We start from the raw sequence: 71,301 nt of genomic DNA on the forward strand, positions 1-71,301 counted from the left end.
CTTTTTTATTTAGCACTGGGTGCGTCCGCTGCTGGAATCCTGTGTCCATTTCTGGTGTTGATAATTCAAGAAGGATATTGATAAACTGGAGCGGGTTCGGGGAAGAGCCATGAGAAAGATTAAAGGATTAGAAAACATGATTTATAGTGAGAGACTCAAGTAATTAACTCTATTGAAAAAAGAAAAGGAGTACTAGTGGCACCTTAGAGACTAACCAATTTATCTGAGCATAAGCTTTCGTGAGCTACAGCTAACTTCATCGGATGCATTCTGAATCCATCTGATGAAGTGAGCTGTAGCTCACGAAAGCTTATGCTCACATAAATTGGTTAGTCTCTAAGGTGCCACATGTCCTCCTTTTCTTTTTGCGAATACAGACTAACACGGCTGCTAATCTGAAACCTAACTCTATTGAGCTTTACAACGAGAACGTTAAGGGGTGGCTGGATTACAGTCTAGAAGTACCTGAATGGAGAATAAATATTTGCTCATGGGCTCTTCAGTCTAGCAGGGAAAGATATAACATGATTCAGTCGCTGAAAGTTAAAACTAGACAAATTCAGACTAGAAAGTAGGAGTACATTTTAAACAGCGTGAGTAATGAACCATTGGAACATTTTACCCAGGGTCGTGGTGGATTCTCCACAACTTTGAAATCAAGATTAGATGTTCTTCTAAGAGACCTGCTCTAGGAATTCTGGGGGGAAGTTCTATGGCCTATGTTATATAGGAGGTCAGACTAGATTAGAACAAAGATCCTTTCTGGCCTTGGAATCTATGAATGCATGACCATGAATTTTTCCTCTCATGGGACAATAACTCTGGAGGTTTATTAAAACAAGGCATTGTTATATGTATTGCTACCTACACGCTGAATGGCATGATTGGGGGGCTATCTGGAACTCTCTCGAGGATGCCTATTAATTTCGTTATTGTACCTGTAATGGCATTTTTTTCAAACTAGCTGTCTGACCGGGAGACCAGACTGTAGCTCTAGACTATTAACTAAGCTCTGATAAAAACTAACCTCTGATGAGCTAGTCAGGAAGCAGGGATTTGATTATAGTAGCTGAGTAGATTCATCAGAAGCAAATATGAGTTTTCGCAAAGAGAAACACCAATGGGGTGGATTCTTCTGTATGTGGGAACTAATTGGGTAACATTATTCCAGACCTCAGTAAAATTGAGTTCTCAAAAGACAGAAATAGATGCCTGCTGATTGGTCACATGACTGTTTTTAGCCAATCATGAACCAGTACTTTTCTCATCTATGGAACATTTGGCACTTATCTATTTGACCATGGTTTTCTGAGGCTTAATTAAAATTTGTAGAGTGCTTTGGATCCTGGCACTTATCTAGAAATGGACAAATTATTTATTGTTATTCTTGCAGTGCAATTATCTCTAATCACCAGTTGAGGAAATGGCTTCATGTTATTATTTGCAAAGTTAGGGCCTGATCTAAGTCCACTGAAGTCAGTGTGGATGTTCTTCATTGACTTTACCAGGCTTTGGATCAGACCCTACGTGTATGGACCACCATCACAATCACCAGCTTCTCAACTCAGCAATGAGAGACTTCTATGCAGGCCAAGTTTTGAAATCCCCCTAGGACTGGAGGTTAAGAGGGTGGTGATGGGCTTCAGTAGGTTTGGATAGTGAATATTATTAACTTTGGTATCTTACAACGGAGTAATAAATAGAAACTGGTCAATTGGCTGGAAAATCTGTTCAAAATAGATGAGAGATATGAAAATAAGGTTTGCTATAGTCATAATGCTTTAAATTAGGCCTTGTTTACAGCATAAAATGGTGCCTGGTGAATTGTAATGTTGAGAATTAAGTGAAACAAGAATGATGCAAACAGACCCTTGCACTGCACGGAGCTCCACGGAAGTCTACCTGGGCATAGGGCTCTGTCCATTCCGTGCTCTTTGTAGGGTTCGGGGAAAGAGGGCAACTACGGCTGCTTTTGTAGGGCATTCTTTAGAGATGGTTTAAGTGCCAAATTGTACTCTCGGATGTGGGCTGCTCCCACTGCAGTCAATGGCTGTTCTAGCTGTGCGTGTGAGGGCCGAGTTTAGCCCTTACTGCCACGATGTGAAGCTTCATGAACTACTCCAAATAGGGAATAAGGCAACTTAAAGGTCAGTCAGGACTTCCCAGCAAGGATGCCCACAGGACTTTTCCCATGGACCTTTTTTCCACTTATGGGGATTTCATGGGGGCAAAGAGTCAATTGCATCTGACATCTTTGGGAGGCTTCACTAAGGGCTTGACAGCCTGGGACCTCTAGTCCAGAGTGAGGCATGGCACACAGCTGGGTTGCCCCAGGACTTGCCTAAGAAAAGAATTACACCTCTGAGAGGCAAAGATCCTTTTCTGTCCCCTTCTTGCTTCTGGTGCGGGATGAGGGGAGCACTAATGTACTAAGGCCCTACCTACCTACTGCAGATTACTACCCCCTAACCTTCTCTGGCTCAGCTGTGATGGTTGGTGCAGTGTGGAGGCGGAGCCAAGCCTGGTCTCCACCCCTCCTCACCAACCTACACTGTAGGAAGTATGGAGTGTACAGCCCTGACCTTACCCCTATCACCTCCCTTGGAGATTCAGCAAGGCAGTGCATATGGGATGTACTTTATTCCCTACTTGTGCCCCTGCTTGGCCATCAAAACCAAGGCACAATCGGAGTTGAAAATGTGTGTTGAAGTTAAGATGGGGATGACTGGAGTTATTTTTTGACCTTCCCAGAAAATATGTGAATATTCCCATTACAATTACTGGTGAATTCTTGGTATATGTTAGATTCACATTAAACTAGAAATGAAAAAGACATTGGAGTCAAAAAGAAAAGGAGGACTTGTGGCACCTTAGAGACTAACCAATTTGTTTGAGCATGAGCTTTCCTGAGCTACAGCTCACTTCATCGGATGCATTCAGAAGTGAAGCTGTAGCTCACGAAAGCTCATGCTCAAACAAATTGGTTAGTCTCTAAGGTGCCACAAGTCCTCCTTTTCTTTTTGCGAATACAGACTAACACGGCTGCCACTCTGAAACCTGTGTCAAAGTGTCCTTTGAATTGCCTACATCACTGATTTCCTCCTTATTCCACATTCTTTATATGGCCACATTGATTTATTTGGCATGTTCATGATGTATGAATTCTTTGTTGTTGGGTTTTTGTTTTGGTTTTTTGGCTGAAAGTTACAGATGAATCGTTACTCGTTCGTGTGTTTGTATTGTATTCCACGTAGCTAAAAGAATAAAGTATTGGGTAAAAAGGCAGAGAATACAGATTGGTCTTTCTTTCAATTATTATCAGCCTCAAAACCGTATTGATTAGAACACCCTGAGCTACTGTGTTTGAAGTTTAATTTTACACCGTTTATTTTGGCTAGTTTACTTGCAATTTTTATTTTAAAGATATCTGTCTCTCTGCTTCCGCTCAAACCCCCATGAACTACGGCAGGTGTCTAGGCAGTGTCAGGCCATTTTCTAATGAACACCGATTTGAGCTTTTCAAATTTAATTTTGAGTTCGTCACATGTACTTCAATGGGATGATTCCTATAAATAAAGGTACACATGTGCATAATTGTTTGCAGGATCAGGGCATCTTAACTCAACCCAACCTAGTGCAAAGCTGCTTGATGTTTTAGCCTCATTTATATTTAAAACTGGGACTAGTGGAGAATTGTCCATTAATATTATTTTTGACAGAAAAGTGTGGTTTTGGTTAAATTTTCTTTCCACTGAAATGTTTGATTTTTCATCCAAAAAATCGAACACCTGAAAATGGAAATATTTCAGTTAGAATGTGCTGCCACAGCGCCTCATCCGAATTGTAGTTCACTGGCTCATGCTTCCATTCTCCACTATGGGCCAGGCGCCTCACCTGGACTTCATGTCCCATCATGCATCATGGCTAGGGACTCCCATAATGCATTGCCTGCTCTCTTCAAGAGGGAAGACCAGGGTGCATCATGGGACATGTAGTCTGAACAGGAAGCCTGACTGATGGAAAAAAATTAGAGCAGGATGCACACAAACTACAACTCCCATGAGGCACTGAGGTGGAATTAAGGTGACCATATTTCCCTATGCTGAATATGGGATACCTTGTAAAATTGCTCATATTCAACAGCAATCAATCAGAACTATACAGCAGCCCCCACCCCCACATGCTATAAAAGCTCCAGAGCCCAGCAGGGAAAGGGGGGGGCCTCACGGGTCTTCAGGGGAGGCAACCTGGGGCAGAGGCCTAGTATGACTTCTATTTTGGGGGGCAGGAGCCAGCAGGGCTCAAGTCAGCTCCACATGGTGGGTCCAGGGAAGGAGTGCCTCCTTCACCCCCCGACTCACCTCAGGAGGCCACCCAGCCTATCTTGGTTGTGACAGGAGGGAGGCACAACCAAAAACAATAACTCAACGGTGTGGGGGAGGGTTCAGCTCAAAAAATTTGAAAACAGCTCAGGGTGCAGGGAAGGGGGTAGCTGGGAGCCGAGTGGTGGCGGAGGGTAGGTCAGGGTGCAGGAAGGAGGTTGCTGGGGGCCGAGTGGTGGCGGGGGGTAGGTCAGGGTGCAGGGACGGGTAGCTGGGGGCCAAGTGGGGGCGGGGGGTAGCTCAGGGTGCAGGGAGGGGGTAGCTGGGGCCGAGTGCGGGCAGGGGGGTAGCTCAGGGTGCAGGGAGGGGGTAGCTGGGGGCTGACTGCGGGCGGGGGGTAGCTCAGGGTGCAGGGAGGGGCTTGCTGGGGGCCGAGTGGGGGTGGGGGGGGTAGCTCAGGGTGCAGGGAGGAGGTAGCTGGGGGCCGAGTGGGGGCGGGGGGTAGCTCAGGGTGCAGGGAGGGGTAGCTGGGGGCCAAGTGGGTCAGGGGTGTAGCTCAGGGTGCAGGGAGGGGTAGCTGGGGGCTGAGTGGGGGCGGGGGGTAGCTCAGGGTGCAGGGATGGGGGTGGCTGGGGGCCGAGTGGGGGCGGGGGGTAGCTCAGGGTGCAGGGAGGGGGTAGCTGGGGGCCAAGTGCGGGCAGGGGGGTAGCTCAGGGTGCAGGGAGGGGGTAGCTGGGGGCCGAGTGGGGGCAGAGGGGTAGCTCAGGGTGCAGGGACGGGTAGCTGGGGGCCTCGTGCGGGCGGGGGGGTAGCTCATGGTGCAGGGAGGGGGTAGCTGGGGCCGCGTGCAGGCGGGGGGTAGCTCAGGGTGCAGGGAGGGGGTAGCTGGGGCCGAGTGCGGGCAGGGGGGTAGCTCAGGGTGCAGGGAGGGGGTAGCTGGGGGCCGACTGCGGGCGGGGGGTAGCTCAGGGTGCAGGGAGGGGCTTGCTGGGGGCCGAGTGGGGGTGGGGGGGTAGATCAGGGTGCAGGGAGGAGGTAGCTGGGGGCCGAGTGGGGGCGGGGGGTAGCTCAGGGTGCAGGGAGGGGTAACTGGGGGCCAAGTGGGTCAGGGGTGTAGCTCAGGGTGCAGGGAGGGGTAGCTGGGGGCCGAGTGGGGGCGGGGGGGTAGCTCAGGGTGCAGGGATGGGGGTGGCTGGGGGCCGAGTGGGGGCGGGGGGTAGCTCAGGGTGCAGGGAGGGGGTAGCTGGGGGCCGAGTGCGGGCAGGGGGGTAGCTCAGGGTGCAGGGAGGAGGTAGCTGGGGGCCGAGTGGGGGCAGGGGGGTAGCTCAGGGTGCAGGGACGGGTAGCTGGGGGCCTCGTGCGGGCGGGGGAGGGTAGCTCAGGATGCAGGGAGGGGGTAGCTGGGGCCGCGTGCAGGCGGGGGTAGCTCAGGGTGCAGGGAGGGGGTAGCTGGGGCCGCGTGCGGGCGGGGGGGGTAGCTCAGGGTGCAGGGAGGGGGTAGCTGGGGGCCGAGTGCGGGCGGGAGGGTAGCTCAGGGTGCAGGGAGGGGGTAGCTGGGGCTGCGTGCGGGCAGGGGGGTAGCTCAGGGTGCAGGGATGGGGGTGGCTGGGGGCCGAGTGCGGGCGGGGGGTAGCTCAGGGTGCAGGGAGGGGGTAGCTGGGGCCGAGTGGGGGCAGGGGGGTAGCTCAGGGTGCAGGGACGGGTAGCTGGGGGCCTCGTGCGGGCGGGGGGGTAGCTCAGGGTGCAGGGAGGGGGTAGCTGGGGGCCGAGTGGGGGCAGGGGTGTAGCTCAGGGTGCAGGGAGGGGGTAGCTGGGGGCCGAGTGGGGGCGGGGCGTAGCTCAGGGTGCAGGGACGGGTAGCTGGGGGCCTTGTGCGGGCGTGGGGGGGTAGCTCAGGGTGCAGGGAGGGGGTAGCTGGGGCCGCGTGCAGGCGGGGGGTAGCTCAGGGTGCAGGGAGGGGGTAGCTGGGGCCGCGTGCGGGCGGGGGGGGTAGCTCAGGGTGCAGGGAGGGGGTAGCTGGGGCCGAGTGGGTGCGGGGGGTAGCTCAGGGTGCAGGGAGAGGTAGCTGGGGCCGAGTGGGGGCGGGGGGTAGCTCAGGGTGCAGGGAGGGGGTAGCTGCGGCCGAGTGGGGGTAGGGGGGTAGCTCAGGGTGCAGGGAGGGGGTAGCTGGGGCCGCATGCGGGCAGGGGGGTAGCTCAGGGTGCAGGGATGGGGGTGGCTGGGGCCGAGTGGGGGCAGGGGGGTAGCTCAGGGTGCAGGGACGGGTAGCTGGGGGCCTCGTGCGGGCGGGGGGGTAGCTCAGGGTGCAGGGAGGGGGTAGCTGGGGCCGCGTGCAGGCGGGGGGTAGCTCAGGGTGCAGGGAGGGGGTAGCTGGGGCCGCGTGCGGGTGGTGGGGGGTAGCTCAGGGTGCAGGGAGGGGGTAGCTGGGGCCGAGTGGGGGCGGGGGGTAGCTCAGGGTGCAGGGAGAGGTAGCTGGGGCCGAGTGGGGGCGGGGGGTAGCTCAGGGTGCAGGGACGGGGGTAGCTGGGGGCCGCGTTTGGGGGGGGTAGCTCAGGGTGCAGGGAGAGGGTAGCTGGGGGGCCGAGAGCAGGCGGGGGGTAGCTCAGGGTGCAGGGACGGGGGTAGCTGGGGTCCGCGTTTGGGGGGGGTAGCTCAGGGTGCAGGGAGGGGGTAGCTGGGGGGCCGAGAGCAGGCGGGGGGTAGCTCAGGGTGCAGGGACGGGGGTAGCTGGGGGCCGCGTTTGGGGGGGGTAGCTCAGGGTGCAGGGAGGGGGGTAGCTGGGGGCCGCGTTTGGGGGGGGTAGCTCAGGGTGCAGGGAGGGGATAGCTGGGGGGCCAAGTGGGGGCGGGGCGTAGCTCAGGGTAGCTGGGGGCCGAGTGGGGGCACGGGGGTAGCTCAGGGTGGAGGGAGGGGGTTGCTGGGGGCCGAGTGGGGGCAGGGGGGTAGCTCAGGGTGCAGGGAGGGGGTTGCTGGGGCCGAGTGCGGGCGGCGGGGGTAGCTCAGGGTGCAGGGATGGGGGTGGCTGGGGGCCGAGTGGGGGCGGGGCGTAGCTCAGGGTGCAAGGAGGGTGTTGCTGGGGGCCGAGTGGGGGCGGGGGGTAGCTCAGGGTGCAGGGAGGGGGTTGCTGGGGGCCGCGTTGTGGGGGGTAGCTCAGGGTGGAGGGAGGGGGTTGCTGGCTGCCGAGTGGGGGCGGGGGGGTAGCTCAGGGTGCAGGGAGGGGGTTGCTGGGGCCGCGTGCGGGCAGGGGGGTAGTTCAGGATGCAGGGAGGGGGTAGCTGGGGCCGAGTGGGGGCGGGGGGTAGCTCAGGGTGCAGGGATGGGGGTAGCTGGGGCCGAGTGGGGGCGGGGGGTAGCTCAGGGTGCAGGGAGGGGGTAGCTGGGGCCGAGTGGGGGCGGGGGGTAGCTCAGGGTGCAGGGAGGGGGGTAGGTGGGGCCGCGTGCGGGCAGGGGGGTAGCTCAGGGTGCAGGGATGGGGGTGGCTGGGGGCCGAGTGCGGGCGGGGGGTAGCTCAGGGTGCAGGGAGGGGGTAGCTGGGGGGCCGAGTGGGGGCGGGGCGTAGCTCAGGGTGCAGGGAGGGGGGGTAGCTGGGGGCCGAGTGGGGGCAGGGGGGTAGCTCAGGGTGCAGGGAGGGGGCGTAGCTGGGGGCCGAGTGGGGGCAGGGGGGTAGCTCAGGGTGCAGGGAGGGGGTTGCTGGGGCCGAGTGCGGGCGGGGGGGGTAGCTCAGGGTGCAGGGATGGGGGTGGCTGGGGGCCGAGTGGGGGCGGGGGGTAGCTCAGGGTGCAGGGAGGGGGTTGCTGGGGGCTGCGTTGCGGGGGGTAGCTCAGGGTGCAGGGAGGAGGTAGCTGGGGGGCCGAGTGGGGGCGGGGGGTAGCTCAGGGTGCAGGGAGGGGGGGTAGCTGGGGGCCGAGTGGGGGCGGGGGGGTAGCTCAGGGTGCAGGGAGGGGTAGCTGGGGCCGAGTGGGGGCGGGGGGTAGCTCAGGGTGCAGGGAGGGTTAGCTGGGTCCGACTGCGGGCGGGGGGTAGCTCAGGGTGCAGGGAGGGGGTAGCTGGGGCCGAGTGGGGGTGGGGGGTAGCTCAGGGTGCAGGGAGGGGGTAGGTGGGGGCCGAGTGCGGGCAGGGGGGTAGCTCAGGGTGCAGGGAGGGGGTTGCTGGGGGCCGAGTGGGGGCGGGGGGTGTAGCTCAGGGTGGAGGGAGGGGGTTGCTGGGGGCCGAGTGGGGGCAGGGGGGTAGCTCAGGGTGCAGGGAGGGGGTTGCTGGGGCCGAGTGGGGGCGGGGGGTAGCTCAGGGTGCAGGGAGGGGTAGCTGGGGCCGCGTGCGGGCAGGGGGGTAGTTCAGGATGCAGGGAGGGGGTAGCTGGGGCCGAGTGGGGGCGGGGGGTAGCTCAGGGTGCAGGGAGGGGGTAGCTGGGGGCCGCGTGCGGGCAGGGGGGTAGCTCAGGGTGCAGGGATGGGGGTAGCTGGGGCCGAGTGGGGGCGGGGGGTAGCTCAGGGTGCAGGGAGGGGGTAGCTGGGGCCGAGTGGGGGCGGGGGGTAGCTCAGGGTGCAGGGAGGGGGGTAGGTGCATGTTTATGACATGTTTATCAGACGTTCACCCCAGGGGATGGGGAACTGAGGTTAAGAACTAAGGCCAAGGGTAATATGGGGGTGGGTGTTTTATGTATTTTTCCTATCCATATGGTGTTACTTTACCGTTGCTGTGCTTTCCCAAGTCACTGCTGTGTCCCCTTGTTGCCTGATAAAGTTTTTCCTTGCATTATACACAGCTTTGGTGCTTGTGAGCAGGCAGTATTGTCAGTTAAAGGTGTCCAGGGAAGGTTGTCAATTTTGCCCGGGGTTCTTGGGGTTGGAGCCATTGTGTGTGTTAATTTGAAGAGGCTCCTCTAGATATTTGAACACAGCCCTTGAAGCAACCTTGCCATCTCAGGGATGTAGTGAAATGGAATAAGAATTCACAATGGTGAAAGATTCACAGTTCTCCTGCCAGTGGCTTAAAGGCCTCACAGAAAGAAGCTAGGTGCCTCATGGACTCTACAGTTCTTGCTGCCTTATTGACCCTTAACTGTGCTTCCTTGGGAGGCTTCCAGGCCAAGAGTGGACTTGTCCCATTCCCCCGCCTGCCCACCCCAGGGATTATACAGCAGCAAAGTCCCATGTTACCATATGCCAACTGGTAGTTAACACCATGACCGTCAAGGCCAACTGTAGACACCACCAGCCTGGAAAGCTCTGCAGGCTGTTTGCATGGATTCATACAAACCTCCTCCTTGGGTACCACTCACAAGGGCTCCACACCCCAAGTTTCAAAGGCAGACTCCCCCTTGGGTAGGGGAATCTCTGCCTGCTGAAGATCCAGTTTACCCAGAACATTGTCGCCCTCTCCTGGTCTGGAGTAGGAGGTGCAGTGGGAGTGAGGGTCCTACACAGGGTACAGTCAGGAGGGGAGGGACGCCCAGGGGTTGTCTGTAGGTGAGGAGAAGCTAACACAGGAAGCACCATCCTGGAGCAGACCACCTATGGTCCATCCCATTCTGAGCCCTGTCTACCACAATGGTCCGCCACAGAGTCTTCAGAGCACGGTGCATGAAACCCTGTAGTCAGCAATTCTGAAATAACCTGCTACCAGGGGAATCTCCACTGAGCGTGGCGTGTGAAAGAGTGTGAGTGTGAAAGCGTGAGATGTGAACTCCTGGTTGCTGCTTTGTCAGCTCAAGGAACTTTCGCCTAAGCTACAGTGACATTTGTGATGGAAGAGGAAAACAGGTGAGGATCACTCCAGATGGGTGACACTTGACAGGCCTGACTTTCTGGGAAGCCAGAGTATGGTCTTAAATAGTGACTGCCATTTATAAGCACAGAACAAAGCCATAGCTTGAGTCATTCAAGTGAATTAAGTCACCTAAAGAGTTGGGCAGAAAAAACTCTATCTTTGCACAACAGCTTGAAATTTCAAAATAGCTTTTGCTTCAAAGTGGCACCTCCCTCCCCCCACTTTTAGGGGATTTTTTATATTAGAAATATTATTGACGACCTCATCAACATACTGACTGACTTTTAGTGTTTCCTGGAAACCAATCTATCAAAAAAAAAAAATTTTAAAGCCACAAAAGTTTTCATCAGCAACAAAAAAAAGTTGACAAGTTTTTGTGAAAAAAAAAAATGTTTTCAAATAAGGGCCATTTTTTAATGAAATAAACTTCATTTGAAACTGGTTTGCCAGCTCTAGGGCGTGATCTTGTCCTGGAAGCTTTGCCGTTGATTTAATAAAGCCAGGGCCTGGCAGCTGATCACCAGGATGGGCTACGTTCATCTCATTATTCAGAAGGAAAGAAGAATGTGACATGGCGTATGTATTTTTAGGGCAAACTGCTCTTTCTGAAGTTTAGAGAGATACTAGTACGGTGCCTCGCTTCCAGAGGAGAAAGGGAAACCCTTGGACTGAAGACTTATGAACCTCATGCAAGTCCAGAGAGAACTGCTGGTTGAAATCCTGGTCCCAGTGAGGTTAATGGGAGTTTTGCCATTGACTGCGATAGGGTCCAGATTTCACCTTGAGCGTCTAATCAAGACTAGACTAATATGTCTGACAAGTGTAATCAGGTAGGGTCAGTCCAACAAGGCTATTTTGAGGAAGAAACAATGAACATCTATATCCTCTTACATAACGAGCCAACTGGAGAGACAAGGTGAGTGAGGAAATATCTTTTATTGGACCAACTTCTACTGGGGAAAGAGCCATGCTTTCAGGCACCACAGAGCTCTTCTTCAGGGTCTTCTTCGTGAAACAGAGCTCTGTGTAGCTGGAAAGCTTGTCTCTTTCCCCAGCGCAGTAACAGATATTATCTTAGCCCCGTTATCTCTGTAGTACCCATAGACCAACATGGTTGCAACACAAATGAAGACAGAGAACTGAGCTGACATTTCCCCAGAATTTAATTTTTCATCAAAATCGCAAATTTCCACCTGAAAAAAAAATTAACTACCTGTTCACAAATTATATTTCTGGGTGTTTGATCAGCTGTTTGCTTGTTGTTGTTTTTTTGAATGTCACAAAGGTTGATGAAAATTTGTAGCAGCTGGTTTAATTTTGACAAAATAAAATACATAAATATGGGGTTGTGAAATGTTTTCCATAGTTTTGATCCACTCTCCATACAAACTAAGGCCCAAGATAAAATAATAGTTAATAAAATAGGGCCAAATATAATTAAAAGTGTTTGTAGACCTGGCCCAAATCCTGCTGACTGAAATCAGTAGGGCAACTCACTTGAGTAAGGCAAGGAAGATTTGGTGCACAACATGTAAAGGTGAGCCAATTGGTAAGATAAGCTTGGCTTTGCAAAAATAATCTTTGGATTGGACTCCTCATAAAAGGCTATTAAGAAGACCAAATAATCAGCAGCCAAGGAAAAAACTTGTGTCATGATTTCCCAACTGGTAAAAGAGAGCAGACAGAGAGTCATGCAGCCTGGTTCTTCCTGAGGGTGCAAAGAAATGTATCATCATTATTTGCATTACAGTAGCATGCAGAAGCCCCAGCTGAGATCAGGGCCCCATTCTGCCAGTTGCTGTATATATATACACACACACAGTGAGCAACTGTCCCTGCTCTGAGGGGCGTAGGCCAGATTTTCAAAGGCATTCAGGTACCTAAAGATGCAGATAGGCACTCTGAGGTATTTTTAAAAGCGCCAAAGCAGGTTAGGTGCCTAACTCCCCTTGATCCCATTTTTTAGGCAAAAGTCCACTAGGTAAGATAGATAATGGGCAGGAGGAAGAAGGGCTGGATTATTATCCCCAAGTTACAGAAGGGATACTGAGGCACAGAGCGATAAAGGCCCAGATCCTAAGAGTGAAGCAGCTAAATACCTTTGAGGATCTGAGGGTCCTACTTGTCCAAAGTCACACAGGGAATCTGTGGCAGAACCAGGACTTGAACCAGGATCTCCTGAGTCCTCATAGTCTACATCAGAAACAGGCACAAGGCAGGAACAGTTGAGAGGTGGCATCCTGGACTGAGGAGGGTCTTCATTCTTCCTGAATCCTGTTCCGGACGTAAGTGGCGAGCTGGCCGCCATTGGCTGTGAGCCACTCCCGCTGCTACTGTGATGGGGCCCAGATCTTACAGCCCCCCATGACACTGCCCAAGCATTGAATTAAAATGGGAACCTGGGTGATTAAATGTTACAACGATTCATAACCTTTGCAGTTGAGCTCTATTAGCCTGGCAAGCTAAGAAGTTCTCTGCGATTAAAGTCTGGGCCAGTGCACACTGAAATCAATGACAGTGACTCTGATGGCCTTCAGGGTGTGAGATGATCACCTGTGCTCATTAGGAAGCGAGTGCAGGGATGTTGGCCAGTTGCTATGTGGCCCCATTGTGCTAAGTGCTTTTGAAACACCTAGTGAGTGACAGTTCCTGCCCTGAAGAGCTGCCAAGCTAAAAAGAGGAGAGCGGAAGGGTGGGGGGAAGCAAGTGCTTTTATCCTCATTTTACAGAAGGGAAACTGAGGCAGGGAGCAATTATGTGATGACCCACGATCACCCAGGAAGTCTGTAGCAGAGCCAAAAGGCAGCCCAAGCCAAAGGCTTGACCATCCTTCCTCACTTTTGCAGCAGCCATACTGGAGTAGCTGGTCCCCGAAGAGATGCCCAATGTAGCTATATGCGAGTAGGCACAAAAAGATTTGGCAATGGACCACTTGGTTCTCAGTCCAGCCGCATCCTGGTTGCCCTGTAAAGCTAGGGCTTAATTCCCTGCTGTGCTGCGCCCTGTGTGATCAATTTCACCAGTGCACAAGGGGTGGTGAAAGCTTGAGGCGGTAACTTCTTGCACTCGCTTTGCACTGGTGTGTACGGCTGCACAAAGTGTAGGGCAGCAGAGACGCGGGCCTATATTGAGGACAGTGGGTGCAGGCCTGGGCCCTGTATAATGCCAGCTCTCATAGATTTACTCATTGGTGGGGCTTGGTAGTTTGGCTAGTGTGTAGGACTGTATTCCCACTGAGGTTTATGGGCATGGCTCTCTCCATTAAAGGCTATGGTAGCTGGGGACCCTAGGTTGCTTTCCAGCTCTGACACTGCCAGCCTGGGCACCTTGGCCAAGGCCTTTCACCTCTCTTTGTCGCCACATGAAACGCGGCTCATGACACTCGCAAAAGCCCCGCATGAGGCAAAACACTGCACAAGAGCAAAGCACTTAAAGAGCTCATTCATCCTGCTCGATTTGGCAGCAGAGCAGGAGGAAGGGGACGCTGCATGAGCCCAGCTTTAAGCCCCTCTGCTTCACCACCTACTTGCAAAGGGCCTGCGTTTCCTCCCTGCTCCGGCTGCCCTGCCCCCTAGATTAACTGGGGACAGGAGCAGCTCCCATGGCCAGGCCAGCAGCTGCGAAGGCTCTTTGCTGCTGTGGTTCTCCGCTGAGACTGGAGAGCCTATGCAGACCAGAGTCATGCTAGACCAGTGGGGGAGGCATTTGCGAAGCGGGGGGAGAGAAAATACCAGACTCAGGGGCAGTTTTGCTAGGGCCCGGAGTTAGAGGACAGGAGGGAACAGCCATGTGCTGAGCCCCCGCAAGGGGGGCTCTGCACCCTCCCTGGGGAAAGCCACACGAGCGGCTGAGGCTGGCGGCTCATTCCTTATCCAATTGCGCCACCCCGCGGACGGTCGCGGCATCGCCGCCCCACCCGCCGATTGTTGACGTTCACACTCAGCGCTAATCGGGTCGGCGTCAGAGTTCGGAGTCAAACTCGCCGTTCTCCATACCCAGGGGTGGGGGAAAGCGACAACCAGCGACCCGCGCCCCCCGGCTCAGAGCTCGTGGCAGTGACCAGGCTGTGTCGGTCGGACAGGCTCTGGGAGAGAGCATTTCATCTATGAGCAAAATCATCAGGCCACCCAGCGTGGTGTGTGTGTTTTAATCGATGTTTAATAAAATGGCCTCACAGTTTGCTTTGTGCTAGAAGCTGACATCCAGGTGATGCGTCACATAATTAATGGGAACTTGAACTTTTTTTCAAACACAAAAATGAGTTGTCCTAGCCCTCGTTTCCCTAGCAGGAAGAATTCGCCTCTTGCTTTCCAGGTGCAATATTACCAGTCGTTTACCTTCCCTTTTGTAGGCTGCTGGCTAAAGATGACTTCATAATAGTAGATCACGGAACCGGTTGTCTTCCACGCATTTTGTGTTGTGTTTTGAGTTGGGCACAAGGGGCAATCTGCAAGTAAAAAAGAGTCTGGCCATTTTCGAGAGGCGGCATGAGCTCTGGGCTCAAAGCGAGAGGGGTTTATGGTGTCAACCCAAAACCAAGCCGGTGGGATCACCGACCAGCTTTCATTCTTGTACCTCTTGGCTTTCCGGGCCCAGAATGTGATTTCAAGTTAAAAAGTCTTCTCCTGGACCTCCACTCTGTTCTTTGCTGACCCCAGCAATCTTTGCTTGCCTCAGTTTTGCCCTGTGTCTTCTTTCCCTACACCACACCCCTACCTGTTTGTGGGCTGGAGCTCCTCCTCGCCCGTCTGCCCACCCCCCTCCCCCCGCCCCCATCAGGCCAGGTGCAATTTTAAAGCGATAGTGTTTACATTCCCAGAGGTCCATAAGTCTATTGCATGATGCACTTTTCCACCAGTCACTTCCTTCTGGTGGCATTTAGTATTGATCAGAAACAAGCATATGGTTATAGGCCTCTGATGTTCTTCTGTGCTATGTGTGTGTGGGAGCCAGCCAGCCATCTATGCATACTAGAGGTATGTATACACACAACCACAAATATGTGTGTTTGTGTGTGTGTGTGTATATATATACAGAGAGAGAGAGAGAGAATGAGAATGAAAAAAATACAAGATAAAGAAATCTATCGAGGATTGTGTGTTTTTTATTTACACCTCTAATATTTTTATGTAAAATAAACAGACCGTTGGCACACACACCTTGCACATGGAGGAATACAGTCAAATCTCCCATATACACAGTGGCTGTGTGTCTGTCTGGTTTTATTCAGCCAACAGAATCTGAAACTAGAGTCACACTTTAAAACCAGGAAGAGATCAGATTTTGTTTACAAACTCACACAGTTGGTCAGATTCTTCCATTAACAATCTGAGGGTTTTTTTTAAAAATCGGGGGAAGGGGGGATACAGCAAATGGAATAAAACTGAAGTCTTCATTTGCTGTGTGTGTGTGTGTGTGTGTGTGTGTGTGTGTGTGTGCTGATTTATGCTTGACCATTCCTTTTTGAACACAATTGAGAGAGGAAGTGGCTTCAGACGATCAGGCTGCTGCCTTTTTAACCTCTCTCTCTCTCTCTCTCTTTCTTTCTTTTCTTTTCTTTTTTTTCTTTTTTGGCTGTGAGATTTTTTTAAAGGTTGTTAAAAAAAACAACCCAGAACCACCTCTCGGAACTGGCGATGATGTTCAATGGGAAATAAAACCATTTATCATAAGGACAGTTCAGAGCAGGAGGAGGGAAAAAACCCCAGGGACAGCAAGGAAGAACTTTGGTGACCCCTTGTGGTTAAAAAGTGCCATTACAACGATATTCCGGCCTGGGTTGTTGGTTCCCCTCCTTCCTTGGGGGACCCCCGGCTCCCGATCGTTTGCGACGATGCTTTAGTAATGACAGCGCCTAAAAATCGAAGTCTTCAAGGGGCAGGCGGGGGCGGGGGAAGCAATACAAACTAGATGGTTTCCTCCCCCAGATAGCACCGGGTAGCCTGCGCGGTGGGGAGATCGCGGGGTTTAGTGGCAGATGCCGGGATAAAAGGAGATGATCCGTGGACACGGGGAGAGAGAGTGTCACTCTTATGAAGCCACAAGGGCATATTTCCGGAAATCATGCACACTACACTATCTCATACACACCGCCACTTCAGGCGTATCCGCCGCCTGGCGAGCTGGTGTAAAACGGGGGCCGTGTACTCTGGGCTGCACCCCCCCCCCACACACACAAACACACAAACACAAACACACACAGCGTTTGCTTTCGTACTCCCCGCCCAAGCCATCCCTGGCTGATTCGGCCCCTTAATAACGACAGCTGAGAATTGTTCTTAGACTCGGTAAACATTGGATTAGCTTTTCATTGCCCAGCCCTCTTGAAAAGGCCCGAACGACCCACGCCAGGTCTCAGCTAAGCCCAACAGTCAATAGGTAATGAAAGTAAGTTCTTTCCCTGGCTTAGAGGGGTTTCCACCTCATTACCAGGTTATCTGATTCTCCTCAATAGTGGCTCTGTAGACGCGAAGGGGGGTGACTCAGAGTCGAGCGAAAGGAGGGAAATTAACCCTAAAGCGCAAGTTTAACTATAATGTCCCTTGATTGGGTTGGAGTTGGGGGATTCATCCCGCATTCATTCATCGCCTTTTCTTTCCTGTCAGACGTGACTCTGGTTTTCCAGATCACCCACTGGAGGTGTAATGTGTTCCCCGTGTCTCCTACCAGTGGAAGGGTGACATATCTGTCTGGCCCGCCACAGGCGACTCTGAAGGAGGCCAATTAACATTTCTTCCTGTTGATCTATTTCCAGACCGCTGTAGTTTATGCCTTCCTCAACACAAAGCCAAAAAAAACCCCTTCCCAACACATCTGACACCGCGTAGGAAATCCGTCCGTTTCCCCGTCACAATATCACCCAAACCACACTAGGGATTGCAGAGTTTGTGTAGGCGTGTTACCACTCAAATAAAGAGAAATTGTCTGGTCGGTGTAGGAACCGAGTTAGCATTTTAGCCGAAAATCCTTTATTTGATTTGATTTTTTTGTTGTGTTCTTTATAAAAAAAAATAATCAAAGTTAGCCCCTTCAGTTGTTCGCGCCCACCCTGTTTGCATTTAGCTCCTTGGCTGCTTCATTCATTTTCTACTCGCCCAAGCTACTCTCCGGAGCGCGGGGGGCATAGCGCGTCGCTTGTGCGCGGTCAGCCGCCAAGAACTCCAGGTAAAGGCAGGAGGCCAGGTCTGGTGGCCCCGGTGGAGATGGTTACCCGCCAGCACCCCTCGCCCCAACCAGAGAAAGCCTTCCAGAGAAAGGAGCGGGATGGCGACTTCTCAAACTCGCCGGCCTGGAACAAGGAAACACTATCACAAGAAAGGGACAGTTCTCTGGAAGAGAACAAAAAGTGGTCAGTCCGCAGCGCTCTCCAGTTGCGCACGGAGGGAGAAGCCTGCATAACATTACACCCCCCTGTGAATGAAACCTTGTTCTCCCGGCAGAGGGGAAAAAACCAGCTCAGCGACCCGAAGTCAGCGGAACTACAATGCTGATCGGGGTGCATCGACTGCCATTTGCTTTCATTTTTATGGGCGAGATTTGTTTAGGCCCCGTGCAGATGCAGGAATTTAATTTCCTGTGAAATGAGAGACAAACTTGTCAGTAGGGCTGGAGAAAAGGAGGCCCTGTTATCCTTCCAAGAAGAGAGAGGGGTTTTCCCCCCCTCCCCCAGAATAGATATAGCACGAATTTTTAATTCGTCTTCCTTTCACAGACAACAATACAGGGTTTGAAAGCAGGACACAATTTGGGTTTTGTGAGGGTCAGCCCAGCTGGCCATATGGAATCAGCCTGTACAGCATGGGGGACAATGGCTCCAAGTGACAGCCAGAACAAAACCCAAGGATACTTCTCCCTGACTCGGGGATGCACCGCTCCTGATAAACGAACTGAATGGCACTAGAAAGAACAGGGGGAGGATGGGGGAGGCCAGCACCGTCTCTCTCTCTCTCTTTCCCCCTACCCCTGTCCCCTCTGGGTTCTCTCTTTCTCTCTGCCCTCCTTAATATGTACGCCTCTAACATCCTTAACGACCAGCCTCCCGCATTGTGCTGTTTTGTGGTGGCTACTGTATATTGTGCAAAGATAGACTGCGCCAAACTGCCCCAGCGGCGTGTGAAATATAAGGCCACGGGGGAGGGCCACACAACTGGCCTGATAGACTTAATAGGGGCCAAGCAGAAAGTGACTGTTTCCCTCCCACTCGCTCTGCGCGGCCGGCGGAATTAGAAGAGGGGAAAGCGTCCTTCCCTGTAAAGTGGGCTCCTTTCTTCAGGCGCCGCCGAAACCTGTTTTCACTTCACGGGGAGCTCGGCCCCGCCTGGCTACCGAGATGGCAAAAAAAATAAATAAATCCTCAGACCCCCTGTTTGCAACGAAACGCTGCCATCCTTATGTATTTAGATCTCTGTCGCTTTGCTAATAATTATCAGCTTCCAGGATAGATCCTGCCACTGCAGAGCCGCGACTTGCCGTTTGCCAGCCAAGCTGTTGATGAGTGCCCTCGGCTTTGGGGAAACCCGGACTCATTTCTTGGGTTTTGTGTGTGTGTGTGTGTGGGGGGGGGGGGGGTCGTGTAGAATAAGGTTTCATCTGAAGCAAAACCAAAAACAACCCCCCCCCCTGGCCCCCGCTCTGTGACTGCCTCCCGCTTGTCGTGACAATTCAACATTCAGTGGGGAGCGACTAAACCAGGGGAAGAATTTAAACTGGTGTCAACTTTGCGCCTGAGTTTGGTAAGACACCATTGCAAGAAATGGCCATCACAGCTGGGACTCCAGTCCTGAAGCAGATCCGCGCATGGCTAGAAGACCCCCCCTCGCCAGCACTGTCCACGCAAAGCTGTGGGTCCCGCCGATTTTGTTACAGATAATCATGTTTGCGCGAGATATTGAATTAAATCTGATCATCAACAAGAGCGCGGCTGGTAATTCAGTGGGGACGGTTCAGTTTGCTTTTCCTGTTCCGAGCCCCCCCCCCCCCCCAGCCCTGCCCCTGCAGTCCCTGCTGTTTGTCTAGCCTACAGCAAGGGAGACAGTTTCAGAAACGGAGAAGAATTTAAACAGCATGGTTGGAAAGAAGCCTCTCTACCCCAGACAGAGGGGCCAATTCATTTCGGGTCAACCCCAAGCATTTTGGAGTATGTGTAAGCCTAAAAATCGTGTGTGCGTGTAGATATTATATACAAGGGAGAGAGAGAGAGAACAGAGAGGCACAGAGTGTGTACCTATGATCCTAGATGTACACACACACGCATAACACACAACTTTCCAGCTGGATCTGTGTGTCCTTTAAACGCATATTCTAAAATGATCATGTAAATAGCCAGAAGAAGTTTTGCTTTAAAACACGCCTTAGACAAACTTTCCTACACAAGCCCACCGCATTTGGAGAACTCCCCCTATGTCGCGGCACCCCACAAATTCCCAATACGTGTTATCACAGGCAGAAGGGGATCTCCAGAGAGCCAGTCGCTCGGACGGAGATAACGAAATTCCGTTTGGTTAAAACAGGTTTTAGGGCAAACTTTACATTGCAAATCCGACCGCTTTTAGGGAGAGCCCCGTGTGCCCCACGACTTGCCCCAAAGCGTTATCTGCCCGCAGGAGCAGAAAGGGGGTATAAACTCATCCGCCAGCCGATACCCCCCTCCCGCTCCCATTCAGCCGCCTATCTACCACTGCCGGCTAAAGGAGGACTTACAACTCTTCGGACTCACCCCGCTTAGATCAACCCCCGAGCAAAGGCAGGCCATTGAGACTAGACTGGAATCAAAAGCCCCTCCGCTGAAGGGTCACTCTTACATTTAAGTGAGTGGTGGGGCTTATTTTTTCATTTCCACAAAGTCACTACTCCAGCCCCTTTTGTCTCTCCAGTAGACACAACGAGGCAGGACGCAGAAGAAGAAGAGGAAGAGGAAGACAGGTATTTGATCGTTTGCAGAAAGTTTGGGGAGAGTGATTAAAGTTTCCCTAAAAGTTCTAAGAGGGGACGAAAGTCCGCCGAGCTGTTGCCTGGGAATCTGCCGCAGGCCAAGCACGGATTTCCGACGGAAGGGTTCATCATTCCCCATAAAACAACTAGCACCAGGAGAAGATCTCATTGATCGGACAATCAGGCGAGGCAGGCTCCCCCCTCCCCCCACAGGATCTCTCCAGTCCGTGTCGCTTCAAAGTGAGGGTTTTGCAGGTATCCCGTGGTAGCCACAAAGTCAAACAAAAACATTCTTTTGTTGTTGGGTTGGTTTTTTTTAAACAGCATTTTTATTAAAATTCCTATAAAAATGGAAACCCTCCCCGTAGCGCCCCCCCCCCCGGGTTTATACACAACGAGGAGCTGGAGATTTCTATGGAGCTGATCCAAACATTTCTTCTCCGTCTCCAGTTTCTTTGCTTGCTTAATATTTGGGAAATCTTTGCACCCAACCAAAAGAATAAAATAAAATAAACCGCCCTGACTGTCACTTATGGCAACAATAACCACACATAGTTACAAAAAAAATTATTTTTTTTGCTCATAGTTGTCAGAATTTATACACGGCCATAAATAGGTAAAGGTTCATATAAAAAGGGAGATCAAATTCTCTAGTTTTAAAGTGTCCTCCACTTGTTTTATATACGACTGACAACAGCTGTACAGCACACAAAACGTACTTTACGAAATCACAAGCGCATACGGATTCATTCTTATTACTAGTAAGATTTTTATTTTTAGTTGTAGGTAGACAGGACCACTTTGCATGGCGCAAAAATCTCTGTAAACATGGCGCACAAAAACCACCCCCCAAAAGAAACAAATCGAACCCCCCCCAAGGAGGAAAAATAGGAGAGGGGGAAAAATGCACCATCATTAATAATAATAATTAATATTCATATTGTCTCCCCCCCCGAGGTTTGATTTTGGAGCCTCAGTTTCTTGTCTCGGCAATGTTCACCAAGTCCATTGTTGGGCTTGCACCAAATGATGCGCTGTCGGGTACTGGGGGTTGCTGGCGGAGCTGTACTGGGCGTTATATGGCATATGCTGGAGCGATTGGGCGCTATAGGCGGAGAAGGGGATCCCAGCCTGGAAAGTGGCCGCGGCTAAGTCCTGAGCTTTGAGCGTGTGGCAGGGTTTGCCGTCCCTGACTAAGACGGGCACTGCTACCCGGCGTGGGGAGGGGAGAGGAGTCACTTCCATACCTTTCTCAGCCCGGGCCCTCTTCATCTTGTACCGGTGGTTCTGAAACCAGATCTTCACCTGGGTGGGCGTGAGGCGGATGAGGCTGGCCAGGTGCTCCCGCTCGGGGGCGGACAGGTACCGCTGCTGTCGGAACCGTCTCTCCAGCTCGTAGGTCTGTGCCTTGGAGAAGAGCACCCGCCTCTTCCTCTTCTTGCCGGAGTCGCCGGCGCTGGCCGTGTCCTTGTCGTTGTCCGGGGATTCGTCGGCCGAGGGGTCGGGGGATTTGGTGGAGGAGTCGTGCTGGGAGTTGCTGGAGGCCAGCCCGTGCACTGCAGAAAGGCCACCGAGAGCATAAGTCAGAGGGGTGCTGCCGGGGGGCGGGGGGTCCCCGCCCGGGGGCACCTGCGGCTCTGCTCTCTACCCTCCCCTGCTCCAGCCGGGAAATGCAGCGAAATCGCCCTCGCTTTCTCTACCGTGGGGAGGCAATCTCTCCAGGGGGGCACCAGCTACCCCCCAAATCCCGCTTGGGCTGAAGGAGCGCGGCTTTCCCCGAAAACAAATGAACCCCGCGAGGAATAGGCAGTTGCCTCCTACACTCCCCCAGAGCAGCAAACACCGGAGGAAAAGTAAACGACGACACACAACACACTGTGCCCATGTATGTTCCCAATGATATGGCCATCTGCGACACACGTGTGTATCTGTACAGCTATCAACATATATAAATACCTGGAGATGGGAGTTTTATATTAGATAGCTTGTGAATATGAATATATTTATATATACACTCACGTTCATAATTACACACACTTTTAGATGCATGTAGACATTCATGTGCATGTCTACAGATCTATTCACCCGTCGGTCTGTATGCACATTACAAGACAGCCACATCGATCCGCATCACAAATTCCTCTATTCCTCACCTAATGTTGCATCTTTTTTACATCTATTGGACTTTGGACCTCAAGCGATTTGCTGGGGGAGGGGGAGGGGTACGTGGATTGATTTTTAAAGGATAATTTAACAGTCCCTTCATTGATCCCCACAGCCGCCCGGCCATTGAGACATTTCTGAACTGTCTACACCGAAGCGATCCAAAACGGCCACACAAGGCTCGCTCTGTTTGATTTAGCAAACTCTGTTCGTGCTATTTTTAGATCGCTGGAGGTGACTTTTGCTTTTCTTTCCCTAGGCTGGGTTGATTTCTTTCTCTCTCGTTCTAAAAAATAAATACATAAAAATAAACCCCCCCTTGGGGAAAGATGAGGCTTCCAAAACCTTGTTTTTTATACCAATCGAATCAAACCCAAAGAAATCCCTGCGGTTAGTTTGACTCCGGAGAGCCTGGTGAAACAGCAACCACACACAGGGTAAATCGGAGCGCTAATGCTTCCCCTAATAGCTATTAGGAAGAGTTAACAGATAGGTTTATTATTAATTATTCTTATTATTGAAGAATACACGTTAGAGGCTGCGGCGCTGAACGGATCAATCACAAGACAATGCAGACGGTACATGGAATCAATGTAAGTTTCACTACTCACAGGAATACTGGATGCTTTCCGTGCTGGCCAGCCAACGCGTATAGGGATTATCACTGGTATCATAGAAAGGGTTTTTCAAAGGCAGAGTCTGAACCCCCTCCAGTGGGTTTTGCCCCAGAACTCCGGATTTCTTGGGTGGCTCCGACCCCTCGTTCTCTTCATCCGCTCCTTCCACGAGGGATCCCTCTTCATCGTTGGTGTCAGGGAGATCTAGGATGTCCTTTACAGAAAACCCCGTCTTTGTGTTGGTCAGAGACATATTCTGGCCAAATTTATGCAGGAAAGTTGGAGCACCAGTTTGTCAATTCGCTGTTGCACAAACCACACACACCCCACAAACACCCCAGGAAGAGGGGAGGGTGTGTGTGTGTGTACGTTGCTGGGGGGGGACACGTTAAGAATAAAAAATAACGAAGGCTGGTGTGGGGGGAGACGCGGGGGGGGGGCGAGGAAAAAGCGGCTGCGATATAGATAGATATTTTACAGCCTTGCTCTGCTGCAGAGGGGGGGAAAAATCACGGAGCACAAGTGGCAACCGGCTTCTGAAATAGTTTGTAACTCCAGGAAAAATGCCAAAGTGCGTTTACTTCAGGGTCTCGTTTAAACACACGGATCTGGCGCCTGCTGCTTGAAAAAAACCAGCCATTGCTGGAGAGAGCAGTCCATATAAGGTTGGTCTCCACATATGAACCTGCAGAGAGGAGGGGGAAAAAAAATACATTAAAAACGCCAAAGGTTGGCCACGTGTGGGCGGGTGCTAGGAGTCAAGTGGATGAAGACAGTGTTTGCAGATGTGAAATTGCGGGGTTTGGGGGAGATTGGAGGCTCCACCATTGGTTCTGTAGCACATGATGAGTGGTATAACGTGTCAATTAATTACAAAGATAGGGAGGGCCTTTCTGCACGGTATTTACATACAAAGGAGCTCCGAGGAGCCCGATATTCCACACACTTGAAAGTACGTTTTAAACAAATTGCTTCGGGAAAAAACCAACATCTTTGCATTCATTGTCACCCTGCACTGATGTAAACTGCTTTGTAGCAGGCTGGAAAATTGACTATTTACAGCGAGCGACTTGAAAAGGAAATCTATTCCAATTATTGGTGGTCCCCTAAACAAGATGGCAAGAGACCAACTTGAGCAAACCTCCTAGGTCAATATTTTGGTTGAGGCTTAAGGCTGAGTATTATAAATTAAACAGCAAGTAATTGATTCTAGTGTGCTCCGAAATCAACCAAACTGGAAATACATGTAATCAATCGGTACCCAGGCAGGCTCTGACGATTTCGGTGTGTTGTTTGCAGAGAACTAATTTGTTTCTCTCGCTCTTCTCCCCAGCAAGATCGCTTGCTAATTTGGATGGATGTGCAGCGTTTAGAGGTAGGACTTAGAAAGGGAATGCAGCCAGATGTTTAATTTAGGCGTTGAATTTGGAGGGTTGTTTTTAATAAGACATTTAATAAGTGGGTCTCTCTCACAGCCATTTGCAGACACATATATTATAGAGGCGTATGAATAGCAGCGTCCGCGTTTTTGAAAATCCTCCTTTCAAAATAGCAACGCTAAATAACACCCAGCTATCCGTGCGTCCATAACACTTTCTCATTGCGGCTTTATTTCACATTTCACCCCCAACCCCTTCCTCCCCCCTGCCTTAAAAGCTCGTGCGCGCCCCGATTCCACTGGGGACATAGGAAACGGAGCTAATCGAAGCCTTTTTAGCAAATTCTCCATGGGCTCATTCCCCACGTCTCCAGTCCACACGGCTGTGCTCCGCTTCTTCCCTCGCTTCGCTTCGCCCTAGCGCAGGACTTTGTTCAGCTGGGAGGGGTTCATGGTCCGGAGCCCTGCCTTGGGTCTGTGCGGAGGGTCCTATTCTCTTTTTGACCTACTAAATGAACCATCCCAGTGCGCCTCCCCCTCCCTGCAGCTCCCTGGGACAGACACCGCTCTCTATTGTTTCTCTCTTGTGATATTGGGGTGGGGTTTTCGCGTGTGCTACATTTTGGACAAGCCAACTTGATGCCACGATCCTCGAGGAGTTCTGCCCTTTAACGGGATCTCTGCGGGGGGAGGGGTTGGGGGGAATTAAAGATGGGGAGTTAAAGGTGAGATTTGCAGCCCTCCCCGTTCCTCCCTCTTCCCCACCCTTTTGGGGATGACCAGAGGATAGAAGTTGCCTTGACTTTCCCTCCCAAGAACTGGGCATGTTTCAAGGAGGTGCTGGGGCAGAAGGGGCACCGCAATTTATTATTGTTGATCAGTTTATTTTGCTGTCCCTCACCCTGCCTCCCATCGAGTATGTGATGTGGGTGACAATGCCTTAGGGTTTTAGCAAGGCCCTGAGCGCATCATGGGTGGTCGGACCCGGGCAAACACAAATACAAACCGATTGCTAAGCTGCGGACAATGGGCGAAATGTAGACAAATGTCCGGCTTCTGTTGGAAGCTTTTGTCCGAGCTCAGTTTTTGCATTTATTTCAGGGGCGAAATAATACATGATTGAAGCCCTCTTTCAATGTGTTCTAACTGTTTGGAATAAATCGGAGGTTGTTGGTAGTTGTCATGGCATTCAACTGCTTTCAATGGACTATCTCTTCATTCATTTCGGAATCCTTCCACAATATTAAGGAAACTCCTTCATGTTGACGCTCACTGGCTCTTCTTTCCTCTGCATTCGAGGCGTTCTCTCTCTCTCTCTCTCTCTTTTTTAATTTTGAAAAAAAAATTCAATCCAGGACTAACCCTGTATTTATTTCTTGATCACTTTTCCTTAGCCATCTGGGAAACGCAGCAAACTAAACAAAGTGAGAGGATTACGTGTGTGTGTGTGAAAATTATGTCGTTCATAACACAAACAGCAACGGCACTGTGGACCCAACAGCTAGGACTCAATAAAAGAAACCACCTCCGATAACGATAAGCCCACAGCGCAAGAATTCAAGCCATCACGGCAGCGCAGGGTTTGCGTGGCAAAGAAAAGCCAGAATCGAAGGTGGAAGACGAATTCACAGCACAATATTTGTCGTGTAGCAGAGTGTTGCAAAGTTTCCTTGGTGGGGGTGGGGGAGGAAGAGAAATGAATTGTAGAGAATTTCCTCTGGGGAAGACTAAACAATTGACAGTGGGCATGCTAACTAAAGATTTCTAATAAGAAAATCCAGAGTAATTAGGACCTGTGAGATTTGATCAATATGAAACCACCTAAACACCTAAACCTAAACACCGCACACAAGCTCACTCACTCACTCACTCTGTGATGAACCTGTTGTCTCCGTTCCCGCAGACCACCTGATAGGTAAATATTTTCCTAAGGGAAAACCAGGGCTCCTGGACCATTAATCACGCTGCAGTTAGCCAATGGTCCATTGAGAAGCACACACCGGCTGATCAGCACAGTTGGACTGTGACCAGCTAGCCTCCTTTGTACACAAAGACCTGCCATAAAAGTCATAATTTTGTCCCTCACCCCCGCCTCCGTATTGAACGCTTGGTCCAACTTAGAAACACAGCTCCGGACAAGTTCCCACAACTATGGTGGAATCACGTGAGTAAAAATCAAACCCAGTTTCCCGATTGTTTAACAAGGTCAGTTTCATCATCTAAGGGGGCTGGAATGAGCGTGTGTTAATCTGCCTTCTCTCTTCCAGTCTCCCCCTCGCTCTCTCTTCTGGGTCTACATTTTGCTTTCGCATCGGGGCTGCTTCGAAGCGCACGTGTAACCGCGTCCAAACCGAACTGTGTGTGGGTTGTGGCAAACGACTGCGCAGCCAACTTCAGAGAACCCCCTTTTTGAGACAGAGACCCCCAAATAGCGAGAGAGGAGCCCCTTATTTCAGAGAACAAAACTGGCTTTAGTGAGGGTACAAAGGGGAATCGCTTGTTCCCCCTCGCCAGAAGAGCCCCTGGCCCACACAACAGGTGTGTGGTCCATAGGAGTAAGGTTTACAAACTGGTCTGCTGCGGATGATGACGTGACTAGGTGATGAAATAGACACACCGCACTGTGGTGGATTCTGTGTAAAGATAACGATCGCCTAGATCAATCTAGCTGCTCCACAGAAGGCTTATTTCAAGACAGCCTTTCCCAGCTCTGGTTTAATAATTGTGTGTGGACGCTTGATCCGCATTGCATCTTCTTCTAAACTTTTTCGCTTCCCTTGTCCGATTTTTGTAAATATCCCCCCTGAATTTCTTACACTTTGTTCCCTTGTAACTGGATCCTTCCTTTGCCCTCTTCCCCATTATATTTTGGGCTGACCCTCCAGTTCTTACTCCGGTTCTAGGTGAGAGGGCCAGACAGTGTGAGTGGCCAGGGTGCGTCGGGAGGTGGGAAAGAAGCAGGGAGACCTGGGCATGGGTGAGATAAGTCCCCCACCTTCCCCCAGTGGAGTAGTTCGCCTACGCGGGAATTGTGTTTCTAAACATCGGACGGCTCATTTCTGGGATTTTTAATCGTCAGATTTAGGACCGACACTGGCGCCAGAGAGGCATTTCGGGAAGATCGCATCAATATCTAGACTCTTCAAGACCTCCCTGTCTGTGTCCTGCTGGCATGAGTAGCGCGGGTAACTTGGGCAGGTCCCTTGCAATATGATCTCTACTGATTAAGAGTCAATCGATCAGCAAATCCTAACAAACATAAATAAATAAATAAATGCCGGTACGGATAGATACACGGGCACACGCCACAAAACCTCGCAAAGCGTCAGGCAAATTGCCTTGCCGCAAAGCCTTCGGCGGGCCCTGAAAAACCGAGCGAGCGATGCCCCTGCCTGCTGCTTAGAAATGCTGGAATGCTCCTCCAGACAGATCCTGCTGAATTTAAGCCCCGGAATTATAGGATGGAGGGGTTATTTGAACAGCCGAGCAAGAGGCTGAAAAGGAGAGGTGCGTGTACACAGGATAAGTGGCGACACTTCAGCACAAGTGCCCTCTAGGAGTGGGGAAGTGTTTACCTGTTTACTTTTACAGGTAGCGCTCAACCAGGAGGCTTTTTGCCTTTTCCACTCGTTTCTGGAATGCGGCCTCCTTGAACCCCCTCCCCTAATGCTGCCTCGCAGCCCCGGGAAGACTTTTCCACAGCAGCAGCTTCAGCCGGGGCGGGGAAGAGAGGCAAAGAGCCCCTTGCCCCGAATGAACGCGGCTGCACTCCGAAAACACAGGCAGCCTCGGCTAAGGTTAGGCTCCGCTCCCGGCCGCTGCGCCGTGGGAAGAAAGGTGCGTTCGCACTTGCGAATTAAAGGGTGAATTTCTCTACCATGGCAGGACACGCCACACATGCGAATGGCAAGCCAGGAACATAGCAAAGGCGGCGTGTTAAAACGTGTTTCCCCGTCTGTCAGCCCGCTCAGCTCCCCCAGTCTCCCAGAACCAGACAGCAAACCGTGGGTCTATTATCTAGAGCGAGCAAAAGCGGTGGCTTGGCTTAAAGTGTCCTATAGAGACAAGGAACTAGCCAGTCAAAACAACTACTTGGCCTTGATAGTTCAGAGCCGAATGAAGCGACATGCATTCGTTTTGCTAGTGGTCAGAAAGGTTTCCAGTCATTAAAAAGTACAAGGTCTCTCCATTTATTTTAAGCCACTAATTTGTTTGACTTAATTTTCTCCTCCTGAATGAAAAAGGTGTTTAACAGAAGTCCCCTTTTTCTCCCGGTACAGTATATGGGGCTGACCTCTAACCCATCACAACATCCCATCTCAGATAACAGCCTTCAAGTGGATTAGTTTATTGTTTGATTAGAGCAAAGGTGCAAGAAATTGTTTCCATTCACTCCAGACAAACAAACCATATTGCACCTTAACGCTCTGGTGAGGATTAGTGAAGCTGACACAAAGCCTTTGTTCGAGGAGAAGGTTTATTTTATCTTTGGTTTGATACTCTTAGATAGAAGACACTTGAAATCAATGGGAAAGGAAAATATAGCCCCGTCTACTTCTGATCATTCTTATGAAGAGATTCACCTTCGAAAGATGCCAGGAAACAATGCAGGCTTTGTTTTATAATGTCGCAGGGGGGAAAAGGAGAGATGCGTCCGTAAGAGGTGTCATCTTTTGTTGTTGATTTAAAAAAATGTAACAGACAAGAGCTCTTTCCCTGAATAGACAACTTAAAAACGCAGGGCTTCGGAGCCCAGAATTTTATAGCCTTATTATATATGGGAGCATACATGCACCTATGTAGAAAAAACACATTTAAGTGGGCGAGCTACTTCGCTTGACACCAGTATTCTGGTTATGTTTTGCAAAGCACCTTGCAAGGTCTAGGGCAATCAAGAGAGCGACCAATAAATAACAGCCACTAAAACTCAGGTCTAAGCAACAAGAAAGGCGATTGAAATAAAGACCTGCCCGTGTGCAATCCTGGCTTGGAGGTTTAACAAAGATCAGCGTTTCCCTTTGCCTCGGAGATTGTAGAATAACAGAGCATCGCAACCCCTTAAATTGATTTTAAAAGGCTTCATTGACAATAATGGGGAAGGGTTAATGTTTCTGAAATTTCCTTCTCTTTTCATGGCTGGAGAAATTGCAGAAGCAAAGACTTTCCCCGTGTTTTAAACATAGAAAAATACGCTCTGATCTGCCACATCTCGTATTACCTTCCTCTGTCAAGGAGTCAGAGCAATCTGCTAGCCAGGCAGTGAAAATGCAATCTTCCCTTGCCTTTCTCACAGAGAAACAATTAAACCGTGTTCAGGACATAGGAATCTAAATGAGCTTTTCATGATTATGATTATTCTTTGGGGTTTTTTCCCTCCCCCAAGCCCCAACTATGATAACACATTCTCAATTCACCATCAACCCCCCCGGAGTGGTAAAAGTGGAATAGAAATTAGGTCTCCCCCCCGTCCCCCGTGGGCTAATCGGTCACATTGTGGGTTATGTCAGACCCGAGGGCACATGTTAGGACTTTGATAAATGCACTTTAATGAGATCTTTGAAATATATTGCCAATACAAACCATAGGACATACAGACGCCTTGGCAGTGTGTTCCCGCAACTTACGGAAGCAAGAAGCCGGGAGATTTGTGCTTCGCGGGGCTTGCGACATTGGGAACCAGCTAGTTGCCGATTTTTTCTGCAAAAGCTTTAAGTCTAGCCCCGGGCGTATCCTTTCCGTTCCAGTCTATTATAACTGTTTTATTTGTAAGTCAAATGTTTGCTCCCCCCAAGCAAACCCTTCAGCTTTATTCGTTCGCATCTTTCTAATGATTAAACGTGTCCCAATGAGATTAAGCATTGTCAGCCTGTCTCAGAAGTGTTCTTTCTTCCAAAGGGGGGAAAAAACCCACCACCCCAACTCTGTCTGATAAGGGCAATTTGAATGCAGGAGATTTAAAATTTCTTTATGAAATACGGTGCTGAAAGCACTTGCTTATCTGAATTTACTTCGTGTATCTCTACCCCGTAGGTAGGACTTTTTTTTTTTAAAGCCAGCCATTGATAATGATTTAAATATATATATATTTCAAGCTTAAAAGGATGGACTGATTTTGAAACTGAAATTAATTTGAGGCACATTAAACGGAGCTCCTCGGTCCCGTTGAGTCTTGAAAGGAAAGGAGGAGATGGATTTGCGATTTTAAAATCGATTGCACATACGATTGATTGGAAAACCCAACTCCGAGGAAGAGCTGAGTTGCAGACCACTGCATCCAACCACAACGACGCTGCTGCTCTGGGGTGCAAACGCAAGGGTTAAACATGGGCCAAAGCGCCTGGTGAAGTTAGCAAGGTGGAGATGAAATCAATAACCCCCCCGTGCAAGAGGCAGAGCCAACCGAGTGCAAATTGTTACTTTTGAACCATTCCTGATCCTCTGGCGGACTCTACCGACTCTAGCGAGAAATGTCCCAGCAGCCGCTTCCCCACAAGGAAGGGAGTTGTAAGCTACCAGCTTACCTTTCCTCCCCAGGAAACCCCCAGCCCCAGAGCTTTCAGGATGACAAACCCACCCAGCCGCCTTGTGTCACGGGCTTTGCTGCGCTCTCGGGGCAGCAAAGGGAAAAAGAATAAGCCCCCCCCCCAAGCAGCTAGGGCTGTGAAATTACCCACCGACGTTGAGTAACTGAGTGTGGGGGGGTGTCTTTGGGGAAGGGGGGTTCTGATCTCTCGAGTGTCTAGAGCAGGCAGGTAAATGACCTGAGGAAGTTCAGGGTTGGGGCGAAAGCAATCGCTAGCCGGAGCGCTTTGGATGGCCACCTTCCCTCTTGCAGCCCCGGCTGGTGCCCCAGGACAAACGCGTCTTGCTGGCCGCTGAAGCAAGACCTGAGCGCAGCCCGACGTCTCCTTCTCGCAGGGGGTGAGACTGACACCCCCACATTGCACCCCCCTGGGGCTGGGTAGCCTCCCCCAGCCCCGGCCACGCCACCTCCGCCCCCCTCTTCCGCCGAATTCACAAGCAGCTGCTCACCTTTGCACTGCGCAAACCCAGGTAAAACTTTAACCGGCTCCGTGCGCGGGAAGGGGGCGGTGTGAAAGCGGCGGGGCTCGGGTGCAAACCGCTATGGCTCCATCCTCTCCCCCCAGCAGAAGAACCCCCCCTTCCCCACCTGCTGCTTCCGGGCCAGGAGAGATCAGCGTCCGTTTCAACAAGATTGGGGGGGGGGGGAGGGACGGACCCCCCCCAAAGCCCTTGGGAAGCCAGCTAGCACCTTGCACCCAGGTGATCCAGCTTGGGGGACCCTGCTCGAGTTCCCCCCACACACACCTCGTTTGGAGGACCCAGTGCCCCTGGAACAGCGATGTCTGTCCGACCAGCTCCCCAGCCACCTGTCCGTCCTCCCCTCCAGCTAGCTCGCCACCCATATCGCCAGCCAGCCACGTAGCCACCGCTCCCCCCAGACAGCCACCTCCGCTCTCCACCCGGCGGTGCCGTGTAGACGCATCTTTCCCTCCCCAATCGCTCTGCCTTGCATTGAACAACCTCACCCCCAAGGCGAATCTACCCCCCACCCCCCCCGTTTGCTGTACTTCGGGGCGCTGCCTAGACCCCCCCGCAAAGTTACATCGAGCAGCCAGCCCCCCTGCAGGTACCTGGCTCCCTCGCCAGGAGGAAGCGCAGCGGCTCACCTGGAGCGGCTCTGCGGTGGGCGAGGCGCTGGCGAGCTCCGAAGGCGCCGGTCTGCAGCGCCGGGGCCTGCGGGGGCCGCTTTATATAGCCACGCGCGACGCCCCGGCTCGGCGGCCCCTCACATTGTCTCCGGCGGCGCTTTGCAGAGCCGGCCCCGTGGCCGCTCGCCCGGCGCTCCCCCTCCGCGCCCTGCCCCGCGCTGTTTGCTTTCCTCCGCGGCGCGTGACGCGCGAGGCGAAATATTGGCCATATGGTCCGCGGTCATAAATTGGGGAGAAGCGCAAACACGCCGGTTCCTGGAAGGCCCGGCTGCGCTCCAGCCGGCGGAACCGTGCCCGCCCTCCCAGGCAGGCCCCTTCCCACCCGGCTCCCCGGCCCCGGCCAGGAGTTTGGCTGCTTTCCCCCCGGCCCCACTTGCCCACCTTGCATGTTGCAGCCGGTGCAATGTCCAACTCCCCCCCCCCCACCGCCCCGGCCTCCCTCCAGCCCGGGCCGCCCTCCATAAATCGCTCTGTCGCTAAGACGCCGTAAAAACCAAAGAGCCAGATGTGGCACGTTATTTATGTGTGAAAGCCCGTTTACATTAGATAGGCTGATCCAAGCTGTGATAGCACCGGGCTTGCGAGAGATTAGAGCTGGCTTGTCCACCGGGGGCCCCAGCTGCAGCTCGCTTTCTTGGGGGGGGGGGGAGGTGGGTGAGGGGTCGTGGCTGAGTTTCCCTGGAGCCCAGGAATGAAAAGTGACCATCGTTTGCAATAGCCTGGTGCAAAAGGTAGAAGATGATTGTGTGTGTCTGCCACTGCTGGCAAGAAAGGGCTTTCCTAGCCTGGACCTCTCCTATCCCACCCCCTTAAGTAAATAATTTTGCTCTTTCTTTTTGCACACCAACGGGCTAGATCCAAAAAACAACCGCCCCCCACACATTTATCGGGCCAGATCCTGCCACCCTTCCTCACCCTGAGTAGTATCTTACGCTGGGAGGAGCCCCCTCCCACTGAAATCAGTGGGACTACTCAAGGAGTAAAAACAACAAGGAGGACATGTGGCACCTTAGAGACTAACAAATTTATGTGGGCATAAGCTTTCATGGGCTAAAACCCACTTAAGGTGTCGTCAACAAGAGCAAGTGTGGCAGAATCAGGCCCATGAGTGGTTTTTTTTTAAATCCAAGGGTCTAAAACTGCAGTTAACCCTTCCCTCCCACCACACTCTGTAAACTTGAAGAGCCAGATTGTGATCCCCATGAATGAGCAGTTACTCACCTGAGACCACTCACTCGTGGGACTATGGCCTTCCTCTGTCCCACATCAGATTTTGCTGTGACTTTATTGAAACCAAATTCCCTCCCTTCCCTTCATTTTTTAAAACTCCAGCCAGACCCTTGCCTTCTCTTTGAAAAGTTCCAACCTCTAGGGCAGGGGTTTTCAACCTTTTTCTTTCTGAAATCCCCTCCAGCATACTCTAAAAACTCCACGGCCCATGTGTGCCACAATAACTGGTTTTCTGCGTATAAAATCCAGGGCATTAGGGGATAGCAACCAGGGCCCCATGCCTGGTGCCCCCTGCCCATGAAGCTACATTGCCCAGGCTTTGGTTGCAGCCCAAGGTGATGTAGCTCAGGGCCCTGGCCTTCTGTCCCATGTGGTGGAGCTTCAGCTTTCTAACCTGGGCCCCAGCGAGTCTAATGCTGGCCCTGCTTAGCGGTCCCCCTGAAACCTGCTCACAGCCCCCCAAGGGGCCCCAGACCCCTGGTTGAGAACCACTGTTCTAGGATACATGTTCCTTAGCTAAACATGCTTCCTTTAAGGTTACCCAACACTTCTCAGTATAAGACCCTGTTTTCAGTTACTTATAACTTTGTCAAACTTCAACTATTTAGACGGCAGTTTTCCATGCTGGGTGTCTGCCTCCGGCTGAATTCGTTAAGAGGGAAAGTTTCAGCAGAAATGGTCCAGCCCTTTCCGAGAACGAGGGTGAGCAAAGAATCCATTGTTTTGCCCCTGTTCAAAGAATTCTTACCGCTGTTTAGTTGAGAAGCTCTTGTACCTCCATGCTTTTGAGCAGGGATTTGGCATTTGGGAGGAGGGGTGCCGCCGTGTCAGGGATGTGTCTTGTGACCTCCCCGTGAAGAACTGCCCAGATCTGGACAAGTTATAAGCCTTTAGAAAAATCTCAGTTTGCATATGCTCCGTTAGAGTTTGGGAGCTAAATTCTCTGAAGATTCTGTCTGCACTGAGCATGCTCCAGCCCAGAGTTGCAGGAGCGGAGCAGCATTTTCTATCCAATTGCTGCTCCAGGCCACTGTGGTGATGAGCACAGGAACTGAGAGCAGGGAGACTGCCTAGCCTATGCTTTAGTACTCTCCCTGCTGGTGGCCAGGCAGCATGCAGGAGGAGGCAGAAGGGATACAGAAGGGACCAGAGCCAGACTGGAGGGGCGTGAGAGGGCATCAGAGAGAGTTGAGTTGGACAAGGATCCTGGGGGGAGCCTGGGCCTGCAAGCTGCGAGTGGGGATGAAGACTGGGGCTGGTTGGTCAGGGAGACTAGCACAAGGAGCTGGGGTGGAGGCAGGAACTGGACAGGGACAGGCTGGTGGGAAACAGAGGCAGAAGGGTCTGTGATCCCAAGAGCCCACTTCCCTGTTGAAAACCTGGAACAGAGATTTCTAAGACTCACCATTCCCTTGCTGTCAGCAAATATCTGTGAAACCCACCCACTCCATGCGTCTGAAGCAGTGGGTTTTTTACCCACGAAAGCTTATGCCCAAATAAATCTGTTGGTCTTTAAGGTGCTCCCGGACTCCTCATTGCTTTTGTGGATACAGACTAACACGGCTCCCCCCTGATACTTGCCACCACTAACGGGTGTGTCTCATCCTCCTCTGCTGCTTGTCCACATATAAGATGACAACCTACTGCTGCTACCTGTGTTAGTTGGAGTGGCAGAAGTTGGTCCTGTGGATTGAACGGTTCCAACATGGCTGCTGAGCCGCCTGGGTGCCAATGTGATTCCGCATAATAGACTTCCTGGTTTTTCAGACTGTATCACTTATATGCACAAGGGGGGGCGGGCAAATGAAGGTTACACAGGCAATCTGAATTCTGGCATTTCCTACAGCTGACTTTGCACCCTAACTGTTCTTGTAACATTGTTCTGGATGCAATCAATATTTGACAAACCAGAATGATAGAGGGATTCTATTTCCCATTTGAAACGATAGCAAAAGAGATTTTTGAAAGACCCAGAAAGAAAACAATCCCCATATTCATTTAATAAATGCACTAGGTAACATCTAAAAGTGGGAAGAAGATGTGTTTGGAGCTGGAAAAGTAGACAATTCAACAGGTGCAAAAAAAAAAAAGCTATAAAACCACCTTTTAACTTTAGGTTCTGAATACAAACAATGCCTCTCCAACTACTACTTACCTCCTGGCTCTTCACAGTGCACTAAGAAACCTTTAATTACTGCCATAAAATCTCATGCAATAGTGAGCCCAGCAGTGGTTGTTGCTCTTGAAATGGTTACTACTGTACTTCACACTTCCTCTGGGAAATTAAGTCTTTATCTGTTGTTAAAAACAGGTTACAAGTGGGCTTTATTGAAGGGTTTATTTCACAGGTGGGGCGAGACTTTTTGTTGTTTGTTTGTGTGTTCCACATTGAGACGTTGCTTCATGTCAGAAAGGGCCAGATTCGGATATTGTTACTCCAGCTGAGTAGCAGCTTACTCCATAAGTAGCTCCATTCACATCAATGGGCGTACTCAGCAGAGGCTGGATAATCAGTTTGTAATCTAGCCCATACCAAGGATTAAAACGTTGTTGGGAGCATCGCAGTCTCCTCTCGTCTGGTCTCCTTGCCGCTGTAGGAAGGGAACCAACCACACCAGGTTGTTGCAGCACAAAATTTAAGAGAAGATGTGGACAAATGGGAGAGAATCCAGAGGAGAGCATCCACAATGATAAAGGGTTTAGAAAACCCAACCTATAAGGAAAGGTTAAACAAACTGGGCATTTCTGATCTGGGGAGCAGAAGACTGTGGAGAGGCCTTATAACAACCCTGAATATTGTAAGGCCTATTATACAGAGGACTGTGATCATTTGTTCTCCATGTCCACTGACGGTAGGACAAGAAGCAATGAGCGTAATCTGCAGTGAGGGGGATTTAGGTTAGACATGAGGAAAAACTTCTGGACTGTAAGGATAGCTAAGCACTTGAATAGGTTACCAAGGGAGGTTGTGGAGACCCGCTCGGTGGTGGTTTTTAAGAACAGGTTGGACAAAGAGCTGCCAGGGATGGTCTAGGTTTACTCGGTCCTGCCTCAGCACAGGGGACTGGACTTGATGACCTTTCAAGGCCCCTTCCAGCTAGGCCTGATGCCGTTAGACCTCTGGGAGGTGGCGGAGTCAACGCTCCTCCCACTCCCTGTCCCCTCCTGACAACCTGCATGAGTGGGGGAACGTAGCAACTCGGTGGAGCCTGCTTCCCCCTTGGGGTCCGGAAGCACTGGGATGGCAAATTGACGCCAGGGAGCACCCCATGGGAATAAGCAAGTCCTATGCCGAGTGAAAAAGGTTGGCAAAATCTGGCCCTAAAATACTAGTACCATGAATAAGGCTATGGGACTATTAGTAGAGGGAGGTGTTACTCCGGCAGGTATGTGGTGGGGGGTGTCCAAATCTGCCCGATGGGTTGGAAGACCCGTAGAGTAAGAAGGGATAAAGATGAAGATCCCAACTTTCCATGAAAAGGCTCAGACTCCCCGTAGGTTCTTCTCCCATTTCAGCTCTGACTGCCTCTTAATTGCTGTCTGTCCTAGAGCTGCTCAGTTGGTCCTTGGTGGCTTTACAGAAGACATGAAATAACTCACACTTCTGCGTTTTAGTAGAGGTGAAGCCTAGAGGGAGTTGTCTGGTTACGATCTCTGCTGTCTCACCTCTGTCAGATATGGTCCCTCTCACCACAATATGTGGGCACCTCACTACCTCTAAGTGTTACCCGTGTGAGGTGGGGCTATGCCCTGATGCCCATTTTACAGATGGGGAACTGAAATATGGAGGCTAAGGGCCAGATTTTCAAAGGCACCTAAGCACATCTGAAAATCCCTCTAGGCACCTACCTGTATCTTTAGCTGCCTAAAAAATACTTTGAAAATCTGGCCTTAGTAATATGCCTAATATTACATGGGAAATCTGCAGAGAGGAGAGATTTGAAGCCAGCTTTCCAAAGTCCCAGAGGAGAACCCCAACCATAGGGCCACCTTTCTACTCAACTCTCATTCAAGCTTGCAGGGGTATCCCTGACTTTGTGAGACTCCTTGAGCTGAAAGATCCCAGGCCCATTAACCCACTAGGATGTGATATAAATAGAGGATTTTCTTGTGTGACAGCTTGTGCCCCAGTAAAACAAGAAACACTCAGCTCATTTCCATGGGAGAAACACAACAACACTAAGGAATTTAAGGTGATAAAAATCACATATAATGTGAATAAATTGGAAAGTCTATAGAACAATGTACTTGGCATTATGTTCTGACACTTCACATTTCCGTGAAGAATAAAGTGGGCACAGTTCTTGTTAGCTCCCTGAAGCACCAGGTGTGAGCAAATAACAGCATAGACAATTGCCTAGCTGAGATCTGACGTGGGTTACAGAATCCCATGGCATATGGCTTTCCTGCACTTCCAGGAAGTGAGCGCTCTGTCACACACTTGCTTTTGGACATTGATGTGCTACCTTGGCAGTTCAACAACATAAACTAGCAACTAGGGGAAGTGAAATTTATGTTTGCATCAGCTAAAGGCCTAATCCAGGAAGGCACTTAAGCACGTGAGTAATCCTTCAGTGCGACTACTCACGCGCCTAAAGTGAAACACGTGCTTCACTTTACTGTCTTCTTCATAGGAGTTTGCAAAGTGCCTACCACAATGGGGTCCTGATCCCTGATCAGGGCCCTTCAGCACTACCCTAATACAAATAAACTACTTTCAGTTCACTAACATGCATGCCACATGCTGCGGCCCCTTCTACATGTGGGAGCAGATCTTCTGTCTTGGTCCACTTCCTTTACAATGCTCAGGTGGCACAAAGGAGAGGCCACTGCCTGCAAGTCCCTTGCTGGGATTCCCACAGTTCAGGGGAGAAAGCAGCAGGTGTCCAGTCAGCAGAGCCAGCGTCTATGCTTGGGGTAGGGGGAGGTTTCGGGGTGAAACAGGAAGCTGCAGGAACCTGATGTGCTCCTGCAATCCTCAGACAGCTCCTCAGGGCCCGTCTACCAGCTGGTGCATGTAAGAGCAACCCTAAGCTGCTCAACCCTATGACTGGGGCTAGGAAGAAAACTAGGGAGCCAGAGCCAGGTCCCTGATGGCCTCTTCCATCTGCTGGGTACAGCAGGGACTCTGAGCCAATGTTTCTACCATGCAGTCAGATACTGGTCAGGAATGGTGCATGTTAGTTCAGTGATCAGAAGCACCTTGACAGTCTGATGTTAAAATCATTGATGGGGGATTATAGTGCTCTCTGAGCAATGAGTGTATAAAACTCGTGCAACACTCATCTTACCCCTTTGTACTACATACTTTGGACTCAGATGTTTTACGTAAATACTGGAGCCAAACCAAGGCACACTGAATAAACAAATGTGCTGTCACCAGGCCCAGTTATGGGGGATCCAGGCCCATAGCTGGGGGAGTTGAGGTGCATTGTCCCACCCGTTCTTCCCTGCTGGCTCCTCATGCATCTGTGGCCTCTATCACACTGGCCTCAAGATCCCCTGCCGTGATGGTTGGGACAGGTGACTCTTTATCACCTGGCTGGCTCTTAACTTTAGCCCCAGGGGGCTGAGAATACTGATAGCAGCAACACTCAGAGGATGGGAAACCAGTGCTGAATCAATAGCCTAATGGAGTACAGAGCCTGGACAATAACTCAGTGCTAATTCCCCTTCAAACACAGGCTCTGGGCTGCTGCCGTCAGTGACCTGGGGGACATGCGAAATGAAGATCCAGTCTTTCCTAGGAGCTGAAAAGTGGTGTATCCAGATGTGGTCCTTTCTTTGTGTTCCATAAGGTAGAACGGGAGAAGGGATGCTGTCTCCCTCCCAAGCCAGCTGCAGCAGATAGGCCCAGATAGACGGGGGGAAAGAAAGAACAGTGCCCACGCAGGGGATGTCAAGAGGAATGTGGTCTTCATGGCTGGCCAGCTGATGTGCAGTTACTCAGGGGCAGGGTAAGGCAAGAGCAAGGTTTGGGTGGAAGGCAAATAGCTCAGGGATGGAGGAAATGGAGAGCAGGTGGGTTCGACCTAGTCATCATTGAAACAAAAACTCTTGCTCATGCCCATAATCAAGAGGGGAGGCAACCCCACTTGGCAAACAAGCTGCTGATAAGGGTACTTCATTAGCAGTGATTATAATCTGCCCCTGGGAAACACACGGTGTCTGGTGACAGCAGTAGCCACTGAGTTCAGCTCTGTGTGCGTGAGATGTGACCTGGGGTGGGAGTCTGTGTGCGTGAAGACCTCCTACGGGTTGAAGTTCTGTCTCCCTAGGAAATAAAACCCAACCAACAGACACTTGGTGCAAGCTGTTCCATTCTGGAGGTGGGGCAAAAATGTCCTAAAGAAGTATTTCAGGGATAATTGTGACAGTCTGCAGTGGGTGACTCCATCTGACATAGTTAAACCACCCCTCTCCCATATCTGATTTAGGGAATCAATTGTAATAAAAACTCTTGCAAATCCCTTTCCCACAAATCTCTGACATACAGACTTTCATTCATTCATTCTACTGTGGTCAAATATGAAAATAGGGAAACAAGAACAATATGAAAAATAGTTGTCCTATTTATTTCAATAAACATACAACAGTGTGCAAAAATCATGGACTTTTGCCCCTCTGCTGAGCTGTAGCAGATGGTAGGGCCTTGCAGCAGCCGTAAAGTCCACATATGTCCTTAATGTAACTTGTTTATTTATACTGAACGCATCAGTCCTGGAACAGAGGTGGTCACAAACTGCACACTGGCTTCCGCAACCTCAGCTCAACCACTATTGCCCAGGTCCCAGGGAGCAACTCAGACTCAAGAGCTAGCTTTAGTTGGAGAGATTAAGGCAGAAAGCAAGCATCTTTGCTGCTTGCCACAGCTCCCCCTCAAAAGAAAGCATATCACAAAGCTGACAAAGAAACATTTTTTAAAAGTGTTTGCGCCAAGAAAAGAAGTTGTAAGACTGTGTGTAACAGCGCATCCTGGGGATTCCTGCCACAGCAGTGCATTCTTTGCCTATTATCATCAGAATTAATTCATCTTTCTTCTTTCCGGTTCATAAGGTGATCAGTCTTGGCCATTATTTTTAAAGCTGGGTGCCTAACTAAGTGAGCTGATTTTCAGAGATGCTGAGCACCCAACAGCTCCCACTGACCACAAGACACCTAGAATGAGTACAAGGAGAGCTGTGGGTACTTAAAACACAGACAGCTGCAGGTTGCCTGTCTACACTAGAGCTTCCAGCCCTGCTACATTATTGCTGGTGGAACAGCTCCAGTGATAATGCAATGGTGGGAGGTTTTCAGAAAGGTGCCATTTTCGACAAGGCTGCTGTGGTCCGTCTAGCTAAAATGCTGAACTAGACAACTTCTTGCAAAATATATAGTGACCATTTGGCAAATCTAATCTGGTTCCAATCGACAGTCACTCATAAAAATATAAACAGGTGTTAATATGAAAAACAACAGTAACAATATTCAGGTTTCAGAGTGGTAGCCGTGTTAGTCTGTATCAGCAAAAAGAGTGAGGAGGACTTGTGGCACCTTAGAGACTAACAAATTTATTTGAGTATAAGCTTTCATGGGCTAGAATCTAATTCATTGGCTGCACGCAGTGGAAAATACAGTAGGAAGAGAGAGAGAGAGATATACACACAGAGAACATGAAACAATGGGTGTTGCTATACACACTATAATGAGAGTGATCAATTAAGGTGAGCTATTATCCGCAGGAGGAAAAAAAACTTTTGTAGTGATAATCAGGATCGCCCATTTCCAACAGCTGACAAGAAGGTGAGAGTAACAGGGGTGAGGGGGGAGGGGACGGTGAAATAAGCATGGGGAAATAGTTTTACTTTGTGTAATGACCCATCTACTCCCAGTCTTTATTCAAGCCTAATTTAACAGTGTCCAGTTTGCAAATTAATTCCAATTCAGCAGTCTCTTGTTGGAGTATGTTTCTGAAGTTTTTTGTTGTAATATTGCAACTTTTAGGTCTGTAATCGGGTGACCAGGGAGATTGAAGTGTTCTCCAACTGGTTTATGAATGTTATAATTCTTGACCCCTGATTTGTGTCCATTTATTCTTTTACGTAGAGACTGTCTGGTTTGGCCAATGAACATGACAGAGGGGCATTGCTGGCACATGATGGCATATATTGCTCGGAAATACAAAGAGCATGACTCAAATCCTTCCAAGGTGCCTAACTCCCAGAGGAGTTGAGGCTCTGGGCTCATTGGACCACACTGGGCTTGAGGCTGTATTTCTCCTGCTTTCTACATTCTCACAGACGTCAGCTGGAGCTCTGGGTCTGTGAGAACTGCAACAGTAGATACATCACACTCCGGGACCTGCTTCATTGTAAGGTGGGGCAAGTTAGTTTCCCCTAAACTCACTTTAGACCCTTTACACTCGCTTAGCTCTGTTCTCACTTGCAATGCATATGAGAGGCTAAGATGATCTAATTTACAGATGGAGGAGCACAAAGACTGTGTAAATTAAAGTCAGAGGGGCGCGAGTCAAGCCTCCCGGGTGTGTAACTTACACAAACTTAGACTCCCATGCATGTCAGCACAATGGGTGTATGTGTGTCTGAAAGACTAGGTCTGAGTGTATCCGCGTTTAAACTGACATCACTTTACTCATTTCTGAACTGGGCCAAATATGGTTAAGTACCATAAATCACCACTAACAAAAGACCCAGTCTTGCTGCCACTTAAGTCAATGGCAAACCGCCTACTGATTTCAGTGCACATTCATGTCACACACAAAAAGCAACCCCCGCACTTGATTCAGGCTACCAACATATTTGAGGAATCAGGGCAAAGATTATCTCATCTGTCATATCCATTGAGTATACACACCTGTGATTAACAGATGGCCACTGGCTGTCACTGCTGATTTAAACACATATAACAATCTGGCAGTAAAAACCTGACTCTTAAAGACCGGATTTTCAGATTACCTCTTGAAAAGTAATCCAGTATGTCTCTGAAACAAGGAAAACACGGGTGCAGTTCTTGTTACAGGCTTTTCCCCATTTTAGGTATGAAATACACCTCAAGTTAGATTTCCTGAAACAGTAATTTTTAATAATTATTCTCCATTTCCTTTTCCAGCCTACAATGTCTATGAGCCGCAGTCAGCCCTGACCATACCTAATAATAAATTGGCATTGCTTATATGGTGATAATACCTAGCTCTAATATAGCACTTTTTATTAGATGATCTCCAAGTGCTTTTCAAAGAAGTCAGCCTTATTATCAGCCTCTTAAAGATGGGGAAACTGAGGCCAGGGAGGAGGTGACTTGCCCATGGTGAGCCAGCAGCAGAGCCAGAAAAAAACACAGGTCTTCCGAGCCCCAGTCCAATATGCTGTCCTGCAGACCACAAGGCCTCCCCTAAGGTATGTCCCTACAACCACAGGGGTGAGTGTGGGGTCTCTGCTTCACCCACTACTGGGAGAAAACAGAGCTACCCTAGACTGTAAGTTCTTCTGACCATCTTACTGTTCTGCGTTTGTACAGTGCCTAGCACAATGGGGCCCTGGTCCAGGACCGGGCATCCTAGGCTCTGCTGTGTTAAAATTAATAGTAATAATCTAATACCAAGAAAATTAGGCTTTTTGCTTGGCCTGCCTGAGAAAGGTGACTCCAGGAGCAGGATGGGAAGAGCTGGAAAAGCATGAGAAAGGGGAACCAAAGAGCAAGGGGGCTGGAAAAATCACCAGACCCTTACACTTACGGATGAAGCTTCTCTGCCAAATGATGATGTTACAGAAACAGGGGGAGTGGCAAACAACTCCTTCAGCCTGTCCGCCCACAGCACCTGGTCTGGCAAGACTAGAAAGCAGGGGGTCTCATAGAGGTAGGTGATTAAATTACTCTGCCAGCATGTTGTCCAATGTGGCTATGGGTCCGGTAATGTACATTTGAAATACTCTTCCATACTGAGAGATCTCTGGATTAATCAAAGCTGTTCAGGAACAAGATCTAGGCACCCAGAGAGAAAACCCATCATGGCTGATTCTAAGGAGTGAGCCAGGTCCCTCCAGAGCTTCGTATGCGCGTCTCTCCGGCTAGGGCTAAAGAGCTGTATGGCTGGTGCTGTAGTAGATTTACATCCTCGATGGACTTGTGCCCGCTCTGTAACAGACACCGGCCAGCGGGTCACACGCGTATCATTCTGCTCGCCGCAGAGGATGGTGGGGGAAGGAGTTTCAAAAGCACCAGAGGCATTCAATAGGCCCAGTGCTCCTAAATCCATCAGGCACTTACGGAAATCTCCCTCTTGACTTCATTTCCAAGGGCACCCTTCATGCACTGGAGAGGAGCGCTGACTGTGGATGTGCTTAGGACATATGGGAAAATGAAAGCAGCATATGGGCCTGGAGGAAGCAGTCCATGGCGAAGTCAAATAAACCACTGAAAGCACTAACGCAAACGGCAATTAAGAGCTGAGTAATATATTAGTGTTTGGGGTTTATATTAGCTTAGTGCCATGGGAGGTTAGAACGGATTAGCGGGGTTGATTCTGTTTTCAGGTTGCACAGAAGCCCATTCAGGATGGTTTTGCCATGTTGCGTACAGTTCACCAATGCCTGCGAAGGGAGTAGCGGGGGGGGGGGGGGGAGAAGGGATACAACCTCTAGGGTCCAAAGACGCTTTTATGGCATTGTTCAGAGCGCCTTGCCTGGCTCACCCTATTTCACTGCAGAGGGAGCAGGGAACAGGGGGAGGAAAGGCCCAAAAGGTTATGAAACAGACTGTTTGTTACAGAACTGGAAATGTTTAGAAACATTTTGACCGGCTCCACAGTGGGGTGAAAAGCCGGAAGTGTGTGGGGTGGGGGAGGCAATCAAAGCAATGTAACTGAAAATCCCCCCCTCCGCCTTTGGGTTAAATTTAACACTCAGAACATTGAGGTGTCATAATTAGCAAAATGGCCACCGTCTCTACTCACCGCCCTCTCTCTCTCTCCCACCTGTGGTCCCCCAACCTCTCACTCTAGCCCCCTTTGTACTCCCCCAACTTCCTTTCTCTCACCCCCCTGACTCTTTCTACCCTCTCTTCCCCACAAGTCTGCCTGCTCCCTCTCTCTCGTCAGACTTTTCCTCTGCACCTTGCTTGATGGTACAAGGGTGCACCTCCTGCTAGTGGCACAAAGTGCTCTGGTTTTATTATAATGCATCTAGGCCATTGTTCCTCAACGCTTTTTTGACACCAGGGACCCGCTTGCGGTCTTTCTAAACCATGTCAGAGAGATCTCAGGGACTGGTGCTGGCCCAGGGTCCGGTTATTGAGAAACACCAATTAGGGTGATGAGAATCAGAAGTCTATTTTTGCTCACGTGACTCACTCCCTGCCAAATGGATTTCAAAACATCTGTCAGACCGGCCACACGATCAGGACACAAGGTGCTGGGGGTCAGCGAGGCCTGGGCCGACGGCGTTTGCTAATTGGCTGAATTTCAGATTGCACTAGAAAAGGTAACCAAATAGGCAGTACGCACCGTATTCCATGGCAGTTGTCACTTGAGTCACTGAAGACCGACCCCTGCCATATGACAGGGGTATTAACCTTTGGAACCCTACTAAGGTCACGTGACGAGGACGAGGCAATAAAAGTTTCCGTTGATTGCCTGGCCCGGCGCGTGTCATACCCTTGTTGCAGGGGAGGGGTGTGTTCCCTCCTCGAGGCTGAGCCAGGCAACTCTGCGCAGACTCAGCCTTGCTGAGGAGAGCCGTGAGAGGAACAGGTGTGCAGGAGAAGAGTGGGGAGGTTTGTGAGTCAATCCAAGAGTCTTAAGGGAAATGATTTCTGTTTTAACTGGGATGCCGATTGAGGGGGCATCTTGAAACAGAGAGGACAGCCCTAGGAAAAGAAGGGCACAAGGAATTTTCCTCAGTCAGGTAAATAGTTCACTGTGGCCTAATTCTCATTTACGCTAAGTTCCTTTACATCTTTCTTGCGGTGCAGCGGAGCCTTAAAAGGTAATGGCCAATTTCAAGGCCCTTTTCCTCTGCCAGAGAGGAGTAAAGAGGACCCAGCGTCAATAGGAATCTGGCCTGGAGAGCTTGCGTTTAATGAATTGAAGAAAAGCTGGTGAAAAGAGAATTTTGCAATCCTCTCAAAGCAATCTGGGGTGAGTACTGGCTCACCGCTCTGGCTGAGGAGGAAAGAAGGACTCTTCATTGCTTCGCTGTTAGAATTTCAGAACTCCTATTTATTGTTTTGTAGCCAGAGGGCCTGATTCCCTGTGAACCTGCATTTCAGCTAGTCTTTTAGGCCAGTGCTGAGTGGGTGCAGAATGCTACTGAGTGGGTGCTACAGGTCCCCTTCGGTGCACCATCCACTGAGCATTCGAGTCTGCGACAGGCCCAGTTTGAGCGCTTTGATGCTAAAGCTGTAGTATCTCACGCTGTTCACTCAGGACGAGCCCAGTTCAATCCCTGGTGTTGAGTGGCCAAGTCGGTGGCTGTACTGCTTAAAAACCAGCATGGCAACATTTTACACCCACTGCGCAGTGGTGTCATTGACTCAACAGGCTGCAGGGTAAACGTGAATGTGACCAGGAGAATGGTCACAGATAGATTTAGACCACACCACTGGGGAGGTTACCAAGGACCAAGACAGCATTAGGTAATAATCCAGGAAGACATGGAAGCAGGCACCCCCATCAAAAGCAGAGAACTAGCAAAACCCAAGCCAGTATGGTGGGACTATTCTACACAGATACCATGTGGTCCAAGACTGAGAGTCGGTCAATCCGTTGTTTAGTTTGCTTACACAAAGCAAAAGAGATTCAGAGGAGCTGTTTGCTGTTATTCTGGTGGGAGCAGCTACTGGTGCAGTGCGTTAGCGTAATAAAGCATCAATTGTGCGGATTGTTCTGGGTATTGTTAACACGTAATGTGTAGCACACAAAGCCAAGGGGAATAGGTGCTAGTCCTATCGCAGAAGGAGACGGGTCCTGCGATGAAAGCACAGACTGAGACTTCCAAAACACGTGCTCAGCTATTGCCTCTCTCACAGACTCCCTGGGTGTGATCCTCAGCTAGTCCTTAATCTCTCTGAGCCTCAGTTCCCCATCTGTAAAATGGGGATCATGGCCCAGATCCTCAAAAGTATGTCAGCACCTAACCAAACTACACATCTGCAACTCAACTGTTATTTCTGCCAGAACACTCTAAGTATGAAAGCTGGAAATCCACCAAAGGCACAGGCAGACTTTGAGTGCCTTTGAAAGCGAACATCGCAGGAAAAGACTAGCTATTAACTGGAATGAATTTATAACAAATGCTAAAATTAGTCAGAGAGTCCAACAACCCCTTGTCTCCAATGTTATCCAGAAAAGAAGATGGAAATACCTGGAACATGTGTTAAGAATGAAGCCAGAGCTTCTCTCATGGCAAATATACTATGGGAGAAAATCCCTTAATCAAAGAATACTTAGAGAGGGAAAGCTCATGATACATAGCACAGGACGTGTGAAGAGTGGCCCGGGATAGACAGGGAAGGCGGAGCCTTCTTTGTGCCCTAAGGGACGTCCAATGGTGCGTGAAGGATTCAGACAAATACATCTTTCTATATCTAGTGGGACCGTGTCAGCATTTCTTTGGAAAGGACAAACGGATGTTGCCACCAGTGTAGTTAATAGGAAGGGAAAGTCCGTAAGAAGATAGGAACAGTGAAGACAATTGTTTCAAATTCCCATCAATGTTCTTCTCCTATGAAAAGGAACCCAAACAATAGACCATTATCTGTCTAACTGAGCATTCAGGTTCTTATATGACACTCATCCCCATAGCATAAGAGCACCTATAACCATGCTTGAAAAGATGACAACGTGCAGTATTGGCTCATATATTGTTTCACAGTGGCTGTCAGCTACAGTATTTTTTGTAGAGAGTCAGGACTAGGGGTCCCTTTCAAAATACTTTATCCAATTTTGCTGTAACCAAGGGTGCAACAAATTCTTCAGAATTTGTGCCAAAAAGGAAAAATGATTTTAAATGAGTGACATTGATACTGTACACTTCATAAGTGACAGGTGGGCCAGGTGGTAAACTGCAGATAACGTGTGTCATGGTACATTGTATGTCAGATCCATCACTCAATCATCTTCAGACGCCACCAGCGCAGCCAGTGAGAGCTGCAGCAAGGGATAAGAGAAATGGCTGCTGCACACGTCAGTTTATTTGGCAAGTATCATGCTGCTGTCAAAACTTCATGACGAGATACTGGTGAGCATTTCTGAGTGCTTGGAACCACTGGGTCTTTCTGTTTCAAATTCAGTGTGTCTGACAAAGGTGTCAAGAAAATTGTGCCCTTCTGAAATTGATGCCAAACCTGAACCCAGAGGTCTGCAAAAGTTTAGTTTCCCCCCCTGTCCCATTAGTGTTCACCTTTACGCATTCCTTGGTTCCAACCAGGACAAAAGTGTGAACCGAAGCAACACACAAGAAATACTGGGGGAGAAGATCCTCAGCTAGTCTATATTGACCCAGCTTCAGTGGTATGTCTGCTATTTATTCCATCTGAAGATTTGTCCCATTGTTCTCACAGTATTCGCCTGTGAGCTTGAAGTGTTGAAAATGATAGGGGAAACTTATTTGCCCCTAATTTGCAGATCCAAAAAGTTCAGCTAGTTTGAATAAGGTTTTATTGTCTAGATGTTGGGTTATGAACCTAATTGAATTTACTCATCAAGGCCCATGCTTTAAAGCATTGTGCCTTTGTCAGGTATAACGGCGTAGCACCATTGGCAGCAACAGGTATGAAAATTTGAGGAGAAAGAATAAATATTTGAGCCGTCACTTGTCGTTCAAGCCTCTTACATACCTTCTAGATCCTCTCCATTGATTGGTGTATTGAATTCAGCCCTATGCCGTGCTCTCTTAGGGCTAGATAGTCCATGACACAAAAAGAAAAGGAGGACTTGTGGCACCTTAGAGACTAACCAATTTATTTGAGCATAAGCTTTTGTGAGCTACAGCTCACTTCATCGGATGACACAGTGAGCCTGTGCATTAGATAAGAACGTTTGTCTAGACGAGGGCTTCAGCTTTTTCTTCTGTATACTCACTAAAGCGTAGCAGCTAGTCACTGCTTGTAGGCTTCATTTTTTAAAAATAACTAGCTTAATTCTAATGTTCATTCACTAGAAATATATTGCCCAAAACGTCTTGCAGATTTTGACAAAAATGTAATTTGACAATATGTAGTTTTCACTGACATTTATTTTCTCTTTTTTACATTTCTTATGTTTATCAATCATGGTGAGAGCTGGGTGCAAAATGGTTTTTCATTCCCTGAATATTTCTGAGAGTTTGAAAACATTCTCCCATCTTGAATTGGGACAAAAAGGTGAAATCTCAAAAATATTTGCAAACCAAAAAGCCCCCAAAATGTTTTTCTTTTGGCTCGACTGGAACATTTCAAAATTATCAAAAAGAAATGTTTCATTTGATATTGATCTTTTTCTCTTCATGCATTTTTCTCTTTTTTTCTTCATGCATTTTTATCTTTTTTCAGTCTGATTAGCTTAAACTTTGAAACAAAAAGTTATCTCAAAAGGAAAAACAGGATTTTGGGGGGAGGGAGTGAGGTTGGTTTCTAAAATGCAAAAATGAAACACTTCAACAATTCTGAGGTTTTCAAGTTGGGGAATTCATCAACCCCGAACCTGTTTCATGTACAGCTTTGGTTTCAACAAATAGGTATTTTTCAACAAAAAAAGATTAATCAAAAAATTCCTGACCAGCTCCAATAATGATGTTACTGATGTGGGAATTATGGGAAACAGAAATAAAATACTGAAGGAGCGGGGAGAAAAGAAAAACCAAATATAAAGTCTCTAGGAGAGAAAGAATACAGCGAATCACTCTGCAACAGTCTGTCTCTGACTTGAGACATAAAAAGGGCAACTGTCTCTGCAGCAGGGACAGGGGTCCTCTCCATTTTAAAGTTTAGCCTGCAGATAAACCACATGGCAGCATCTCCTTTGAATAACATACACCACATGTCTCACTATTCCAGATTGTACCCTTCTGGAATAGCCCTTTGTGTTTATATTGTTCAGGTATTAGACTGTTATATTGCCCTCTTACATGACAAGATCTAATGAAAAACCCGTTGAAATCAATGGGAGTCTTTCTATTAACTTCACTAGGCATTGGATGAAATCTTTGTATGCAGTGTTGTTGTAACCAGGTTGGTCCCAGGATACTAGAGAGACAAGGTGGGTGAGGTAATATCTTTTATTGGACCTACTTCTGTGGGTGAAAGAGACAAGCTTTTGAGCTCACAGGAGCTCTTCTTCAGGTCTGGGAAAGGTACTCAGAATGTCACAGCTAAATACAAGGTTGGACAGACTGGTTAGCAGAAGTAGAACATATATTTCAAGGGACCATTTGAGGTCAAGTAGCCCATTAGCACTCCTCCAGTCCCCACACCTGCCTTCACAGATCCACTGCAAACATACCAAGAAATCTGGTATCTCAGATACCACAGAATATGCTCCCAGGGAGAAAGTCTGGGATATACACATTAACACACTTAGAACCACCGTCACCAAACCAGGACACTCCACCAGAGAAGTACCATGAAACAGGCACCCAAATACCCTGAGAGATCCTGCTTCAATACAGAAATAAAACCTCCTCCTCCTCTGGATGTGGGTTCTCATTCAGGCCAGCTGCCTGCCCTCAGCCAGTCTCTCCTGCAGCTGTCCTTTCCCCCTTAGGCTTGGAGTGAATTCAGCAGGCAGACTTTCTCCTGCTGATGTCTCTCCACTATGAGGGAGAAGACAGCCTATATGCTTGTTCCATTCCCCAGCTCATCCCCAGTTGATTGGAGGAGAGGGATCTTTGCCCTGCCCACTCCATATGGCTCCTGGTCCCAGGCCCTTACAGGAGTACTAAAGGGTTTCTCTCTCCAAGTACTACTCACCCACAAGTCTGCTTCCTCTTTACCCATGCGTCCTATTTCTCAGATCCTGGCCTACATCAGCCCTCCCAAACTCTTAAAGCACCATGACTATGGGAAAGAGGTGAGCTGAGCCCTGTGCCTTACTATCCATAAAGAGCAGCCTAACCCCGTAACATGACCTATAAGACAATAATGCCAACATTAAAATAAAAATGGGGGGAATTCATCCTTGGGGTAACTCCATAGACTTCAGTGGAGTTATACCCTCTTGCACTAGAGAAACCCCTATTTCTTAGGATTTCATTTTATTTGTTTTTTTTTACACATTCACTTTAGGACATGGGTTCTCAAATTGGGGTGGGTGGGTGGAAGGTCAACACCTTCTGGACAAGTTTTAATGACCACCCTTCTTTAGGGCAAGACAGGAAGGGATGGGTGTTAAAAATTACTGAAGTTGTAACAAGAGGTCACAGTCTGGAAAAAGCTGAGTGCCTACATATAACTCAACCAAGACATTTTCCTGTAAGAGATAGCCTTAGCACTCCCTATGCCAGATTTATTTCCACAGAAGCTGCAGCAAATCCTCAAAAACATCATTCAAAAGCAGATCGCATTACAGACTAATCAAGATGCTAAATACTCTCTGTAAACCAACGTTTCTCATCAAAGTGAAAGGCCTGAGTGAACAGCAGAGTCAAGTAATGAGTATCAGGGAGGCTCTGCTTTTCAAAGGCAGGAAAACTTTGATTCTCTTTAAGATAAAAAGAAAAGGAGTACTTGTGGCACCTCAGAGACTAACCAATGTATTTGAGCATAAGCTTTCGTGAGCTATAGCTCACTTCATCAGATGCATTCACGAAAGCTTATGCTCAAATAAATTTCTTAGACTCTAAGATGCCACAAGTCCTCCTTTTCTTTTTGCGAATACAGACTAACACGGCTGTTACTCTGAAACCTATCATTATTTAAGATAAAAGCATGTTGTGAAAAAAAAAACCTTGAAGTAAACCCAAACGTTTTAAGGCCCTTATTGCAAAATATTATTCACACGAACGGTGCAGGACTGATTCCCCCTTGCCCCATTGCAGACTGGATTGTATTCTTGAATCTCAAAGAGAACAGAGTCAAGACACTTGACAGGCAGAATCCGAGCGGGTGTCAGAGTGGGTAGCAGCAAAAATTCCATGTTTGCTGGAAATGACCAAGGTTGAGAATTTTGATTTTGGGTTCCTCTGAAAATTGGGCCCTGTCAAGTGTTTCAAGTGGGTCAAGGAAAAATGGAGGCTTTTGAAAATCTTGGCACGATTCCAGAGCATGCAGCCCTGACACAGCCAGTGGGATGTATTATTTTGCCAGTTACCTCTCTAAAATATCTGGCACGTTGGAGGAGTGTGCTGATATGAAATTCTGCAGTCTGAACTTTGCAGCAGCAAACTGTTACATAACCCTGCTTTGGAAGAATTTGCAACGCTCAACTGGGCCAAACCCTCCATGGTTTGATAAATTAGTAATTTCACTGTAACACTTATCACATGGTCTTTAATTAATGTCACCTGCAGTGGAAATCATTGGAACCTCCTTTCTCTCTGTGGGTTAATTAACTGCAGACATCAAATAAGCTGTCAGCAGAAAACCTACTTGATGGGGGGTGGGGTCTATAAACAGATACAACAATTCTCCAGTCTGGTGCTCCTGGATTTGCTATGTACTATCCCTTATCGGCATCTACCTTGAGGATATCATGGTAATATTAGAATGCAGATGCAAAGTCAAAGTTTGCTCTCGGTCCCAACAGGCTAACTGAGAGCTAGCTAGATTAAAGCTAGCTCAGGTATGGTGGCAGGAGCTGCAAACACACCCCACGACCGCAATTCAGACACATCTTGAAACACACCCGTAACTCTGCTCTCTGAGGAGTATTTCCACTGACTGCTTCTTCGAGTAGCACTTCCAGTGAGTAAAGTCAGGTGCATGCTTTGTTTATTTATTTATTTTGATTCACAGACTCATTTCCATAAAAGAACAGCTCCTAGTCTTTACTGCAGGCCTTCTACAATTCATGTTAAAGATACAAAGATAAACCACTATTCCAGTGCCACCCCCGCCCCCCCAATAAGAAACATGTAAGCTACATCCTCAGCAGGGATCAATCAGCTAGCTCCATTGAAGTCCATTCTGGCCCATATGATAACCCAGCAGCTGAAATCGACATATTTCAGATCTGCACAATCTCCCCACTCTCTTAAAGCTAGGCAGAACAAATAGGCCTTGCAGCCGTAGGTGCTTGTGGGACTGGGGGCCCAATCCATTCGTGCAGACCTCAGGGTTTATACTCAGTTGCAGTATTGCCATCCCCAGGCGTTCAAAGCTCATAATTCGGGCCTCAGAAAAATCAGGAGATTGGCTTCAAAATCATGAGATTTTTTTTTTTAAAAAAAGGGGGTTCTCCAAGCCAAACTCTCGGGCAGAATAGCCGTACTGCAAGCAGTTACACTGACAAAGCTTTTGCATACAGGGATTCATCTGAATACTGAAAGCTTGACTCATATCACTACACGATAGTTAATAGTTCCAGCTGTGCATAGAAAAATGCTTGATTTTTTTCTTACAGCGACTGTCAAATTTGGGCTATTCTCCCCCCCCACCCCCTTCAGATAACTCTCAGATGAAGCAGAATGAAACCAAATGAGCTCCTTGGCAATATTTTTGTATTTTCCCTCTGTAATCTCCAGGTTTATTTTAAATATTCTTGTTGCAGTTATTTTCCAAAACCCATTTTTTATTTCTAACATCTCCTGTTGAATACCTCCCCAGACACTATAATTTCAGGATCAACAATGAGGCTGACAATGGAGAAAAAAATTACATTGTGAGAAACAAAGAGGAATGTATCCATAGCCCCATCTTTATGCTGGCATTCAGGGAAAGACTATATATATTCCAAATGAATACGATGATAAACTTTGAAGTGGGTTATTCGGTTCCCAGACATACCAAAGGAGAGAGAAATGCATGGCTATTTTAAGTGCAAAAATAAATGTAAGTAATATTAATGTGGTAACATGAAATGGGGAAACGTGATTTCAAAGCCAAGACTGAGGTTCTCTCCTTAAAGGTGCGTGCTCTGACACTTTAACAAGTAAAGGCCAATATTTCCAAAACTGGGGGCCGACAGTTAGGCTCCTAAATCCATATTTCACCTCCACGTACTTTTGGCCAGATTTTCAAATGTCCTGAGCTGCCATAGACTACAAGGAGAGTGGAGAGGGCTGAGGACTTTTACAAATTAGGCCAAACGTGTTTAAGAGCCTAATTTTAGGCCCCCCAGTTTTGAAAATTTAGGCCAGAATTTGAAAGATATTTAGGCGCCTCAAGATGGAGATGGACACGTAATGGAATTTTCAGAAGTGCCAAGGCATCTAGCTACCCTAGATTTCCCAAAGCTTGGCTCTTCTGAAAATCACAGGTAGGTATAACACCCACCTGCATCTTTAGGTACCTAAGCACCTTTAGAAGTCTGGGCCAAGGACTAAAAATACTGTAGCAGAAAAGGGCCCCAGTCCTGAAAGCAGGATTCAGTGGGATCGATTATCCACGTACACTGTGTTACTCAGCTCCAGAAGTGTTCTTAGGATTGGAGGCCTGTGATTTGAAACCTAAATATTTCAAAATCAGCTTCTTTCATTTTTTTCCAAGCTCTGAGTTCTGAGCACGGATGTGTCACAGTTGCCTGGTGGCAGGTCAGGATATTAGTATTGTTATTGTTAATTTGCACTGTTGCACCTAAGGGCACCAGTCATGGATCAGGACCCCATCTCGCTAGGCACTGTACAAACCCAGAACAAAAAGATGGCTCTGACTCTAGTGTAAATATCACGGCTCATACTGGACTGGGACTCAGGAGATCTGGGTCTAATTTGCCGCTCTGCCATTTGTATTATTGTTATTGTTAGGGCCCTACCAAATTCATGCTCCTTCTGGTCAATTTAACGGTCACAGGATTTTAAAAAAATGTAAATGTTATGATTTCTGATATTTAAATCTGAAATTTCATGGTGTTGCAATTGTAGGGATCCTGACCCCCAAAAGAGTTGTGTGTGTGTGCGTGTGTGTGTGGTGGGGGGGAGTCGCAAGGTTATCGTAGGGGGGTTGCAGAATTGCTACCCTTACTTCTGCGCTGCTGCTGTCGGCGGCACTGCTTTCAGAGCTGGGTGGCCAGAGAGCAGCCCCCGCTGGCCAGTAGTCCATCTCCGAAGGCAGAGCCGCAGCCAGCAGCAGCACGGAAGTCAGGATGGCAGGGTGTGGTATGGCCACCCTTACTTCTGTGCTGCTGTCTGCAGAGCTGGGCGTCCGGCCATCAGCTGCTGCTCTCCGACTGCCCAGCTCTGAAGGCAGAGCAGAGGCAAGAGTGACAATACTGCAACCCCCTAAAATAACCTTGCGACCACCCCCGCAATCCCCTTTTGGGTCAGGACCCCTACAATTAAACCACTGTGACATTTCAGATTTAAATATCAGAAATCATGAGATTTACAATTTTAAAAATCCTCTGACCGTGAAATTGACCAAAATGGACTGTGAATTTGGTAGGGCCCTAACAATGACAATTATACAAATGGCGGAGTGGCAAATTAGACCCAGATCTCCTGAGTCTGAGAAACGCTGGTCTCCTCCGTGAAATCTGTATAATATAAGGTAAAAGCACACAAAAGATCAGATTTCATGGGAGGAGACTGGTTTTCACGGTCCATGATGCATTTTTCATGGCCATGAATTTGGTAGGGCCCTAGGTTTTGCTGTTGCTGAGCCTAAGGGCCTTGATTCAGAGCATGGCCTGATAGCTCATTCCCATTTTGTTTGGTGGGAATTAGCTGAACTTTAACTGCAGACTTCCTGTGTGGCCTGGAGAAAGCCATTTCATTTCTCTGTGCCTCAGATCCCTGTCTGTAAAGTGGGCATAATCATCCTTCCATTATCTATTTACACTGTAAGCTTTTTAGGATAGAAACAGCATCCTGTATACTCTCATGGTACCCACCACAATGGGAGCCTGGAGGTATAACCATAGTACAAAGACTAAATGATTTGGCTGTTATTTGTGGTCATCGTTTTACCACTGGAGAGCTGGAAACTGGTTTCATAGCAAGTTAGGTGAAGCAGGAACTGCATTTGAAATACCATCTTTCCTTACTGTTCTAGCAACTCTCGAAGGCCACACGGTGTAGGTGGTCGGGTCCACTGTAGAAGGTAGGCCAGGATTCGTAACCACTTCGCACTGCAGAGTCCAGCTCAAAGGGAGGTCCTTTCATACTACAGTGAGACGGGCAGTTCTGTACCTACAGATCTGCACTACAGCCATTGTGGTTAGATGCAACTAGCTTGGAGTCTTCTGCAGCCATAATTCTGCAGTGTAAGATAAGCAGCAACCAATCTGCTGTTCTGCAGACCGAGAAGGAGAATTACTTGTCTTCCATCTCTGCCCATTCAGCCTGGATGCTTGGACTGGATGCTGGCAGCATGGTTTTCCTAAGATGTGAAAGATTCCCTCAAGTTAGGTGGTTGAAATCTTATCTAGAGATCCCTGGCAGGCGTAAATGGGCTTAGTTCTATTGAGTTCAGTGGAACTAGGCTGATATGCGCCTGCCGAGGATCTGGCCCTGTATTTTTTACCTTTAATACCTTGTTGTTCCACCTTAATTTGCTCTCCTGATACAACTTGATATTGTAGGCTTTATGGTAATGAACATCATGCACTGATCTCAGAATCTTCCCCTTCTTAACTTCTTCTACTTCATGCACTCTGGTGAAGGAATTTTCACACATTTGTTGGTTTGTTTCCCCACCTCAGTATTGCTTCCATGTCCTTATTTTGTGTGTGTGTGTGTGTGTGTTTTATTTGACTTTCTGCAATACCCAAGGAGAGAAATAAGCTCACAAAATCTCCAGTATGATTTTCTTTGGCTTCTTTTCGAAATACAGCATTTCAATTAGCCTTTGGTTGCATTCCACCAGGACCCGTTTAGAAAAGAAAATGGTGACAATGTAAAGTTGACCATAAAACTCAACAATTGTGTGTACACAAGTGAAAATCAATACAAACATAGGGCCCAATCCTCTCCTGGCATAGTTCCATTGAATTAATTGTTCAATTAACTTCAGGTATTCGGTTTACATCAGTAGAGAATCTGGCTCAAGAGTATTTCTATACAATAGATACGTGTAGCTCCAATCATTTGTTTGCCTGGTTCTTACGAATCTAAATGCTTGTGTGATGTTAATCATTATTCATTAAGCAAAGGAAACATCTTTCAAATAGCGAGGGTGGTATACAAGCAGGAGGAACAGACGGCAGGTTCAATAGCTTTTTCTTCATGTCCTGGATACCTGGAATATTTTCCTTGAACTTCCTTCAGTCAGTCAAAAGCCTGACATTATTTTTTGAAGGACATCAGAGATAACTTTATTCATAACAGAGAATCACTCTGTGAATGGCTGCAAAAGAATAAATAAGAGAGTTATATTGGAGGAGATGCAACGTGTGGCCACCGGCGCATTGTATTTAACATGCACAATCCCTTTGCTAGACTTAAGAGAACTGAGGCACTTTAAATATAGTCACCAACGCTTCACGCTACAAAAAGTGAAACAAGTGCATAACTGAGGTTGTGGAGGTCAAGTGTCTAAGCAATTTCACATTTTCATTATATTCTGGAACAGTAAACAGAAAGCAAGCCCAGGGTGGGTTTTTTTTTCCAATTAATTGTGCTAGATGTCTACAAAACATGTGACGAACCCACAAAACTGCAGATAATTCAACCAACATAAAGGGCAGAATTGTCAATGCTTTATCCTTCTGCTCCTATTCTGCTTGGCAAGACAGATACAGGTATTTTCAAACCTTGCACGGGTTGCCAATCTGCCTTTGCCAATGGGATGGGTTAATTATGGAAGCCAATGAGTATGAAGTTGCTCCTTTTCGACCCCAGTGGCTAGTGAAATTTCTGGGCCCTGGGGAATGTTCCAGTTGGAAGCAGAAATTGATGGAGTCAGGTATTTTCTTTGGTTCAGTCTTGTTTATTTACCAGGAATGTATAAAGTCCTGCTAATCTAAACACGGCAGGAACCAAAACCAAAAGAAGCAATGGCGTAGCTCACACCTGCAAGTCTATTTATCCAACAGACCCCAAAAGCTCTCTCTAGCTTCTTCAAGGCTCATAGGGTACTGCTTGGCTTTCATGTTTTCTGCCTCTGCCTCTCTCTCTCTCTGTCCCTATCTGCTCTCAGTTTGTGTGTGTATACACACACACACACAGATATTCCCCAAAAATGCAGTGCCTGGCATACTGGAGCCCTGATCCCGCCTGGAGCGTCTGAGCACTACTGTGACAATTATAGCGGTCAACGCACAGCTCCTGAGCCTTGCACGTTCTTCTCCGCTTCGCGTGTGACTCTTTTCGCCGATTGAATCCAGGCACGGAAATACACCCACAAGGGTGCGACCCCAAGTGGGTGGCAGAGATATTGACCAACTGGAGTGGGCACCAGTCTTGGAATGCCAGTTCTCTCCCGGAGCTCTGAGTAACTCCGCTCTGAGTAACTCCGTAATCTCTCTTTAGCTGTTTTGATGACTGTATGAGTTACCCCAGGGGTCGGCAACCTTTCAGAAGCGGCATGCTGAGTCTTCATTTATTCACTCTAATTTAAGGTTTCGCCTGCCAGTAATACATTTTAACCTTTTTGGAAGGTCTCTTTCTATAATTCTAGAATATATAACTAAACGATTGTTGTATATAAAGTAAATACGGTTTTTAAAATGTTGAAGAAGCTTCATTTAAAATTAAATTAAAGCGCAGAGCCCCCCGGAGCGGTGGCCAGGACCCGGGCAGTGTGAGTGCCATTGAAAATCAGCCCGCCTGCCACCTTTGGCACCCGTGCCAGAGGTTGGCTACCCCTGAGTTACTCGTCTTGGTATTCGGAGTGCAGTGTGCTGAATTCTTTCGTGACTCCTTGCGCGTGTGCGGCTCTCTGCGTCTCTGAGATGATGAAGTGGCTCTTGGGCTCTTAGAGGTTGAGTGCCACTTCCATCAAATGATGGAAGACAGATTCGGCTAAATAAACACAGGGGCTTAGAAATAAATTGGAGGTTACGTGCAGGGCTGGATCAGAATATAATGTTGTTAGGCATATGACAACACCCATGCACGAGTGTCACTCTCCAGGCATGTTACTCACCAAGGTGTTCGGACAAATTCCTGAAACTCATTACTCCAGCTAAAGCAATGTGCTGTTGAAAGGACGGGAGAAAAAAAGTTGAATCTGAAATAAACATAGTCCAAGAAGGGAGAGAAGGAGGAATAATGAAATGTTAGTGAGAAGCTGCCTTCCGTACTTAATTAGAGGTAAGGAAATCGACAGTGGAAATATCATCCATTAATTACTATGGGTCAGATTCTGCTGTCTGATAATAATACCTACCTCCAATGTAGCACTTTTCATCAGCAGATCTCAAAAACCTTTACAAAGTGAGTCTGTAATCCTATCTCCTTTTTTACAGATGGGCAAACTGAGGCAGAGCAAGGGGCAGTGACTTGCCCAAAGTCATCAACAGAGCCAGGAACAGAATCCAGGTCTGCAGAGTCCCAGTCCAGTGCTCCAGCCACTAGGCCACTCTGCCTAGAATCGTATGTGGGCTATACACCTGCAACTACCATTGAAGTCCACGGGAGCAACCCCTGCTCTGAGAACAGAACGTGACCTTGCAGTAGTAAGTGTCTGATTTCCCCTGTATGATGCAAAATGTGCTTCAGAAAGCTACAATCCCTCCATCAAATTAGAAGCGACATTTTTCTACCCTGGGAGATTCTTTGCATTTGACACCAGTAGTTCTCTGCACGACAAAGGCAGCACAAGTTTCAGCAAATTCTTGCCCTTTCATGAACATCGGTCTGGTCTGTGCACCGTTTTTGTCCCAGTATATAACAATTTCAGTTCGGGGAGTGAGTTTTGTATGGACTGGTACAACTCCTCCTGCGGACACCGTTATATTGTGTCAAGGTGCCTTATCCCAGGACCGCTTATTCCCCTTCCGCATGGGAATAAGTTATATGGGTATAAGCACTTTTATACTGGTCTAACTGCATTGACATGAGGGGGCATAATGGGGCCTGGCTTCTCTCCTGCCTTTCATCCCACAGGTACTGCACAGACTCCCATGGTTGTGCCATCACAGAACCCTTTTATTTTCCGTTCCCTGACTGTTTCCACAACAGTCTCTGAGCAAACATCTCCTTACAGCACCACCGTGCTTTTTGGCCCTCTCCTCAGGACCAGAGGGGGACAGAGGTCTCCCTCCTTTGAGAGGCCTCCGTGTAACTGGGCTCACCTAGCCCGACTCCCCTCTCTCTCCCCCCTTGGCACTTCCTTCCTGCCTCTTTACCAGCCTGGGGCTGAGGGGGTAGCTGGCTCCTTCTCAGGGGAGTTAGGGTTCAAGTGGTACAACTTTTGTATGTAGACCAGGCCATAGGCAGCTGACTGGAGGAGTGACCTGTAGACCTGCATTCCAGGAATATCCCACACATGGTGCCTATCTGGGGCTAGAATTGCATGCTGCATTTGTCCAAGGGGTGTCGTCCTGGTTTCAAAACAAAGAATAAACTCCCTCTTCATGCCCATGTCTGGAAGTTCACAGGTCATCTTGGGAACTGCATTATCTGAAGCAAATTTATGTTTGTGAGGAACCAATACAGTCCCAATGGATAAACCCATTGGTGTTTCCACAATGGATTATCTCAGTTTTCCACGTACATCCAACAGGTATTTTCAGCCTTGGTGGTTTGCAATGGTTCACCCCTTAAAGTTACATCATTCTATTACCAGCAGGACAGTGGGGTGGGAGGAGGTATTGTTTCATATTCTCTGTGTATATATAAAGTCTGCTGCAGTTTCCACGGTATGCATCCGATGAAGTGAGCTGTAGCTCACGAAAGCTCATGCTCAAATAAATTGGTTAGTCTCTAAGGTGCCACAAGGCCTCCTTTTCTTTTTGCGAATACAGACTAACACGGCTGTTACTCTGAAACCTATCATTCTGATTGCCACTGCGCAGTCCCCAACTTGAATTCCAATTTGGAGATGGCTGAAATTTTTTGTGCAGAAAGTTTTCCACCGGTTTCATCGAAAAACGGCAGTTTTTCCTGAGTAAACGTCAATTCTGATGAAAAATTTCCATCTTATGGCAAGAAATGTCAAAACCACAATGTTCATTTCAGATTGACATCCTGAAACAACAGGACCATTTTTATTTTGACATAAAATGTCATTGGATTTCATTTTAGAGTTTAAAACGGTAAAGGGGTTCACTCACAGCAGCCGCGCCCCCCAGTGTGGTGTAGCGTCTGTCTCCCTGTATGGTGCTCCCTGCTGATGATTGCTCCAGTGGTCTCTGCAGTGGTCTCTCTTCCTGCAACTTGGCCCTCTGGCCGGGTTATACTTTAGTTCACCCCTTCAGGGGTAACAGAGAGTCCAACCCAGGTATAGTTCAGTGTCCTTATAGCAAGTCTCCTCTCTGTCTCTGGGCTCCATGGACTGTACACCCCTTACCTCAAGGGGTTTCACCTCACCTTCCCTGGTGGCTGGTAGGGGAAGCCAGGCCCACCCTCTACTCTGCATTCCAGCCCAAGGGCCCTGGAGCTGGACGCCAAAGTCTGCTTCCCTGGTCTGCTTCCGATCTCTTCTATCCCCAAGAGAACGACTGCACCCTACAGCCTCTTTCTGCAGCAAACTTCCTGGCTTTATCATCACCACCCAGCCCCTGGCTGGATCTCTCTCTCCCAGCTGCTATCAGGTATGTTAACTGGCCTCTCAGGCCCACATTAACCTCTTCAGGACCTGCATGGGGTAGACACCCCATCACCAAAACCATGATCCAAAATGACATTTGATTTCAAAACGTCAATGCAAAATGACAATTTTCACTTCAGTTTGATAGAAAATGTTGAAACCTTTCTACTGCAAGATTTCTGATTCCAAACTTTTTTGGAAATATTTGGTTCCATGAAACTTTTCAGTAGTTACATTTTCTGTTTGGACTTTCAGTAAAAATGTCAGGATTGCCTGTCAGATGAAAATTCCCTTCTCCAAACATCTCTATTCCAACTTGATTTCATTGGCTTCCATTTCAAGAACTCTAGGCTGTGTCTATGCTATGGAGACTATACCGGCATAGCTATGCCGGCATAATCCTGTAGTGTAGATGCAGCCTACACCAGTGGACGTTTTTCTGTTGGTGTAGGGACACCATCTCCCTTAGCGACTTTAGCTATATAGACAGAAGCATTCTTCCATCGACATAGCTATGTCTACACTGGGGGTTAGGTTGGCATATCTACATCATGGGATGTGTTATTTTCTCGATCAGAGATTCTCAAACTGTGATAGCTCCCTCCAAGATGCATGCCTGGGCGGCTGCACACTAGAGAATGAAGGGCCACCCACCTAATTAGTGGAGCCACGCAGGCATGTCTCCACTAATTAGGTGCCTGGACCCTGGAGAAGATGCACATGTAAGGTGGGGTGGTAGTCTCGGGGAGTATAGGGGGTAGGTGGGAGGAGGCAGTGAGGTGAGAAGAGGGGGTGGGGGGAATTTGGGATGTGCAGGGCTGCAGTGGCCAGAGAAAGAGGTGACTTTCCCCAGCTCCAGGGCTGCGGCTGCCAGGGAGAAATGGCCATCCTCCCATGCCTCAGTTCTGTGGCTGCTGTGGCTGGGGAGAAACCCCCCTCCTTCCCAGCCCCAGCTCGGGGGCTGCCGTGGCAGGGGAGAGAGGGCACATCCATCGCATTAGAAAGGTAAGACGTCTGGTATTAAAAATGTGAGTTGTGTGCTAACGGTACAAACAACATTTGGAAAGATCATTAAGTGGTCCACCGAGACCCTCAGCAATTTTCAAGTGATCCGTGGAAAAAAAAAGTTTGAGAACCACTGGTCTAGGCGATGGCGTGGGCGATGTTATTTTCACACTTCTGACTTAGTTAGCTAGGTCAACCTAACCCCCAGTGTAGACCAAGACTTAGTGCTAGAATCCGTGCTGTACATCCTCTGACATCATATCACATCAGCTTCCAACTGGTATACATAGCATTATATACCTTATTAACTACACACACACACTTGAAAACCTTCTTTACTTAACTTCACGGGAGCATCGGTTGACTGTGGAAAATGGGGCTGCTTGGAATGGCAGCTGGAAAGCTGGAGAAAGATGTCTCAGACCCAAGCTCTGGAGCATATTAACTGCAGTTGAAATAAAAGGTAGAAAGAAAGATGGTAAATGGAATTAGCTGAGTTCGAAACATGGTTTTTGTCATCTAAGTTGTTACATCATCTTTGTTGGTACGGCAGGTTGATTTATATAAAACTTCTCAGGAGGTCATGGAACCTGAAGAAATGTTCATGTTTGCACCTTGGCTGCGATTCCTTCTCGCAGCCCTGTCTAAAAGGCTGTTTGAATCTAGTTCTTCTTCTGTCACCATGTGGACTGGTGCTAGCGACTTATACCCAACACCAGCCAACTGTCTCCATGCTCCTAAGCCAGGATTTTCAAACGAGACTTGTCATTTTTTTGAGGGGTGGGGTCCTCAATTTTTGGGTGCCCAAATTGGGATGCCTTCAGAGGGCCTGATTTTCAGAGGGTGGATGCTCGCCAGCTTGGGAAAACTGGGTGCCCCAAATCACTAGTCGATTCTGAAAAACGTGACCCAAGTTTGGGCACATGGACTGTAGGGAGGGTTGCTGCCTCTGAGATGGAGAAAAACCAGCCACTGGCCACCCCTGACAAGCAAAACCAGCCACTGGCCACTGAACAGCCTAGCCCTCACTAACATCAAGGGTCCCAGTGCTGACTAGGGCTAATCGTTACTAAATGTTTCAGAGAACTATTAAAAAAACGAAACAACCCCCCTGCAACAATATGTACATTTTTAAGTTATTTTATTATCTTTCTTACCTTCTGATCCTAACAGTGCCACTGTATGGACTTCAGGGATGTGAACTGTGGAGTATTCTCAACAGTGGCACTAATTAGAGGGGGCTAGGAGGGGCAAACGCCAGCCCTCCCTCCTTCCCCAAGGATTTTGCACTCGCTTCAGAGATCCATGGGCTGTGGAGCAGTGGTCCCATACTAAATCAGGACAGCTGCTGTAGGAGCATCACTCCAGCTGTGTGGTCACAATGACCCCACCCCCATTCTGTGTTATTTGTATTGTACTGTGGGTAGCACGTATGGGCCCCAGTCATGGACCATGGTGATAGGGGCTGTACAAAGAGAGAACCAAAAGCTCGTCCCTGCCCCAAAGAGCTCACGTTCTAAGTTAGCTCCTAAGCTGTTCTCATTTTTGCTTCTAGCACACTTCTGGTTATATTATTTACATTGTAACTACACTCACGCAAACGTCGAGTCAGCCACACTATCCCAGTTATTCGTTATCGAAACCAGTTTCATGTTCAACAGAGTCATAAAAATCTTACTCGGTGCAGCCAACGCTTGCAGTTTTAGTGTCAGTCTCATGATAATTGGCATTCTTCAAGCCCCAGCTCCTAGAGTCATGTGACTAGGCGAGAATCTCAGCTTTCATTTAAAAAAAAGAGTAAATTTCTAGCCCTTCTGTTTGTACAGAAAAGCTTGAAAATGTGAACCTCAAGCCAGAAAGCAAATAAAGAGACCTCAAAATTATTACCTTTTAAAAATCCCATCATTTTTAGGCCAATCTCATGATTTGTGGGGGGGCGGTAGGGGGTGGAGTGGCTGGCTGGTGATTTTTGAACACTTAGTCAGTCAGCACAGGTTACTGGCAAATAAAAACGAGCCATGCTTGAGTCATCACATGGTCTTGTTTTCTCTTCCATGAAGCTGAACAAATGATACATTTGCAAACACAGAAGTTTATTGATTGGCTTTGGGCTTCCTTCAAACATGTATTCACCATCAGATGAAAAGTATGAAAGGTCGTGACACCGTCGGCCTGTTCATTATATGCAAGAACAGCATGGTGTAGATCACAGAGAATGGATGTGAAGTAGAATGGTTTGAAAGGGTAGTAACTCCAGTGGCTCAGCTCCTGGGCGTCTGAGCTCTGCAACAGCCTTAGATATGCAGTAGAGAGGGCAGCCGTCTATGGCAACCATTATATTCATTTATGCAGGTCAGGGCTACTCCAGGGAAACATTCAGGCTTGATTCATCAGGTGGTTTAAATGGTTGCGCATGGTTGCAAAGCAGCCGGCAGATTAGGGAGCCCACTTCTTGGGGCCATTAAAATAAGCGGCAAGTCTCTTACTGGCTTCGGTGGGAGCCGAGCAGACCCTTGGGCTAGATTGACATCCCAGTGCAGTCTCGGGGGGACAGATCCTCATCTGGTGGAAATCAGCATCATTCCATTGAAGTCAATGAAAGCGATGCTGATTTGTTCCAGCTTAGGAGCGGAGGCCCTCAGAATTCTAACCAGGTTCACCATGTGAATTTCTCAAAGGCACTCACTTTGCCTGATCTCTGCTCCTGTTGATGCCAATAGGTGTTTTACTTCTGCCTTCAACGGGAGCAGTTTGTCCAACACTTGTTGCCTTGGAAAATCCCACTTACAGATAACTACAGTTTAAACAAATACTTGGTTTGCCAACCATGTGGCCACTTTAGTTTGACCAACTGGTTCATGCTTATGATCTGTTTCTTCATGATTTGGCATCTTATTTTTCTTAGGATAAATAGCTCTGTCCACCTCACAGCTGGAATTGGGCTAGAAACAGAGCTAAGGCCACGGTTGGCAAAAATAATTTGTCCAAAATTTCATCAGAAAAGTTTTGTCAATTTCAGTGCATCCGTTATTTGGCCCATGTATTTGTGAATTCCTTGAGTGACTAATGTCAGAAAATTCCAGAAAAACACTTTATGGGAAAAATATTACAAATTTCACCAGATCAGTTATTCGACCAGTTCCTGCTAGCAACAACCGAGCTCGAAAACAGCTGATAAGCAGATCTTGCTAGCACTATGTTGAACTACCATTTCCAATACAGTGGAAGGTAACACAGGCCCACATTCTCCAAGATATTCAGGTGCGCAACTCCTGTTGATTTCAAGGGAAGGTAGGCCCTTAAATTCATTTGGGGATCAGAGCCACAGCCAAAACTCAAGTCAAAACTCAGTCAAGATTTTCCCTCACTTGACTCGGGTACGGAAGTCTGCATGGATCTTTTCTCTTTCACTTGGAAGGTGAGCTCAGTTATTTCCATGCTACTGGGAGGTTCTCCCACCATTCCCACATACCCAGGCCCAGCAAAGCCCCCTCTGCACAGTCCAGGTTCCAGGTTGGCGTAAGGCTTGGACACTGGGCGGGAGGAGTAGGAGGGACTCACCTTGGCTCCTCCCTAATGACACACTGGGAGCTTGTATTGAACAATTCCATCGTCACTTAGCAACATGAGTCACAGTCTGATCCATCCCCTGCGGCCCACAGTCCCAGCTTCCAAAATGGAGGAGGACCTTGGTCTCTGCCGTCACCCCGCATATCCTAACACGCTAAGGACAGCAACACCACACACCCTACTGCTCTGGAAAAGGTCATGCAGCACCAGGCCTTGATACCCCAGCCTCAACCCCTCCGTGGTGAGCATTGGGCCTGCAGATTTACCCCAATTGTGAGGTCAACCATCAAACTCGAGTGGAAGTTCATAAGATGTCATGCTAACCTATAATCACAAAATGCTGATGGGAACAGGGGCAAGAAAACCAAAGAAACTGGACTAAGTCTAAACCAGAAAGGTCACATTGATGTAATCCAAGGACATTGAAATTATGCTTGTTAAACACAGATAATGTGGAGCCAGAAATTAATGAAACAGAATTGAAGTGCTGGATATTAACTGGTGGACAAAATAATGAAGGGATGGGTCATTCCATATATCACTCCATTTTCGGGGGGGACCTTAAAGAAAGAGAGTTTGTGGGAAAATGAAAGAACAGAGGGAAGAAGAGATGGAGGCTACTGGAGTGAGTTTCCCCATCGTGGCTGCTGCCCCCACCATGTCCAGGAACTCCACTTCTTCTTTGGCCTAATCCTGAAAGGTGTCTTGCTCAGCTCAGGCCAAAGAAAGGATCCAGATGAGTTCACCACCCCTACCGGCTCCAGCCGAATCCCACACACCACCTAAAATGAAATGTGATTGGACGTTAGCAACCGCAGCATCAAGAATGGCTCCAGTCCATCTCAACTAATGTCTTCTCTTTTCCCCAAAAGGAGAGTTATTATCATCTAAGAGACTGTCCAACAAGTGGGGTTTACCTTCTAAAAACTCTCTCCAGCCAAAGAGAAAAGGAACAAGGGACCTCGTTAAAATGAAAGCAATACTTAATACTTTACATTTGGAATGCTTTCACTGTTCTTCCTTCTTTTCTTTATCTTTAATAAAAAGTTTTTTTCAATCGTATGTTTAACCATGGTATTAAACAGGCGGAGGTCTCTGTATACCACACCCTGCCCCTTATTTAATGTTGGACAGTGACTGGGTTATATTAACACCTTTGCCCCATATATGCCATCTAAATTAACATAACAGATCTCAGGGAGAGCAACAGCTTACGGAGGCACAGGGAATCTGTGTAGATGACCCTGGCCTCATCGGGATGAGTGAGGACCAACCAGGCTTGGTGGGGAGGGGAGAGGCAAGTCTTTCCCCTCAAAGGGCTGATGGGAAGAGATTCCTCACAGAGATTGTCTCTCCAAAAGCCACGGAAAGGGAGACGATCCGGTCCAGGGTGTTAAGTCCACCTCTGGCTGACGTCACAAACCAAATCCATCTAGCAACTAAGGGAGCCTCCTCATGTAAAGAAAGAGACATACTCCCAAGGAATTATATACCAGGAGGCCCTCATTTGGCGTTGGCCTTATTTCCTTGTAGCACCTTGTGAAATACGTTGGTGGAGAGAGAAGGCCTGTGGGGCTTGATCCTGCCACCCCTGCAGTTGATGGACCCATTGATTTGAGTGGGGTTTGGATCAGGCCCATGCTGAGGGCTTGGAGTTTGACACAGCATCTCCATTTTGGAGAGCAAAGGCGGGGAAGGCAAAGGGCACTTCTGGCGAGCCGTCTGTTATATCATCAGGCTTTGCTGCTGCCCTATTGACGTCAGCGGCAGCTTTGCCCTGGACATTGGTGGATGCAGAATCAGGCCCTACAGGAGCAATGGAGACGTAACAGCACCGAGGTTTGGAAAGTAAAGCTGATCAGTGAGTGAGCCGCGGAGATCCCTTGACAGGCAACAGCTTTGGCTGTTGAAGGAATGGACAGGAACCAGCCTCTCAGAAACAGACATAAACCTGTCAAGAGCCTCCTAAGCCAGTGGACCTTTCCAGCACAGGGACGATTTCAGTACTTCCTCCTGTTACAATCTCGGCTCCTGTTCATAGACTTGTATCGTTTTGGTTTCCTGTTACTGGTTAAAGGAGTTCTTTCCCCTTGAGCCGTGCTGGAGTCCATTAAACGCTGTTATAAAAATACCGGGCCAGATCCTCCGCTCTTGGAAACTGCTGTAGCTCCATTGAAGAAATCTAGCAGAGCCCTGGCATTTCACTGCCTATACCTCTGGCCTAGAGCTAGGATCTTCTTCTTGTAATACAAACCCTGATGACCGACGGCATAGGCACCGACTCCATGGGTGCTTTGGGGCTGGAGCACTCATGGGAAACAGTAGTGGGTGCTCAGCACCCACCAGTGGCCCTGACCGATCCAATTCTCCTCCTCCCCCCCAGCACCTCCCACTGGTGGCGGGTCCCACTGATCAGCTGTTCAGCAGCAGGCAGGCAGCGCCGGGGGGAAAGGGAGGAGTGGGGGACAGGAAGAGTCAGAGGGAGGGTAGGGCACGTTTTGGGGAGGGGTGGAATGGGACGGGAAGAGGCGGGGTGGGGGTGGAGTGGGGCAGGAAGAGGTGGGGTAGGGGTGGGGCCTAGGGGAAGGGGTGGAGTGGGGGCAGGGCCTGGGGCAGAGTGGGGGTCAAGCACCTCTGGGGAAATCAGAAAGTCAGCACTTCTGAAAGACTGTTGGACACAGAAATAAAAACGCCAGGCCAGCCCAGGATATCCTCATATTAGAAGGTCAGGGTTTTTCTCTGGAAAACTGAGGCAGGGTTAATAGCTTGGAAAACATGACCCACTTTATGAATTGAAGGTTCAGATCAGTTTGCTAAATCAGTAAGGCCGGTTGCCTCTAAAATCAAATTGTAATATTATCATTTATTTTATGAGTAGTATCAGAACTGCATCTCCTGGCCTCAGTTGAGCCGGGGCCCCAGGGTGTTGTATGGTGCCCCAAATTGCTTTGACAAGGGTCTAAGGAGACTTGAAATAGACAAGAGTGGGAGTGGGATGAAGTGACTTGCCCAAGGCCATGCAGCTTGTCAGTGGCAGAAGCAGGAATAGCCCCAAGCTCTCAGTCCACTCATCCCTTCTGAGAAAAGGACAGCCATAGATTGCAATGGTGGTGAGAAAGAAGAGATCGGGTGACAGCGGGAACGGAGAGAGAGAATGTCAAGAGGCCAACAGAGGAGAAGGGGAGTGGAGACAGGAAGGGTGAAGAAAGAGAAGCGAGGAGGGGAGTGAGGGAAGAGAGAAGGAGAGGAGAAGGAAAAAGGAGCTGGCATAAGAAGGAGGAAAGAGATGTGCGGAAGGTGAAATGGCAAGGCAAGAGGAGACGATGGAAGCGAGTTCCTGCTTCTGCACTTCAGACCAAGATGCCTTCGCTGCTTTTACAGGAGAGCTATGGGCCCAGCCTGTGCTAGCCCAGGGCGCGTCCCTTTTCTGAATCCGTCCGCGCTCAGACAGAGTGATGATGCTCGTGAAGACTCCACCAGGCCCTTCAAATCTTCTGCCAAGGCGGGGCGAGTGGGGGCCACAGTGGAGAGCAGGGAAGTGAGGAAACTTCAGAGATGTGTGGCAGCTGAAAGCGCTGGCCCCAGGCCCCTGAACTTCAAGTTCAAGTTCAAGACTGGCTGTTTAAACGGTGTCCCTCACTTTGGGCCCTCCCCAGGGACATTTGTGTCTTGATGGCAAGGTGAGAGGGATGCTAAGAGCAGATTTAATGCTCAAGAAAGAGCCACTGAACAACATACTGCAGCCTGGGGAAAATACAACAATCTCTAGCGACACCTTGTGGCAGATGGTTGCAGTTCTAGCTCTAAAGGGCTAGCAAACACAGCTTTCCACAAGAGGTGAGAAGGGGGCTCTCTTTTATTCTTTACTAAGAGATTCTCTAGGCAGACAAACTTCATTCATCTGGCTGGGATGGTATGAGAAATCGACTCCAGATAACAGAGTTTTTTCTGCAGCTGCACCAAAAATGACTGCCAAGTCCCCAAATCTGTTGAAAGACGAAGACATAGATTCACGGATTTTGAAGCTGGAAACTACAATTATAATAATCTAATCTGACCTTGGTTTTTTTCCTTTTCTACAAAAGGTTACTTGGAAACACACAGATTTTTGCAGGACAAGAACCTTTTGTGGCTGGCAGTTTCAAATAACTTTTGATTTGGAGAAGGAAACTGACCAAAGCTGGACTGAACGAAGCATATGTTTGGAAAGCACTCTTCTTCCACGTCTATTTCTATCCTTCACTTACAAGGACTCAGGCCAGGATCTATTTTGGTCAGCTGTGCAAAACAAAACTCCAGGATTCAAGTCTGCTCCTGATTAATGGAGCAAATTTGGAGTAATCTCATTGAAGTTACTTCAGATTCACAACCATGTAGCAGTGAGTAGAATGTTAGCCTCTGTTCATCTTCCAGAAAACAAAAGAAATAAATAAATGCATTTGAGACCTTAAAAACTGGCAAAAACTAGTATTATTTTTCCAGACATCATGTACCTGTACAAGGAGTCCCTAGAGAGAATTCTACCTGGAGTTTAACTGCAAATTAGCATCACCTTCACTCCTAAAGATGCCTCTCACAGACACATTGTGTCCAGCACATTATCTGCTAAGATTTAAGAGGTAAGCACTGGTGGCATTACAGTTGGGATTTTTAAGGAGTGTTGGGAAAGGAAGCATGTAAAATATCACCGAGGACTTGTCTACACAGGGAAATGTACAGGCATTACTAATCTGATATAATTCACTTTGGAAGGCTGTGTTTACACTGAAGACAGAGCAGCTGCGTTGCTGTAGCACTTCTGTGTAGACACTCACTACAGCGATGGGAGGGGTTCTCCCATTGCAGTAGTTAATCCGTCTCCCTGAGAGGTGGTAGCTAGATTGATGGAAGAATTCATCCATCAACCTAGTGCTGTCTACGCCGTGGGTTTGGTTGGCTTACTTCGTCGCTTAGGGTGGTGGATATTTCACATCCCTGAGCGATGCAGTTAAATTGACCTAACGTTTTAGTGTAGACCTGGCTGAAGTGCATTAAGCTAAACTGAATTAAGGCCACTTTTATTTTAAATGAGAATGTCCATATAGGGGTTTAATCTGCTTTAATTTAGTTTAGTTTCACACCTTTGTTAATTGGGAATAGTTTTCTTAGAGTCCCTGTGTAGACATGACCTGAGCCATCTGCAATACTCCCATCTCTCTCTCTGCTTGCGGTGGCTAGGAAAAGTATGTAAATAACTCAAGAACAATATAATTCATTATTACTGTAATGTAAACATGACAAAGCAACTAAAAATGTGGGAGAAAAAGCCCTAAAGCCCCCGTCCTTAAACATACCATAAAATATATTCAAAGAGGGGGAAATATTTTTCCCCTGTACAATCCCAGACTCTGATCCTGCAAAGGCTCACAAACATGCTTAACTTTATGCACGTTGAGTTCACACCATGAACATCACTGGGTGAAATCTTGGCTCTGTTGCAATCAATGAGTGTTTTGCCATCATTTTCAAAGGAACCAAGATTTTCACCCACTGCATAACATTAAGCATGTGCCTATATTTTTTCCGGAACAGGGCCCAACAAAGAAGGAAAAAACCACCACAAATAACTTCTAAATCCCACCAAAAACCCCTCCTCCTAACCCACACACATGCTTAAAACAATCCACAATTAAGAAAACACAAAAATTCCACCTAACACAAAGCTTCAAACATTCCCCTCTTCTGAATTACTCCAATGAGACTCATCAGCAGTATAAACCCAATGCCAACCTCTTAGCAGATCATGTGCACTGAGAGACACGGGAGATGGCAGAGCTGTTTACCGG

At 48.6% G+C, this 71,301-nt stretch overlaps 1 protein-coding gene across 3 annotated transcripts; it reads right to left on the reverse strand.

Moving 5' to 3' along the window:
• Positions 1 to 14,236: 14,236 nt before the first annotated feature.
• On the reverse strand, positions 14,237 to 32,056 carry NKX2-2 (NK2 homeobox 2). Of its 3 annotated transcripts, XM_073335327.1 has the most exons (4): positions 31,868 to 32,053; positions 22,793 to 23,483; positions 21,266 to 21,574; positions 14,237 to 14,535 (listed from the first exon to the last, which is right to left on the reverse strand). In XM_073335327.1, the coding sequence occupies exons 2-4, from the start codon at positions 23,049 to 23,051 to the stop codon at positions 14,411 to 14,413; spliced, it is 693 nt and encodes a 230-aa protein (XP_073191428.1). In that variant the 5' UTR covers positions 23,052 to 23,483; positions 31,868 to 32,053; the 3' UTR covers positions 14,237 to 14,410. The 3 variants fall into 3 exon arrangements, with proteins under 3 accessions (XP_073191428.1, XP_073191425.1, XP_073191427.1); XM_073335324.1 differs by lacking the exon at positions 14,237 to 14,535 and having other exon boundaries at positions 20,404 to 21,574; positions 31,868 to 32,056; XM_073335326.1 differs by lacking the exons at positions 14,237 to 14,535; positions 31,868 to 32,053 and adding an exon at positions 24,686 to 24,709 and having other exon boundaries at positions 20,404 to 21,574.
• Between the last annotated feature and the right edge of the window lie 39,245 nt (positions 32,057 to 71,301).

This window comes from Lepidochelys kempii, chromosome 3, assembly GCF_965140265.1.
Source record: "Lepidochelys kempii isolate rLepKem1 chromosome 3, rLepKem1.hap2, whole genome shotgun sequence".
NCBI classification, from domain to species: domain Eukaryota; kingdom Metazoa; phylum Chordata; order Testudines; family Cheloniidae; genus Lepidochelys; species Lepidochelys kempii.

Bases quoted from the DNA above. Each gene is read 5' to 3' on its own strand.
- NKX2-2 (XM_073335324.1), bottom strand. From the start codon at position 23,051: ATGTCTCTGACCAACACAAAGACGGGGTTTTCTGTAAAGGACATCCTA. The intron at 21,575-22,792 runs GTGAGTAGTGAA...GCCTTTCTGCAG, and splicing joins GGAAAGCATCCAGTATTCCT to TGCACGGGCTGGCCTCCAGC.